The sequence below is a fragment of the Triticum aestivum genome, chromosome 7D (genome assembly GCF_018294505.1).
Source record: "Triticum aestivum cultivar Chinese Spring chromosome 7D, IWGSC CS RefSeq v2.1, whole genome shotgun sequence".
In the NCBI taxonomy this organism is placed as follows: Eukaryota; Viridiplantae; Streptophyta; class Magnoliopsida; order Poales; family Poaceae; genus Triticum; species Triticum aestivum.
Window position 1 is genome coordinate 448989424 of NC_057814.1, and position 71692 is coordinate 449061115.

The window sequence follows — 71692 nt, forward strand, 5'->3', positions numbered from 1 at the left end:
TGTCACTGGGAAAGGACACCGCAAGATTGAACCCAAAGCTAAGCACTTCTCCCATTGCAAGAAAGATCAATCTAGTAGGCCAAACCAAACTGATAATTCGAAGAGACTTGCAAAGATAACCAATCATACATAAAGAATTCAGAGAAGATTCAAATATTGTTCATAGATAAACTTGATCATAAACCCACAATTCATCGGTCTCAACAAACACACAGCAAAAGAAGATTACATCGAATAGATCTCCACAAGAGAGGGGAGAACATTGTATTGAGATCCAAAAAGAGAGAAGAAGCCATCTAGCTAATAACTATGGACCCGAAGGTCTGAGGTAAACTACTCACACATCATCGGAGAGGCTATGGAGTTGATGTAGAAGCCCTCCGTGATCGATGCCCCCTCTCTTAATTGTGGAATGCTACTTGGCATAATTTCAATGTAATTCTCTTAATTGTGGTATGAATATTCAGATCCGAAAGATTCAAGATAAAGGTTTAATATTGACATAAAAGTAATAATACTTCAAGCATACTAACTAAGCAATTATGTCCTCTCAAAATAACATGGCCAAAGAAAGTTCATCCCTACAAAATCATATAGTTTAGTCATGCTCCATTTCCGTCACACAAGAATGCTACCTCTACATCTACCTTCAGGATTAGTTCTAGACCTGAATAATTGTTATTTGGTGCCAGCGTTAAGCATGAACATTATATTTGGATCTTGTTTGATGCGAGACGATTATTCATTTAAATCAGAGAATAATGGTTGTTCTATTTATGTGAGTAATATCTTGTATGGTCATGCACCCTTCAAGAGTGGTCTATTTATATTGAATCTCGATAGTAGTGATACACATATTCATAATATTGAAGCCAAAAGATGCAGAGTTGATAATGATAGTGCAACTTATTTGTGGCACTGCTGTTTAGGTCATATTGGTGTAAAGCGCATGAAGAAACTCCATTCTGATGGACTTTTGGAATCACTTGATTATGAATCACTTGGTACTTGTGAACCATGCCTCATGGGCAAGATGACTAAAACTCCGTTCTCCGGAACAATGGAGCGAGCAACAGATTTGTTGGAAATCATACATACTGATGTATGTGGTCCGATAAATGTTGAGGCTCGTGGCGGGTATCGTTATTTTCTCACCTTCACAGATGATATAAGCAGATATGGGTATATCTACTTGATGAAACATAAGTCTGAAACATTTGAAAAGTTCAAAGAATTTCAGAGTGAAGTGGAAAATCATCGTAACAAGAAAATAAAGTTTCTATGATCTGATCGTGGAGGAGAATATTTGAGTTACGAGTTTGGTCTTCATTTGAAACAATGCGGAATAGTTTCGCAACTCACGCCACCCGGAACACCACAGCGTAACGGTGTGTCCGAACGTCGTAATCGTACTTTACTTGATATATGGTGCGATCTATGATGTCTCTTACTGATTTACCGCTATCTTTTTGGGGTTATGCTTTAGAGACGGCTGCATTCACGTTAAATAGGGCACCATCTAAATCCGTTGAGACAACGCCTTATGAACTATGGTTTGGCAAGAAACCAAAGTTATCGTTTCTTAAAGTTTGGGGCTGCGATGCTTATGTGAAAAAGCTTCAACCTGATAAGCTCGAACCCAAATCGGAGAAATGTGTCTTCATAGGATACCCAAAGGAGACTATTGGGTACACCTTCTATCACAGATCCGAAGGCAAGACATTCGTTGCTAAGAATGGATCCTTTCTAGAGAAGGAGTTTCTCTCGAAAGAAGTGAGTGGGAGGAAAGTAGAACTTGATGAGGTAACTGTACCTGCTCCCTTATTGGAAAATAGTTCATCACAGAAATCTGTTCCTGTGACTCCTACACCAATTAGTGAGGAAGCTAATGATGATGATCATGTAACTTCAGATCAAGTTACTACCGAACCTTGTAGGTCAACCAGAGTAAGATCCGCACCAGAGTGGTACGGTAATCCTGTTCTGGAGGTCATGTTACTTGACCATGGCGAACCTACGAACTATGAGGAAGCGATGATGAGCCCAGATTCCGCAAAATGGCTTGAGGCGATGAAATCTGAGATGGGATCCATGTATGAGAACAAAGTGTGGACTTTGGTTGACTTGCCCGATGATCGGCAAGCCACCGAGAATAAATGGATCTTCAAGAAGAAGACAGACGTTGACGGTAATGTTACTGTCTACAAAGCTCGACTTGTTGCGAAAGGTTTTTGACAAGTTCAAGGAGTTGACTACGATGAGACCTCACCCGTAGCGATGCTTAAGTCCGTCCGAATCATGTTAGCAATTGCCACATTTTATTATTATGAAATTTGGCAAATGGATGTAAAGACGGCATTCCTGAATGGATTTCTAGAAGAAGAGTTGTATATGATGCAACCTGAAGGTTTTATCGATCCAAAGGATGCTAACAAAGTGTGCAAGCTCCAGCAATCCATCTATGGACTGGTGCAAGCATCTCGGAGTTGGAATAAACGTTTTGATAGTGTGATCAAAGCATATGGTTTTATACAGACTTTTGGAGAAGCCTGTATTTACAAGAAAGTGAGTGGGAGCTCTGTAGCATTTCTAATATTATATGTGGATGACATATTGTTGATTGGAAATGATATAGAATTTCTGGATAGCATAAAAGGATACTTGAATAAGAGTTTTTCAATGAAAGACCTCGGTGAAGCTGCTTATATATTGGGCATCAAGATCTACAAAGATAGATCAAGACGCTTAATTGGACTTTCACAAAGCAAAGAAAGGGTTCATGCCTGTGTTACAAGGTGTGAAGTTGAGTCAGACTCAATGCCCGACCACTACAGAAGATAGAGAGAAAATGAAAGGTGTTCCCTATGCTTCAGCCATAGGCTCTATCATGTATGCCATGTTGTGTACCAGACCTGATGTGTGCCTTGCTATTAGTTTAGCAGGGAGGTACCAAAGTAATCCAGGAGTGGATCACTGGACAGCGGTCAAGAACATCCTGAAATACCTAAAAAGGACTAAGGATATGTTTCTCGTTTATGGAGGTGACAAAGAGCTCATCGTAAATGGTTACGTCGACGCAAGCTTTGACACTGATCCGGATGACTCTAAGTCACAAACTGGATGCGTGTTTATATTGAATGGTGGAGCTGTCAGTTGGTGCAGTTCTAAGCAAAGCGTCGTGGCGGGATCTACGTGTGAAGCGGAGTACATAGCTGCTTCGGAAGCAGCAAATGAAGGAGTCTGGATGAAGGAGTTCATATCTGATCTAGGTGTCATACCTAGTGCATCGGGTCCAATGAAAATCTTTTGTGACAATACTGGTGCAATTGCCTTGGCAAAGGAATCCAGATTTCACAAGAGAACCAAGCACATCAAGAGATGCTTCAATTCCATCCGCGATCAAGTCAAGGAGGGAGACATAGAGATTTGCAAAGTACATACGGATCTGAATGTCGCAGACCCGTTGACTAAGCCTCTCTCACGAGCAAAACATGATCAGCACCAAGACTCCATGGGTGTTAGAATCATTACTGTGTAATCTAGATTATTGACTCTAGCGCAAGTGGGAGACTGAAGGAAATATGCCCTAGAGGCAATAATAAAGTTGTTATTTATATTTCCTTATATCATGACAAATGTTTATTATTCATGCTAGAATTGTATTAACCGGAAACTTAGTACATGTGTGAATACATAGACAAATAGAGTGTCACTAGTATGCCTCTACTTGACTAGCTCGTTGAATCAAAGATGGTTAAGTTTCCTAACCATAGACATGAGTTGTCATTTGATTAACGGGATCACATCATTAGAGAATGATGTGATTGACTTGACCCATTCCGTTAGCTTAGCACTTGACCGTTTAGTATATTGCTATTGCTTTCTTCATGACTTATACATGTTCCTATGACTATGAGATTATGCAACTCCCGAATACCAGAGGAACACTTTGTGTGCTACCAAATGTCAGAACGTAACTGGGTGATTATAAAGGTGCTCTACAGGTGTCTCCAATGGTACTTGTTGAGTTGGCATAGATCGAGATTAGGATTTGTCACTCCGATTGTCGGAGAGGTATCTCTGGGCCCTCTCGGTAATGCACATCACTATAAGCCTTGGAAGCAATGCAACTAATGAGTTAGTTGCGGGATAATGCATTACGGAACGAGTAAAGAGACTTGCCGGTAACGAGATTAAACTAGGTATTGAGATACCGACGATCGAATCTCGGGCAAGTAACATACCGATGACAAGGGGAACAATGTATGTTGTTACGCGGTTTGACCGGTAAAGATCTTCGTAGAATATGCAGGAACCAATATGAGCATCCAGGTTCCGCTATTGGTTATTGACTGGACATGAGTCTCGGTCATGTCTACATAGTTCTCGAACCCGTAGGGTCCGCACGCTTAACGTTCGGTGACGATCGGTATTATGAGTTTATGTGTTTTGATGTACCGAAGGTAGTTCGGAGTCCCGGATATGATCACGGACATGACGAGGAGTCTTGAAATGGTCGAGACATAAAGATCGATATATTGGAAGCCTATATTTGGACATCGGAATGGTTCCGGGTGATATCGGGCATTTACCGGAGTACCGGGAGGTTACCGGAACCCCCCGGGGAGTATATGGGCCTTATTGGGCCTTAGTGGAATAGAGGAGAGGAAGGGAAAAGGTGGAGAGCGCGCCCCCTAGCCCAATCCGAATTGGGTGGGGGCCGACCCCCCCTCTTTCCTTCCCCCTCTCCTCCCCTTCCTTCTCTCCTACTCCTACTACATGGAAGAGGGGAATCCTACTCCTGGTGGGAGTAGGACTCCCCATGGCATGCCATAGTAGAGGGTCGGCCCTCCCCTCCTCCTCTCCTTTATATACGGGGTGGGGGGCACCCCATAGACACACAAGTTGATCATTGATCTCTTAGCCGTGTGCGATGCCCCCCTCCACCATAATCCACCTTGGTCATATCGTCGTAGTGCTTAGGCGAAGCCCTGCGCTGGTAGCCTCATCATCACCATCATCACACCGCCGTGCTGACGGAGCTCTCCCTCGAAGCTCTACTGGATCGTGAGTTCGTGGGACGTCACCGAGCTGAACGTGTGCAGATTGTGGAGGTGTCGTACGTTTGATACTAGGATCGGTCGATCGTGAAGACATACGACTACATCAACTGCGTTGTCATAACGCTTCCGCTTTTGGTCTACGAGGGTACGTGGACAACACTCTCCCCTCTCGTTGCTATGCATCACCATGATCTTGCGTGTGCATAGGAATTTTTTTGAAATTACTATGTTCCCCAACAAATCCACCATACACCGGTGCTATTCGCCACTCTGAGTACGCTGCCGTTCGTAAATCTAGCTTGCAACGGTGCCAATCGACTTCGTGCTGACTGCCCCTTTCCCAATCTTCTCTCCTCCAATATCATTGAGCAGCTCCGCCTTGGGTCCGAGGTCGATGTCGATTCCAGCGGGTCGCTGACGAGGCTCGGCGATTCTTGGAGACGAAGCGGCAGCACGCCGGCGCCGACTTCCTATGCAGTAGCGGCGGCAGCTCCCAGGAGCCAGATGCAGCTTCCAATGTCTCCGCGACCGCCACGGCAGGCTTCTCCGCGTCCAGCGCGCCCATAGATGGAAATATGCCCTAGAGGCAATAATAAAATTGTTATTATTATATTTCCTAAATCATGATAAAGGTTTATTATTCATGCTAGAATTGTATTGATCGGAAACTTAAATACATGTGTGGATACATAAACAAATACCGTGTCCCTAGTGAGCCTCTACTGGACTAGCTCGTTAATCAAAGATGGTTAAGGTTTCCTAACCATAGACATATGTTGTCATCTGATAACGGGATCACATCATTAGGAGAATGATGTGATGGACAAGACCCATCTGTTAGCTTAGCATAATGATTGTTCAGTTTATTGCTATTGCTTTCTTCATGTCAAATACATAATCCTTCGACTATGAGATTATGCAACTCCCGGATACCGGAGGAATACCCTGTGTGCTATCAAACGTCACAAACGTAACTGGGTGACCATAAAGATGCTCTACAGGTATCTCCGAAGGTGTTTGTTGAGTTGGCATAGATCAAGATTAGGATTTGTCACTCCGAGTATCGGAGAGGTACCTCTGGGCCCTCTCGGTAATACACATCATAAGCTTGCAAGCAAACGACTAAGGAGTTAGTCACGATGTGATGTATTACGGAACGAGTAAAGAGACTTGCCGGTAACGAGATTGAACTAGGTATGAAGATACCGACGATCGAATCTCGAGCAAGTAACATACCGATGGACAAAGGGAATTACGTATGTTGTCATAACGATTTGACCGATAAAGATCTTCGTAGAATATGTAGGAGCCAATATGGGCATCCAGGTTCCGCTATTGTTTATTGACCAGAGAGGTGTCTCGGTCATGTCTACATAGTTCTCGAACCCGTAGGGTCCGCACGCTTAACGTTCGTTGACGATATAGTGTTATATGAGTTATGTGATTTGGTGATGGAATATTGTTCGGTGTCCCGGATGAGATCAGGGACATGACGAGGAGTCTTGAAATGGTCGAGAGGTAAAGATTGATATATAGGACGATGGTATTCGGACACCGAAGTGTTTCGGGGGGTACCAGGTACTTATCGGTTCACCGGAAGGGGTTCCGGGCACCCCCAGCAAAAGTTATGGGCCTTATGGGCCAAGAGAGGGAACGCACCAGCCACAAACAAGGGGCTGGTGCGCCCCCATAGCAGGCCGGCCTAGGAGGAGAAGGAAAGAGGGGAAGGGAAAGGAAAGTGTGGAGTAGGACTCCCCCTTCCTTCCCTCTCCCCCTCTTTCCTTCCCCCTTGTCCAAACATGGCAGGGGGGTGTGATACGTCTCCAACGTATCTATAATTTTTGATTGTTCCATGCTATTATATTATCTGTTTTGGATTTTTAATGGGCTTTAATATGCTCTTTTATATTATTTTTGGGACTAACCTATTAACCGAAGGCCCAGTGCAAATTGCTATTTTTTTGCCTATTTCAGTGTTTCGCAGAAAAGGAATATCAAACAGAATCCAAATGGAATGAAACCTTCACGAGGATCTTTCTTGGAACAAATGCAACCCAGGAGACTTGGAGTGGAAGTCAGAGACGCAACGAGGAAGCCACGAGGCAGGAGGGCGCGCCCCAAGGGGTAGTCGCGCCCCCCACCCTCTTGGGCCCCTCGTAGCTCCACCGACCTACTTCTTTCGCCTATATATACTCTTATACCCTGAAAACATCCAGGGGAGCCACAAAACAACTTTTCCACTTCCGCAACCTTCTGTACCCGTGATATCCCATCTTGGGGCCTTTTCCGGCGCTCTGCCGGAGGGGGATTCGATCACGGAGGGCTTCTACATCAACACCATAGCCTCTCTGATGATGTGTGAGTAGTTTACCACAGACCTTCGGGTCCATAGTTATTAGCTAGATGGCTTCTTCTCTCTCTTTGGTTCTCAATACAAAGTTCTCCTCGATGTTCTTGGAGATCTATTCGATGTAATACTTTTTGTGGTGTGTTTGTCGAGATCCGATGAATTGTGGGTTTATGATCAAGATTATCTATGAACAATATTTGATTCTTCTCTGAATTCTTATATGCATGATTTAATATCTTTGCAAGTCTCTTCGAATTATCAGTTTGGTTTGGCCTACTAGATTGATCTTTCTTGCAATGGGAGAAGTTCTTAGCTTTGGGTTCAATCTTGCGGTGCTCGATCCCAGTGACAGAAAGGGAACCGACACGTATTGTATTGTTGCCATCGAGGATAAAAAGATGGGGTTTATATCATATTGCTTGAGTTTATCCTCTACATCATGTCATCTTGCCTAATGCGTTACTCTGTTCTTATGAACTTAATACTCTAGATGCATGCTGGATAGCGGTCGATGTGTGGAGTAATAGTAGTAGATGCAGAATCGTTTCGGTCTACTTGACACGGACGTGATGCCTATGTTCATGATCGTGCCTAGATATTCTCATAACTATGCACTTTTCTATCATTGCTCGGCAGTAATTTGTTCACCCACCGTAATATATGCTATCTTGAGAGAAGCCACTAGTGAAACCTATGGCCCCCGGGTCCAGTTTACATCATATTAGTTTCCCATAAACTAGCTATTTTTGTCGCCGTTTATTTTGTAATCTTTAATTTTCAATCTATACAACAAAAATACCAAAAATATTTATCTTATTATCTTTATCAGATCTCACTGTTGCAAGTGGCCGTGAAGGGATTGACAACCCCTTTATCGCATTGGTTGCAAGGTTCTTGATTGTTTGTGCAGGTACTAGGCGATTTGCGTGTAGTCTCCTACTGGATTGATACCTTGGTTCTCAAAAACTGAGGGAAATACTTACGCTACTTTGCTGCATCACCCTTTCCTCTTCAAGGGAAAACCAACGCATGCTCAAGAGGTAGCAAGAAGGATTTCTGGCGCCGTTTCCGGGGAGATCTACGCACAAGTCAAGACATACCAAGTACCCATCACAAACTCTTATCCCTTGCATTACATTATTTTCCATTTTCCTCTCGTTTTCCTCTCCCCCACTTCACCCTTGCCGTTTTATTCGCCTTTTTTCCGTTCGCTTCTTTTTGTTTACCTTTTGTGTGTTCACTCTTTGTGCAATTTGTTGCTATCATGTCTGAACTGGGGAGGTTATCATTGATAAGGATAATAGTAATAACGGGGGAAACTTTGATGCTTTTGATGATCCTCATGAAGAACCTACTATTTTACACACACAAAAATTTCGGATTGGTAGTGGTAATATTATTGGAAAAGGAGTTATTCAAGATTTCTTTACTTGTGCCGGTGCCCTGCCCACTATGGGTGGGTCTATTCTTCATAGAACTAGTAGTCTTGCGGATGCTATATCTTTGCTCGTAATTGAACTTGAAAGACAGTTTATTCATATGCATCCTTGCATACAAAGGATTTTTCTAGAATTTTCCAATATTGAGCATTCTTCTGTTAAGCGAGCAGATGCTATCTTTTTGGCACATTAGTTCAGATTTATAATGAAAGAGGCCAATGAAATTTTTGCGCATTATAGGGTGGACGCTGGCCATCCTCCCATCGAAGCTATCCTTTTTAATCAAGAAGACATAATGCGTTTACGACCTTTAGATCATGTTGCTTATAATGAAAACCTTAGAAAGAAGGTTCCTACCGATGTTCTAGTTGATAGAATCTCTGAACTTAATGATAATTTTGCTATTCAGAATAATGGGTTAGGATTTCCTCTTGAATGTAGGCTCATGACTTTTTGCCAAAAGAATGCTTATAATGATGAATTGGTTGTGCAATATGAGGGGCCAAAGGAGGAACCAATACCTCCCGAGCTTGATCTTGGGGACTTTTGTCCCATTAAATTTAGCCCTTTTGATTATTTTTGCCTGCCGCAAAGAAAGCTTGCTGCTGAATGTAGAGAGTATGAGATGAGTTTTCGCGATTTGCCTTATCATTATGGCAATACCTAGATATATTCTTGTTTTTATGCCTAGCTAGGGGCGTTAAACAATAGCGCTCGTTGGGACGCAACCCAATTTTATTTTTGTTCCTTGATTTTTGTTCCTGTTTAGTAATAAATAATTCATCTAGCCTCTGTTTAGATGTGGTTTTATGTTTTAATTAGTGTTTGTGCCAAGTAGAACCTTTGGAAAGACTTGGGTGAAGTCTTTGTGATCTTGCTGTAAAAAACAGAAACTTTAGTGCTCACGAGATTAGCTGCCATTTTTTACTGGAGAGTGATTTTAGGTTGATTCTTTTTGCAGATGATTAATAGATAAATTCCTCACGTCCACCAATTTATTTCAGAATTTTTGGAGTTACAGAAGTATACGTTTGATACAGATTACTACAGACTGTTCTGTTTTTGACAGATTCTGTTTTTTCGTGTGTTGTTTGCTTATTTTGATGAATCTATGGCTAGTATCGGGGGGTATGAACCGTAGAAAAGTTGGAATACAGTAGGTTTAACAGCAATATAAATAAAGAATGAGTTCATTACAGTACCTTAAAGTGGTGGTTTGTTTTCTTACACTAACGGAGCTCATGAGATTTTCTGTTTAATTTTGTGTTGTGAAGTTTTCAAGTTTTTGGGTAAAGATTTGATGGATTTCGGAATAAGGAGTGGAAAGAGCCTAAGATTGGGGATGCCAAAGGAACCCCAAGGTAAAATTCAAGGACAACCAAAAGCCTAAGCTTGGGGATGCCCCGGAAGGCATGCCCTCTTTCGTCTTCATCTATCGGTAACTCTACTTGATGCTATATTTTTATTCACCACATGATATGTGTTTTGCTTGGAGCGTCTTGTATGATTTGAGTCTTTGCTTTTTAGTTTACCACAATAATACTTGCTGTACACACCTTTTGGGAGATACACACATGAATCGGAATTTATTAGAATACTCTATGTGCTTCACTTATATCTTTTGAGCTAGATAATTTTTGCTCTAGTGCTTCACTTATTTTTTTTAGAGCACGGTGGTGGTTTTATTTTATAGAAATTATTGATCTCTCATGCTTCACTTATATTATTTTGAGAGTCCTTTAGAACAGCATGGTAATTTGCTTTGGCTATAAAATTAGTCCTAATATGATAGGCATCCAAGATGGGTATAATAAAAACTTCCATATAGAGTGCATTGAATACTATGGGAAGTTTGATACTTGATGATTGTTTTGAGATATGAAGATGTCGTGCTAGTTGAGTAATTGTGAATTTGAGAAATACTTGTGTTGAAGTTTGCAAGTCCTGTAGCATGCACGTATGGTAAACGTTGTGTGACAAATTTGAAGCATGAGGTGTTTCTTTGATTGTCCTCCTTATGAGTGGCGGTCGGGGACGAGCGATGGTCTTTTCCTACCAATCTATCCCCCTAGGAGCATGCGCGTAGTGCTTGGTTTTGATGACTTGTATATTTTTGCAATAAGTATGTGAGTTCATTATGACTAATGTTGAGTCCATGGATTATACGCACTCTCACATTTCCATCATTGCTAGCCTCTTCGGTACCGTGCATTGCCCTTTCTCACCTTCAGAGTTGGTGCAAACTTTGTTGGTGCATCCAAACCCCGTGATATGATATGCTCTATCACACATAAACCTCCTTATATCTTCCTCAAAACAGCCACCATACCTACCTATTATGGCATTTCCATAGCCATTCCGAGATATATTGTCATGCAACTTTCCATCGTTCCATTTATTATGACACGCTTCATCATTGTCATATTGCCTTTCATGATCATGTAGTTGACATCGTATTTGTGGCAAGTCCACCATGCATAATTTTTCATACATGTCACTCTTGATTCATATCCCGGTATCGAGTTGTAATCCTTGAGTTGTAAATAAATAGAAGTGTGATGATCATCATTAAACCCCGTGTGAGGAAAAAAAAAAGAGAAAGGCCAAATAGAAAAAAGGAAAGGCCAAAAAAAGAGAAAGGCCAAATAAAAAAAGAAAGGCCCAAAAAAAGAAAGAAAATGAGAGAAAAAGAGAGAAGGGACAATGCTACTATCCTTTTTTCCGCACTTGTGCTTCAAACTAGCACCATGATCTTCATGATAGAGAGTCTCTTATTTTGTCACTTTCATATACTAGTGGGAATTTTTCATTATAGAACTTGGCTTGTATATTCCAACAATGGGCTTCCTCAAATGCCCTAGGTCTTCGTGAGCAAGCAAGTTGGATGCACACCCACTTAGTTTGTTTTGTTGAGCTTTCATACATTTATAACTCTAGTGCATCCGTTGCATGGCAATCCCTACTCCTCACATTGACATCAATTGATGGGCATCTCCATAGCCCGTTGATTAGCCGCGTTGATGTGAGACTTTATCATTTTTTGTCTTCTCCACACAACCTCCATCATCATATTCTATTCCACCCATAGTGCTATGTCCATGGCTCGCGCTCATGTATTGCGTGAAAGTTGAAAAAGTTTGAGGATACTAAAGTATGAAACAATTGCTTGGCTTGTCATCGGGGTTGTGAATGATGAGAGCATTTTGTGTGACGAAAATGAAGCATGACCAAACTATATGATTTTGTAGGGACGAGCTTTCTTTGGCTATGTTATTTTGATAAGACATAATTGCTTAGTTAGTATGCTTGAAGTATTATTATTTTTATGTCAATATTAAACTTTTGTCTTGAATCTTTCGGATCTGAACATTCATGCCACAATAAAGAAAATTACATTGAAAATTATGTTAGGTAGCATTCCACATCAAAAATTCTGTTTTTATCATTTACCTACTCGAGGACAAGCAGGAATTAAGCTTGGGGATGCTTGGTACGTCTCCAACGTATCTATAATTTTTTATTGTTCCATGCTATTATATTATCTGTTTTGGATGTTTACTAGGCTTTAATATGCTCTTTTATATTATTTTTGGGACTAACCTATTAACCGAAGGCCCAGTGCAAATTGTTGTTGTTTTTGCCTATTTCAGTGTTTCGCAGAAAAGGAATATCAAACGGAATCCAAACGGAATGAAACCTTCGCGAGGATCTTTCTTGGAACAAATGCAACCCAGGAGACTTGGAGTGGAAGTCAAAGACGCAACGAGGAAGCCACGAGGCAGGTGGGCGCCCCCAGGGGGTAGGCGTGCCCCCCACCCTCGTGGGCCCCTCGTAGCTCCACCGACCTACTTCTTTCGCCTATATATACTCTTATACCCTGAAAACATCCAGGGGATCCACAAGACCACTTTTCCACCGCCGCAACCTTCTGTATCCGTGAGATCCCATCTTGGGGCCTTTTCAGGCGCTCTGCCGGAGGGGGATTCGATCACGGAGGGCTTCTACATCAACACCATAGCCTCTCTAATGATGTGTGAGTAGTTTACCACAGACCTTCGGGTCCATAGTTATTAGCTAGATGGCTTCTTCTCTCTCTTTGGTTCTCAATACAAAGTTCTCCTCGATGTTCTTGGAGATCTATTCGATGTAATACTTTTTGCGGTGTGTTTGTCGAGATCCGATGAATTGTGGGTTTATGATCAAGATTATCTATGAACAATATTTGATTCTTCTCTGAATTCTTATATGCATGATTTAATATCTTTGCAAGTCTCTTCGAATTATCAGTTTGGTTTGGCCTACTAGATTGATCTTTCTTACAATGGGAGAAGTGCTTAGCTTTGGGTTCAATCTTGCGGTGCTCGATCCCAGTGACAGAAAGGGAACCAACACGTATTGTATTGTTGCCATCGGGGATAAAAAGATGGGGTTTATATCATATTGCTTGAGTTTATCCCTCTACATCATGTCATCTTGCCTAATGCGTTACTCTGTTCTTATGAACTTAATACTCTAGATGCATGCTGGATAGCGGTCGATGTGTGGAGTAATAGTAGTAGATGCAGAATCATTTCGGTCTACTTGACACGGACGTGATGCCTATGTTCATGATCATGCCTAGATATTCTCATAACTATGCGCTTTTCTATCAATTGCTCGGCAGTAATTTGTTCACCCACCGTAATATATGCTATCTTGAGAGAAGCCACTAGTGAAATCTCTGGCCCCCGGGTCTACTTTACATCATATTAGTTTCCCATCAACTAGCTATTTCTGTCGCCGTTTATTTTGCAATCTTTACTTTTCAATCTATACAACAAAATACCAAAAATATTTATCTTATTATCTTTATCAGATCTCACTTTTGCAAGTGGCCGTGAAGGGATTGACAACCCCTTTATCGTGTTGGTTGCAAGGTTCTTGATTGTTTGTGTAGGTACTAGGCGATTTGCGTGTAGTCTCCTACTCGATTGATACCTTGGTTCTCAAAAACTGAGGGAAATACTTACGCTACTTTGCTGCATCACCCTTTCCTCTTCAAGGGAAAACCAACGCATGCTCAAGAGGTAGCAGGGTGCGGCTAGGGTAAGAGCCCTAGGGCCGGCCGGCCACCTATGTGGTGCGCCAGGCTGCCTCCCCTCCCCCTCCCACCTATATATATATATATATATATATATATATATATATATATATATATATATATGTGTGTGTGTGTGTGTGTGTGTGTGTGTGTGTGTGTGTGTGTGTGTGTGTGGGAGGGGCGCCTAGCACACCCTAGATCAATTGTTAGCCGTGTGCGGCGCCCCCTCCATCGTTTACACCCCCGGTCATATTCTCGTAGTGCTTAGGCGAAGCCCTGCGGAGATCACCACCACGCCGTCGTGCTGACGGAACTCATCTACTACCTCGCCGTCTTGCTGGATCAAGAAGGCGAAGGACATCACCGAGATGAACGCGGAGGTGTCGTACGTTCGGTACTAGATCGGTTGGATCACAAAGAAAGTTCAACTACCTCAACCGCATTGTGAAACGCTTCTGCTTACAGTCTACGAGGGTACGTAGACACACTCTCCCCTCTCATTGCTATGCATCTCCTTGATAGATCTTGCGTGTGCGTAGAATTTTTTTGTTTTCCATGCAACGTTTCCCAACAATGGCATCATGAGCCAGCTATGCGTAGATGATATGCACAAGTAGAACACAAAGAGTTGTGGGCGGTGATAGTCATACTGCTTACCACCAACCTCTTATTCTGATTCGGTAGTATTGTGGGATGAAGCGGCCCGGACCAACCTTACATGTCCACGCACATGAGATCGGTTCCACCGACAGACATGCAACTAGTTTTGCATAAAGGTGGCTGGCGGGTGTCTGTTTCTCCTACTTTAGTTGAATCGAATTTGACTACGGCCGATCCTTGAAGAAGGTTAAAACAACAAACTTGATGAATCACCGTTGTGGTTTTTGCCGTAGGTAAGAACAGTTCTTGCTAGAATCCCATAGCAGCCATGTAAAACTTGCAACAACAAAGTAGAGGACGTCTAACTTGTTTTTGCAGGGCATGTTGTGATGTGATATGGTCCATACATGATGTGATATATGTTATTGTATGAGATGATCATGTTTTGTAAATTATCGGCAACCGGCAGGAGCCTTATGGTTGTCTCTTTATTGTATCAAATGCAAACGCCAAGTAATTGCTTTACTTTATCGCTATGCGTTAGCAATAGTTGGCGAGACGACCACGATGCAACGATGGATATCAAGGTGTCGAGCCGGTGATGATGGAGATCATGACGATGCTTTGGAGATGGAGATCAAAAGCACAAGATGATGATGGCCATATCATGTCACATATTTTGATGGCATGTGATGTTTATCCTTTATGCATCTTATTTTGCTTAGAACGGCGGTAGTATTATAAGATGATCCCTTCACTAAATTTCAAGATAAAAGTGTTCTCCCCGAGTATGCACCGTTGCCAAAGTTCGTCGTTTCGAAGCACCACGTGATTATCGGGTGTGATAGACTCTACGTTCACATACAACGGGTGTAAGACAGTTTTGCACATGCAGAATACTTGGGTTAAACTTGATGAGCCTAGCATGTATAGACATGGTCTCGGAACACTGGAGACCGAAAGGTCGAACGTGGGTCATATAATAGATGTGATCAACATAGAGATGTTCACCATTGATGACTAGCGCATCTCACATGATGATCGAACATGGGTTAGTTGATTTGGATCATGTAACACTTAGACAACTTGAGGGATGTTGATTTAAGTGGGAGTTCCTTAGTAATTTGATTAACTGAACTTAATTTATGATGAACTTAGTCCTGATAGTATTTGCAAATCTATGTTGTAGATCAATAGCTCGCGATGTAGCTCCCCTATATTTTTGATATGTTCCTAGAGAAAACTAAGTTGAAAGATGATAGCACTGATGCAGACTGGGGCCATGATCTGAGGATTATCCTCATTGCTGCACAGAAGAATTATGTCCTTGATGCACCGCTAGGTGACAGACCTATTGCAGGAGCAGATGCAGACGTTATGAACGTTTGGCAAGCTCGATATGATGACTACTTGATAGTTTAGTGTGCCATGCTTTACGGCTTAGAACCGGGACTTCAAAAACATTTTGAACGCCATGGAGCATATGAGATGTTCCAAGAGCTAAAATTGGTATTTCAGACTCATGCCCGTGTCGAGAGGTACGAGACCTCTGACAAGTACTTTGCCTACAAGATGGAGGAGAATAGCTCAGCCAATGTGCATGTGCTCAGAATGTCTGGTTACTACAATCGCTTGAATCAAGTGGGAGTTAATCTTCCAGATAAGATAGTGATTGACAGAGTTCTCTAGTCACTATCACCAAGCTACTAGAACTTTGTGATGAACTATAATATGCAAGGGATGACGAAGACAATTCCTGAGCTCTTCGCGATGCAGAAAACGGCAAAGGTAGAAATCAAGAAAGAGCATCAAGTGTTGATGGTTAACAAGACCATTAGTTTCAAGAAAAGGGCAAGGGAAAGAAAGGGAACTTAGAGAAGAATGGCAAGCAAGTTGCCACTCCCGTGAAGAAGCCCAAAGCTTAACCTAAGCCTGAAACTAAGTGCTTCTACTTCAAAGGGAATGGTCACTAGAAGCGGAACTGCCCCAAATATTTTGCGGATAAGAAGGATGGCAAAGTGAACAAAGGTACATTTGATATACATGTTATTGATGTGTACCTTACTAGTATTCGTAGTAGCCTCTGGGTATTTGGTACTAATTCAGTTGCTAAGATTAGTAACTCAAAACAGGAGTTGCAGAATAAACAGAGACTAGTTAAGGGTGAGGTGACGATGTGTGTTGGAAGTGATTTCAAGGTTGAAACGATCACCATCGCACACTCCCTCTACCTTTGGGATTAGTATTAAACCTAAATAAATGTTATTTGGCGTTTGCGTTGAGAATGAATATGATTTGATCATGTTTATTGCAATATGATTATTCATTTAAGTCAGAGAATAATTGTTGTTCTGTTTACATGAATAAAACCTTCTATGGTCATACACCCAATGTGAATGGTTTATTGAATCTCGATTGTAGTGATACACATATTCATAATATTGATGCCAAAAGATGCAAAGTTGATAATGATAGTGCAACATACTTGTGACATTGCCATTTAGATCATATTGGTGTAAAGCGCATGAAGAAACTCCATGTGGATGGACTTTTCGAATCACTTGATTATGAATCATTTGATACTTGCGAACCATGCCTCATGGGCAAGATGACTAAAACTCCGTTCTCCGGAACAATGGAGCGAGCTAATGACTTATTGGAAATAATACATACCGATGTATGTGGTCCGATGAGTGTTGAAGCACGCGGCAGGTATCATTATTTTCTGACCTTCACAAATGATTTGAGCAGATATGGGTATATCTACTTAATGAAACACAAGTCTGAAGCATTTGAAAAGTTCAAAGAATTTCAGAGTGAAGTGGAGAATCATCGTAACAAGAAAATAAAGTTTCTACGATCTGATCGCGAAGGCGAATATTTAGTTACGAGCTTGGCATTCATTTAAAACAATGTGGAATAGTTTCACAACTCATGCCACCTGGAACACCACAGCGTAATGGTGTGTCCGAACGTCGTAACCGTACTTTATTAGATATGGTGTGTTTTGTGATCTCTCTTACCGATTTACCACTACTGTTTTGGGGTTATGCATTAGAGACAGCTGCATTCATGTTAAATAGGGAACCGTCTAAATCCGTTGAGACGACACCATATGAACTATGGTTTTGCAAGAAACCTAAGCTGTCGTTTCTTAAAGTTTGGGGATGCGATGCTTATGTCAAAAGGCTTCAGCTTGATAAGCTCAAACCTAAACCGGAGAAGTGCGTCTTCATAGGATACCCTAAAGAAACTATTGGGTACACCTTCTACCACAGATCCAAAGGCAAGATCTTTGTTGCTAAGAATGTGTCCTTTCTAGAGAAGGAGTTTTCTCTCGAAAGAAGTGAGTGGGAGGAAAGTAGAACTTGATGAGGTAATTGTACCTTCTCTCGAATTGGAGAGTAGCACATCAGAGAAATATGTTCCCGTGATGCCTACACCAACTAGAGAGGAAGCTAATGATGATGATCATGAAACTTCAGATCAAGTTACTACTGGACTTCGTAGGTCGAACAGAGCACGTTCCATACCAGAGTGGTACGTCAATCCTGTCCTGGAAGTCATGTTATTAGACCATGGCGAACCTACGAACTATGAAGAAGCTATGATGAGCCCAGATTCCGATAAATGGCTTGAGGCCATGAAATCTGAGATAGGATCCATGTATGAGAACAAAGTGTGTACTTTGGTGAATTTGCCCAGTGATCGGCAAGCCATTGAGAATAAATGGATTTTCAAGAGGAAGACAGACGCTTATGGTAATATCACTATCTACAAAGCTCGACTTGTCACAAAAGTGTTTTCGATAAGTTCAAGGGGTTGACTTCAATGAGACTTTCTCACCCGTAGCGATGCTTAAGTCCGTCTGAATCATGTTAGCAATTGCCGTATTTTATAATTATGAAATCTGGCAAATGGATGTCAAAAACTGCATTCCTTAATGGATATTAAAGAAGAGTTGTATATGATGCAACCAGAAGTTTTTGTCGATCCTAAAGGTGCTAACAAAGTGTGCAAGCTCCAGCGATCCATCTATGGACTGGTGCAAGCATCTCGGAATTGGAATATATGCTTTGATGAGGTGATCGAAGCATATGGTTTTATACAGGCTTATGGTGAAGCCTGTATTTACAAGAAAGTGAGTGGGAGCTCTGTAGCAGTTCTGATATTATATGTGGATGATATATTGCTGATTGGAAATGATATAGAATTTCTGGATAGTATAAAAGCATATTTGAATAATAATTTTTCAATGAAACATCTCGGTGAAGCTGCTTACATATTAGGCATCAAGATCTATAAAGATAGATCAAGACGCTTGATAAGATTTTTCAATGAGTAGATACCTTGACAAGATTTTGAAGGAGTTCAAAATGGATCAGTCAAAGAAGGAGTTCTTGCCTGTATTGTAAGGTGTGAAGTTGAGTAAGACTCAAGCCCGACCATGGCATAAGATAGAATGAAAGTCATTCCCTATGCCTCAGCCATAGGTTCTATAAAGTATGTCATGCTGTGTACCAGACCAATTGTGTACCTGGCCATGAGTTTGGCAAGGGGGTACAATAGTGATCCAGGAGTAGATCACTGGACAGCGGTCAGAATTATCCTTAGAGAACTAAGGAAATATTTCTCGGTTATGAAGGCGATAAAGAGTTCGTCGTAAAGGGTTACGTCGATGCAAGCTTTGACACCGAGTCAGATGACTATGAGTCTCAATCCGGATACATATTGAAGGGAGCAATTAGCTAAAGTAGCTCCATGCAAAGCATTGTAGACATAGAAATTTGCAAAATACATATGGATCTGAATATGACAGACCCGTTGACTAAACTTCTCTCACAAGCAAAACATGCACACCTTAGTACTCTTTGGGTGTTAATCACATGGCGATGTGAACTAGATTATTGACTCTAGTAAGCTCTTTGGGTGTTGGTCACATGGCGATGTGAACTATGGGTGTTAATCACATGGCGATGTGAACTAGATTATTGACTCTAGTGCAAATGGGAGACTGATGGAAATATGCCCTAGAGGCAATAATAAAATGGTTATTATTATATTTCCTAAATCATGATAAAGGTTTATTATTCATGCTAGAATTGTATTGACCGGAAACTTAAATACATGTGTGTATACATAAACAAATACTGTGTCCCTAGTGAGCCTCTACTAGACTAGCTCGTTGATCAAAAATGGTTAAGGTTTCCTAACCATAGACATGTGTTGTCATCTGATAACGGATCACATCATTAGGAGAATGATGTGATGGACAAGACCCATCCGTTAGCTTAACATAATGATCGTTCAATTTATTGCTATTGTTTTCTTCATGTCAAATACATATTCCTTCGACTAAAACATTATGCAACTCCCGGATACCAGAGGAATACCTTGTGTGCTATCAAACGTCACAACGTAACTGGGTGATCATAAAGATGCTCTACTGGTATCTCCGAAGGTGTTTGTTGAGTTGGCATAGATCGAGATTAGGATTTGTCACTCCGAGTATCGGAGAGGTATCTCTGGGCCCTCTCGGTAATACACATCATAAGCTTGCAAGCAAACGACAAAGGAGTTAGTCACGAGGTGATGTATTACGGAACGAGTAAAGAGACTTGCCGGTAACGAGATTGAACTAGGTATGAACATACCGACGATCGAATCTCGGGCAAGTAACATATTGGTGGACAAAGGGAAATTACGTATGCTGTCATAACGGTTCGACCGATAAAGATCTTCGTAGAATATGTAGGAGCCAATATGGGCATCCAGGTTCCACTATTGGTTATTGACCCGAGAGGTGTCACGGTCATGTCTACATAGTTCTCGAACTTGTAGGGTCCGCACGCTTAACGTTCGTTGACGATATAGTGTTATATGAGTTATGTGATTTGGTGACCGAATGTTGTTCGGAGTCCCGGATGAGATCACGGACATGACGAGGAGTATCGAAATGGTCGAGCGGTAAATATTGATATATAGGACGGTGGTATTCGGACACCGGAAGTGTTTCGGGGGTTACCAGGTACTTATCGGGTCACCGGAAGGGGTTCTGGGCACCCCCGACAAAAGTTATGGGCCTTATGGGCCAAGAGAGGGAACGCACCAGCCACAAGGGGCTGGTGCACCCCCCATAGCAGGCCGGCCTAGGAGGAGAAGGAAAGAGGGGAAGGGAAAGGAAAGTATGGAGTAGGACCCCCCCTTCCTTCCCTCTCCCCCCTCTTTCCTTCCCCCTTGTCCAAACATGGCAGGGGGTGCGCCCAGGGCAGGAGCCCTAGGGCCGGCCGGCCACCTATGTGGTGCGCCAGGCTGCCTCCCCTCCCCCTCCCACCTATATATATATATATATATATATATATATGTGGGAGGGGGCGCCTAGCACACCCCAGATCAATTGTTAGCCGTGTGCGGCGCCCCCCTCCACCGTTTACACCCCCAGTCATATTTTCGTAGTGCTTAAGCGAAGCCCTGCGGAGATCACCACCACGCCGCCGTGCTGACGGAACTCATCTACTACCTCGCCGTCTCGCTGGATCAAGAAGGCGAAGGATGTCACCGAGCTGAACGTGTGTTGAACGCGGAGGTGCCGTACGTTCTGTACTAGATCGGTTGGATCGCGAAGAAAGTTCGACTACATCAACCGCGTTATGAAACGCTTCTGCTTACAGACTACGAGGGTAAGTAGACACACTCTCTCCTCTCGTTGCTATGCATCTCTTGGATAGATCTTGCATGTGCGTAGATTTTTGTTTTGTTTTTCATGCAATGTTTCCCAACACCCATGGCCGGCGCCGCCGCGTCCTTGGCCCGCATCTCCTCTTCCCTGGCCGGCTTTCTTGCCGGTTGTTCATGCTTGCGTCGAGTTGGAACAGAGGAGGCCGGCGTACTAGTACTAGTACTTCTTGCACATGGGTTGGGGACTTCCTCGTCCAAAATTTAGTGCCAGCGCACGAATTGGTACCTGCGCTGGAAACCATGCGCACTATATTGCGGAATGGAGGGAGTATATAATTTCAACTTTTAACTACATAGGATTGTAATATTAAGTTAGAACTGTGATTTGATACGCAATTATTTTGAGATTATTTAAAGTTTGTAGACTTAAAAAGAAAAAAGCGAAAGATTTACGGCTACGACTGGATGACCGGCTTTCGCATCACTATTTATGGACTGGTCCCCACAAATCCATTAAATGATACGGTGTCCGGTTCGTGGGTCAGCTTAGAGATGCCTCGCAATAAAGTGCCAAGTGGCCTTCCCTTGGGAAAAACATCCCCTTCTCCTAGCCGTTGGTTCGACGACTGGAAGACCTAGCCCCAGCACGGCATGCCGCACGGCGATGGCCACACGACCTGACGACCCTCTCCTCTTCCCCGACCTGTCCACGCCAGACATGAGAAGGCTTCGCGCCGCGCTGATCTGTTTCCGCCCCAGATTCGTTCTGGTTCGCGAGGTGCGGACGACCTGTATTATTAGAGCGTCCTGTTCTCCTGTTTGCTAGATTTGCTAATTTTGCCCCAGATCTGTCCCCGCTTTTGCTGTTATTAGGTATAAACGAAATGTACCACCCGCGTTGGTAATATGCATTGTGTCCTAGAAACATGGGATCGGAATCTAATTCCAAAGTCTGGGTCAACTTGAATTGGAGTAGTCTATTCCATTCTAGTTCCAGCAGGTGGAGATTCTCTTATTTACCCTGGCATTCGTTTGGACCTGAAAAATTGGATTTGTAGTATATTCAAGTTCTTTAGAATTTGAACCCATCTCTGAAATCCAATTCAGTTCTTGGGAGCACATGTCCTTGTACTAGGATGCCGGAGGATCCTTAACGAAACTGTCTGTGAAAATTCACCTTCAGCCAGCATCGTACCTGCCCGCTCCAATCTGGCAGACTGTTTCTGATGGGAGGGTCTAGAACTCCAGATTGCCCAAGCACACGAGTGCTATCAATAGAATGCTGCCTATTTGGAATTGACGCATTATAATTTTTGACCTGGCTCCTAGTGCAGTAGCTACTGTTAATCAAGTTACCGTTCCGCCCAAGAGAGGGAGGTGAGGGTAGTAGGCCGAAGGTAAGAAACTTTTGTCAAATCTTTGATGGGTGGTGCAATTGGAATTGAAATACCATGAGCCAGAGTCGGAGGAAGTGAAGCCTAACTTTTAGGGCTTTGTGTCAGAAGATTTTGTAGGAACTCTGTGGATCTACATTTGATTTGGTCATCGCAGGAGTATTTCACGTAGAAATGCTCTGCTATAATGCAACTTGCACCTGGAGAATAACACACGATGAGCATGTTAGGGAATCAGAGTTATGTTTAGGATTGTCAGGTTGTCGTCAAATAAAGTACCCCTTTATTAATTTGGCTGGTATGTTCCCCTCATTCTTCTCTTGGAGTCTGCATGTACTACATCTTGAGTTGTATGCAAGTTCTTCAAGGGCTCAAGTTGGCCTTAAGGCCCTGGCAGTATGCCACAAGCCACCTATATAAGTATGAGGTTATTGTAAAACACTGGAGTATTTTTGCATTGAGTTCATTAAAAAGAACAGAAAAAACACCATGTTGGGGTGCACCAAGCTTGTGTGTTTGTATGCTAATCCGTGGGGTTGATCTCAAGGTCAATTGTGTGCAAGTGTGTATGTAGTTCTGTTCTTGCTGATTCCATGCAATACCTGAAGGCTGAAGCATACACTTTCTTGAGGTTTGGTAGATTGCAGAGTCAACAGTTAGTAAACACTGAACGAATGTAACTGATCCATCGTCTTTTCTTTTACGCAATCTTGCCTGTCGTAGCACTTGAAAGTCCCTCGATCCCATCTACTCCCCCCGTTCACAAATATAAGATGTTTTGGATATTTCAATATGGACTACATACCGACTGAAATGAGTGAACAAACACACTAAAACGTGTTTATATACATTTGATTCAGAAAAAAGTTAGAACTTCTTATATTTGTGAATGGAGGAGTACTATTTTGCTGCTTGGTGTTCTAGAGATTTTCTATTACCCCAAACTTCCAAATGTTGGCCAATCATAATATTTTTGTTCAATTAAGTTGGTTGTTGAGCCTAATGTGGAAACCAAGATAGTTCTGGAAATCAAATTGCTTATACCAAGCAACCAAGCTTCAGAGTTCAGAGAACCAACCAACTGGGATTATGGTAACACAGTGAAAGAGACTGATTATGTGCTTTTCATAACAAAACGTTGATGTTAATGCTTAAAGAGGATGGAGGTGAGGGAAAAACTAAACGGAGAAAACAAAAATGAAAGCCAATTAAAGAGGCTGAGACTGCCCTGATGCCTGCTTGTGTCCATGAAATATCAACAAAGCAGTTTTGGAACCGTTTTACTCTTGCCGTCTAAGTTCATTTTAGCTTTAAGTTTTGCTGAAACCAATGAGAGCCAAACCGAAGCTTCCCTTTAGAGCTTCTGTGAACTTGCCAATAGCCCACTAGTGTAAAATCGCTTACAATATACTAATTCAAGTTCTTGAGTAGTTGAGTTACAGCCTTCCAAACATACTTCGGATGATTATTTTGATGTTTTGGTCTCTCCCTGCTTTTGGTGCGGCATGGTTTGGCCACTATTTAATAAACTAGTAATAAGGCTATATGCATCTATGATGAAGGGGCCGGGGGTAATAAACGCCTCCATTATCTATAAAAAAACATGTTCTGGATCTCATGAGTTTGGCCTAAATCCATATGCTATCTCTTACCAAAACAATATATATCAACAGCTGATAGCAAGTCACTGGGTTTAACCTTTGCATAAAGTAAATTTCAAAGTATACTGTGTTGGAGCACACAAGGTACAATTATCTTTGGTAACAAATGGAGATCAATGGTTCATCTCATAATTTTCCTTTCTGTTATTTACATCATACGAGTCTTTTTTTTTCTTCTTCCAGTAAGTACAGTTTTATTCGTTATGTACATTGTCAGAGTTTGAGACTTCTAATTTTCTTGCAGCTACGGTAGCCTTGCAACTGGAGGTCATCGGAGAGGGCCCAGATCTGAAAGTCATTGTAATAGATTGGAGAAAAACATATCATTGAATGTAATTGTATACACATCCTTCCAATCAGCGCCTGTAGAAAATACGGAAATGTGATGCTGCAAAGGTCATGTTGTCTTGCCAGTTCCATGAATGAAATACCAAGGTAAGATCGCCAAATTTGTTTCCTGTAACTAATTCTTCGGACTTATATCTTTTCTTCACAAAGTTATGTTTATCGTTCGCAAAAGTATAGTTCACTTAAAAATATGATTTTCCAAATATTATCCATCTTTCATTTCTCAGTGATTACTTAGGTCCATTGTATCTATAGTGTAAAAAGAACACACAAAGCAATTAAGTTGATACATGCAAATTCTAGTGCGATTAATTGCTACTGTTAGGGACTCATTTTGGACAAGTGCAGGACTGATTACTTGAACGGAGGGTTGCTGAGTATCATTCGTAGTTAAAGTGCAACCTTCCTTAGTTACTAGGTTTTCATGATACCTCAAGGATTATTATGTCTGTGCACAGCCGTAGTTACTTAGAATGGAATACTGTAGTAAATGCAAGGCACTATTATTGACGGTTTATGACACTCTATTTTCATACATGAAGAAATGGAATTTGATGTCGTTTGCGGGTTCAACTATTCATTTCTAGTAATTTGGAAACTAAATTTTGTAAGGAATTGGGACAGTTAAATTTACTTCGTAATAAATAGCACAATAGTAATGTCAAGGAAAAGTAATATACCTTGTTGCAAGTCCATGATGCATTTGCCCATATCACTTATTGGGTTAGACTGAAATTTTAAGCACTCATCTCCTTTGGAAGACTGACTTCCAGGAAGTACAAGCTGCCAATTGAAGTTTTATCGCACGTCAAGAGACATTTCCAAACATATGTGCATTGATGTGAAGGAAAATGCAGCTGATATAAATGGTAATGGTACACCAATTTATGTATCGGTGCATTGTTAGATAATGTTAATCAAATTATGGTTTTTGTATCAATTCCTCGTCAAATTATGATCTTATATCACTACATGTTTATGAGTTTTCTTCTGTATATTACTAATACAGTGCCTTAAATTTGTATGAAGCAGTTGTTTCTCTTGGGGGTGTAAATATATGTAATGAGTCATGAACAAAAGGTATTCCGAAGTCTTTTTAGATAGTTATATATTGTACTAAAATTCATTAAGTTATTAAAAAAATATGAAGATATAAATTTTCATACAAGACCTTTGTGATTTTTCAGTTTTGACATACTGGCACACGTAAAAGATAATTGCCTTATGTAATTTGAATTGCATTGCATATCATATGAGTGAGTGTAACACACCTCATGGACATAAAAGCCATGCCAACGAATACAGCTTTCACAGCATCCTTGCGTCCAGCGTATTCAATTGCTAACGGCAGCATCTCATACAGCGTCAGAAATGCCATTACTCCTCCCACTGTGCAAAATGGAAAATTTGAATAAATATTATGTTACTTACCAAAACTTATTAACATTTTTAAACTGTTAGTTTCTCATTACCTAATCCAAGTAGACCTTCCAATATTTCTGGATTTAAGTTGCTCGGAAATAGGTATGCTGCAAGTAGCACAATTTTATAGTCATTGTTTGAGATACAAAAGAGGAAAATATAAATTAAGTGCACAAACTCAACGAAACTCAACCTAGGATGTTACTCATTAAGGGGAAAAAATCTGCTTGTAAAGATAAGTGCTAGAGAAAGATTAGTCGCAATTGGTTGTTTGCTTTTAATGCAGCTCTGCATCTCATTGATTAGAGCATTTTTTATGCTCTAGTATGTGCCGCGATCCATTTTCAGTGACTGAGCTTCTCAAACAGGTAGTAACATGGGTTAGTACATCATGACCTCATGGGGAAAACTCAATTGCTTTGAACAAGTCACTTGTTATAGAATAAGCGGAGTCAACATACCCACGATAATTACACCTACTGGCTCTGCAAAACCAGCAAGTGTTGCTAGTTTGAACGCCTGCCATTTGCTGCATCATAGACACAAAATAACATTATTATTAAACTGAAAAGCTTATTTTCTTTCCAAATCAGTGTGACTATAATATTTATTATGAACATTTAATGTATTTTAGCAATTATATGCTTATTTTTTATTTATACAACAAATCATATGCTTCTTTAGGTAATAACTAGTTCGACTAGCCTTCTGAATTAAACCAACTAAGCCATGACTATTTTCTGATCATTAAGATGAGATTTGTACAAAATACTCCTACATGTAATTCAGCACTGTCATATTAAAATATGTACTTCTTTGTTTAGCTGCAAGTCTCCTCAACCCAGAATTCACATATACCAAGAAGACACTATATCTAATAAGTTGATGAGGAATGACCATGCATACCCCTATTAAATGAGATACTGCAAGCACTTAACTCTTCAAGAGCACATTAAAGTAGGGGTAGAATGGAGTATTGCATTAACCTATTGACCCCTTATGGATAGTTATTTCGAAGTTGAGACTTCTCATGCCAGGGACAGTTAATAGTGAAGGGGAGAGAGTGTAAAATATATGATGCATATTGCATAATAATTTTAGCTAGTACCTGCAAGTGGCAAAATATGCAGGGAGAGCTACAGCAATACCCTGCACATGAACAGAAAATTCCTACAAGTATTAGCAGATTCTTTGATCTTGTAAACTTAGTTATGTCATGAGAAATATACCAACTTTTCATAAGAATCAGTTGTGTAAAACTTCACCAACTATTGTATTGTACTATTATGTATCTTAAAAATGGCATATCTGCTATGCATTTGCACCTTGAAAAGGTGGGGAGTATCTAGTCCCAATTTTGTATGTTGGTGACTGATTGAGATTACGAATGGAAATTCCACTTTCAGTTTCCGCCAGAAGGGGTATAGTTTAGTCATTGTAGATACTTAGATGACATTTTCTGTTCCATAGCCATTCCCTATTCCATCTAAAAGCCATTATAGATTCAGTTACCTCCGGGATGTAGTGTAGAGCTATAGCAATAACCAAGTTAAGGCCAACACGAAATCCCTGAAAGGTAGATAAGATTAGTGGGATATACAACAAATATTACTACTCTTCATTACTCAGTGTCTTGTTCATACTTATTCGATATGTTAACAGTGTTATGGGCTAAAATAAACATGTGTCCAGAATAACAGCAAAATTGCTATTCTACTATAACATGCACAAACGGAGATGTAATATCTGTAGACACATGACCCGTAGATTTTGTTGTATGGAGTGTTCAATACTTCTATATGATTTACTCCCTCCATTCCAAAATATAGTGCGCCCGCGCTTCCCGAGGTCCAATTTTGACCATAAATTTAACCAACGAGACCGACTGCGTCGGGAGAAAAAATTATATAATTGAAAACTTTTGAATACGAATTCACTGGTATAACTTTTGCTCCCGCCGCAGTCGGTCTTGTTGGTTAAATTTATGGTCAAAGTTGAAGCACGGGAATAGAGGAAGCGCTATATTTTGGAACGGAGGGAGTATCAGGTATATAAATTAATAGAAATAATACCAGTCAATAATATATATATTCAATTACCTGTCAAAATATAGTTGAAATTTATCATAAAAATTAATTCAATGGCAAAGGATATATATACAAAAGCAATTTACTGTTTTTGTCAAATTTGGTAGGCCTGCCTATAATATACTGTATTTTCTCAAATATATACCTTTGCGGTTCCGAGAAACGCTGCAGTACCCACCGGGAAGTTTTGCAAACTCACACCAGCAACTGTTGACATGAGAACTTCGTTCATCAATGCGATCATTGAAAATAATAAACTTGTAGGAAAGGGGCATATAGTTACATGTATATGCATATATTGCCCTACATAATTTTGATAACTTTGTATTTTCATGTGCGTGATTTATTTTTCTGACATGCGCACTTTATGGAAAACTACTGCTGCTATCACTTGCCAACATAGAATTAGTTTTAGGTGTTCAACAGGTGCTGTTGAAATATAACTATTTTCGGTCATAACTACTTTTACTGCCCGTATCACTTGTTAAATCATGTCTATGATCTTAAACTGTATTTAGGTGTTCAATTTGAATAATTAATCTAATATTTCTGTACACTGTCTTGTATGAACAAGCCCCATACATTTATTTGGTGTCAATATGCTCGAGCTCGGTACTAAAATAGTATAATCTAAAATATTAGGTATAATTATATAACAAAATCATCTGAAGAACACCTATCACCAAAAATTGGATTTCTGTATAAATTATTAAAGGGCATGTTTTCTCTTTACGGGCTCATGTTGTTGAAAACACTGTGATGCATTTTCGGTACTATATGTTACAAGTTTTGCAAGTACATAAGACTTACCAACTGCGGTGACAATTACACTAAAGATGACTCTTCTTCGGTGTCTCATCATAAGTTCCTTCCGTGCTGTACTGTTAACAGTCTTCTTTCCCAAATGAAAAAACATAATGGATAATCCTATGTTACTTTTTTAATAAATGCCGATTGAAAAAGGCTGTTAGCAAAGTTGAGGGAATTTATACTTCTTTGTCATTTTCATCAGGTGGGCTGCATTCTGGCTCAGGGAAAATATCGGCTATTGCTGAAAATAGAAGTGCTCCAGCAAAAAACTGCAAAGCAAGGATGAAAAGGGTAAGAAATGGTACAAATGCTTTGCAAAACATCTTGCTTAAAACGCTCACCCAAAGGTTGCCTTTCAGAAAACCAATTGCATTAACAGCATCATAAGCCAGGTCAAAGAAGGACATGCTCAACATGAGCCCAGTAGCAAATCCCTAAAAAGAGTTGTCAAAACAATTGTTAAACATTGATTTGTGTACAAATAAACCTATGTTGTTCTTTAAATGTGACCTTATGGTCAGAGTTAAGTAAATTGTTGTAGCATTTCACCTGTAGTATCCCGAGTGTTCTGTTGTTTGGGGCATGATTTAGTATTGCCAGTAGTGCACCTGATGAGTAGCAATAAAGTATCATTGGCAAAAGTAGTAGGCAAATGCTAGCTATCAAGAGGTACAACATCTTGCATTTGATCTCTGCCTAGTCTATATCATTCCAACGCTTTCCAAATAAATTATGGGAAAGCTCCCATTGAGAAATAAAATTGCTTTTGGCTGTCACTTGAGTGATAGCAATAATAGTATCTATAAAGCATCAGCTTATGGGCCCCCTATTCACGTTAGATCCTGGTTATATCATATTGGGCTGCTTACGAACTTAACACTTAAAGGCTTACTAACTAAACACTCGTCAGTTTTAAAAGCTGGAGCGTTTTTCCAGAAAACTTAAACATACACCTAAAGGCTAGTTGGTGTCGAGGATGGGTAGGGTGAGTCGGACACAGTGCAAAGATGGAGGGGGATACGAATTTGGGCGATGAGTGAGTGGATTCCGCTGTGGAAGCAGGTGTGCTGAACTAACAGGTAAGGACGTGTAATCCTCATGCTCATGTGTGCTTCATCGAAAATAATGTGTACACAAATTCTTCCCATTCTTGGTGTAACAGTAGCAGTCTATTTTCTCTCAGCTGTTAGATGCCAAGTATAAACTGAAAAGATTGATTACTCAATATTATGTTTCACTTTGAACAAACTACCATACTAACGGCCCACATAACATTCTCACAGGATATATATGAATGCCCCATGGACCTTGTACAATTTCGTGCTTAAGATGTACTGTGAGAAAAGAATCTTGATTGGAGCAAGTAAATGGAAAACCCACACTACCAGTTACAGCTTTTGAAGGGAAACAATAGCAAAGGCAATGCATGCATCAAATGAAACACTTGATGCCAATGATGAATACATGATAATAGTATGAACAGACAGCAGGAGTGAAGGGCTGAAGGAAGATGCGTGTATGCGTACCGAGGGAGGTGCTTAAGCCGCCTACGAGAGACAGAGTGAGAGCAACAGCGACCTTGGGATCCATATGAACAGACTGGCTTTCTGATGGAGATGTATGTGACCTTTATATACAGGCCAGGATGGTGACTATGACGTTAGGCAGTCAAGGAGCCCCTGTGTGCGCGGCAACCGATGATGTGATTGAATGGAAAGAAGAGGGAGGGGTGATCAAGTGGAGCTGCTGGCGCCTGGTTATATATTAGCTTGAACATCTACCCAGAGAAGTTGAGGGGGGCAAGTTTGGAATGACTTGGCACATGCTTGCTTGGCAGCTGCCCTTAATTCTTGGACTTCCTGGTGGTTGGGGTATGCCTGCGGGCAAGGTCATGCTGTGAGGTAACTCTATGCTAGATCTCTTGTGTGTAGATGGGAAGAAAGCTATTTGGGACTAGGAATCTTACAAGCTGACTGGCAGAGCCTTGCTAAAACCCGAGGGATGCATCTTATTTTGTTTTTGTATGGAATTACATCATGTAAGCACTAAATTTTGATTTTTCATCGTATAAATTGCGGCACCGTATTAATTACTCCCTCCATTCACAAATATAAGATCTTCTAACTTCTACCATTTTTCTGAATCAGATGCATACTGACACGTTTTAGTGTGTTGGTTCACTCATTTCAGCCTGTATGTAGTCCATATTAAGATATTCAAAACATTTTATATTTGTGGACGGAGAGAGTATATTACTGTGTGAAATGAAGGAGGTTGAATCGTCTAAAGTCTGTAGCACATATAGTTATTAGCTCGCTGCTGGTAATCTGAGGTTGCATGCGTATCTAGTGCATGCCATGAAACAAGCCTCTTTGTTGCAATGCGCAATTGCATCATCAACATGATACCATAGTTAACTGATTCTTGCAGATAGAAAGCAACGAAGGTGGAGCAAGCAGGAGGCGGACGTAACAAAAAGGAGTGGTGCTTGGGTTAGATCAACTTTGGAGTCGCGTGTCAATGCTTGCTTGTTCCGTAGCTAGTAGGAATATGTGTCACAAAGTGAAGGAGAAGAAGCATGCATGCTCTGTAGTAAAAGTGTAAAGAAAAGGCGGCAACACCGGATCTGCTGGTGCTGCTGCTACATGCTACGTTGCAGTACACGAGCCTACATCTTGACGCAGGTCGCTCTCATCGTCGTCGGCGTCGGCGCATATGGAGGGGAGGCGGGTGAGCATGCGGCGGTCGGCGCCGGAGATGGGCGGGCCGGCGAGGAGCAGGCAGAGGCAGGGCTGCCCCAGCTCGCGCACCGCCCGGCAGCACTCCTCGGTGGGCGGCGCCGGGCTGAAGGGCGCCACCGCCGCCTTGCACGGGATCATCAGCCGCAGCAGCGCGCCGAGGTAGTTGTAGCTGCTACTGCCGCATGCCGTCGTCGGCTCTCCTCCTCCTCCCGCTGCCGGTGGTGATTCTCCGGCGACGTCGAGCACCAGTAACAATGACACGACTAGTAGTAACAAGAAGAAGAGAACTGGTTTGTTTTCACGCCCCCGGTGAATCATTCCGAACAACAAACGCAAGCTTGCTGGTGCAGCATGGTAAAATGCATAAATAAGACGTGACAGGATTGGCTATTTGGTTAATTAGGTAGGTCATGCGGTACGTCTTCTCTAGCAACCAATGAATGAATGCTTGAGTGAAAATGCCCCCCTCGTATAACTATAAGGATTACTAGTTTACCGAAAAAGGGTTTCCCCCGCTTTGTATTCCAAAGCAACGAACACCATACACATAGCATTGCTGGGGCGAGCAGCTCATCAAGCCCAAAAGAAAAAGAAGAAACAAATGCCAACAACGGCAGCTCGATAAAGCGTGGATGAATCGCCACCACTGCGCCCTCTGGAGACAAACCACCACAACCCGAGGCTTCGATCTGCCGCGTACCAAGCATCACTTTTAAGAAGGAATGCGATGCCGACGACGCTGCTGCCCGGATGAGTCCTAGGGTTTCCCCCGATACGCGGAGGGAAGTGAAGGATGGCTACCGCCGACACCCTACAAGAAGGAATGGTGGCACCCGTCGGTGTCACCGCATCGAAGCCGGGCGAACCAGCAAGGATTTCTCCCGCACTCCAACCCCAACGCCCAACCGGAGCTGACCAGCCAAACCACCGCCCAACACCATGCGCCATCGCGGTTGCGCCGCCACCCACGTTGTCTCACTACGAGCACCAACACGAGGCCAAGAAGACCGGAGAGAAGAGCCAAGCAACGGGAGCAGCAACACCAAGGCCGAGCGGGAGGGAACCATCTCCTCCACTGTCGTGTGAGAGGCCCGCGCCTCCGGCACAGCCGCGGTTGCCGTTCGGACACGGCAGCGGGGCAAACCAGGCCACCCCTGGCCTGGCCAGGCCCGAAAAGGGCCAGCTAAGCCCCGTCGGCCACGCTGCAGCAGGCCGGAGCCGACACCGCTAGCACCCCGCCGCTCAACGCTGCTTCCCCGCCTCCCGGAAGTCTCGCCGCGGACCCGCCCAGGCCCAGATGGGGCCCGTAGGGCCCAGATCTGGGCCGAGCGCCGCCGCCAGGACCCGCCGCTGCGCCACCCCGCCACCAACGACGACGCCGCCGTCCAGCCGCCCACCCACGCCGCGCCGGGGAACCCCGCCGCCACCCGGTCCATCGCCGCCTAGGAGCACCCCCCGGTGCAGCTCAGCCTCGCGCCGGAGAGCCACCGGGAAGGGAAGGTGAGGGGGCCGCCGCCACCAGCGACCCCGGGGCTAGGGCGGCCGGCTAGCGACGGCGGCAGGAGGAAGGGGAGAGGTGGGGGCTGGAGGAGGGAGCAGGCGATGCGCGGCCGGTCGCCCGCCAGGGCGACGCGGTCGCGAGGGGGGAGGAGGTAGCTATGATAGGTTGTGCCGATTACTAGTTTATACTTGTGTCAAAAGAAAAAGGATTCTCACTCGCAAAAATTTTAAATTTTTTTTACTAGTTTCATCTAATGTGACATGGAGTTTGTGAGCTCGAGGTCACATGAGCTCGACTGAACAATAAATTCCAAAAGAACAGTATAAAAGTTTAAAAACTGGATTTTCTTTTGCAAGAAACATTGATGTTTTTTCTACACGCGTGCAAATTTTCGCAATGAAGTCACATTCGTTGAGGTGTGAAAAATGCTCCAAAAAGTGTGTTTTGAAAGCATTTTGGAACACTGTTTTTTTTCACACCTGCATGATGTGATTTCATCATGAAAGTTTGGACACGTGTAGAAAAATATCAATGTTTCTTGTCAAAAAAATCCACAATTTTTAAAATTTTGTCACTATTCTTTTAGAATTTACTGTTCACCCGAGCTCACAAATAGCACTTTTGCGTCTCATGCAAATATTATACTCATACAACCATTTGAAACCACACTAAAACAATAAATGAGGTCCGGTTCAATGAATGATTTCATATTCCCATTTTATTGCGTCAGTACCTACTGTGAGATTGACTGGCAAAGATGAATCGAATTACTGTACTCTCTAAAAACAATATAAATAAGCACTTTTCAAACTTTAACTATTTTGATATTTTTCAGAGAGTTGAACTTGGCTAAGGCTTGAGTCGGCTCAAACCGAGCCGTCCCTCTAGTCACTTAACACATGGGGTGTGTTTTCTTTTTTCTTAAAATCGCATGGAACTGTGTTGTTTTTTACCTTGGTGCTAAATGCTGTGTATTTATGCCATTTTCCTCTAAATCAAATTAGAATATTTCATCACAATGTCAAATGTATCTTATTTCATTGTTTTTATAAAGAATGCATGCGCACACGCATAAGGGCAACTCCAAGTGGAATGCCAAATAGACGGCACCAAATGTCTGCGGACATGTTTAAACGTGTCCGTGGACAACGGGCGAGGCACCGACCATCCAACCGGAGTCACCATAAGTCCAGACCATTTGAAACGAAACGCGCACAAACATGGAAGAAATTGAAGCAAAACTGACAAAATTTAAACAAGCTTTGATATATTACAACCAACGTAAAAAATTTAAACAAGTTTAATCTAAATTTAAACCAATCCTAACTAAAACTAGGCAAGGTACCGAAACGGTGAACTTGTAGGGACGCCTTTGAGGCCATTGGCACCCCCGTCGTCATTTGCGCCTTCGTCTGAGACGTCATCGTCTGACCTGGAGCACGTTGTGCACGATATGAATTGTGTGAGTGAAGTCTATCATCCTTCTCATAAGAGATCAACTTGTAGTTGTGTTGATATCCCACACAATGCAGTGTGTTTTGGGATTTCAGTCCGGGTACTCGTCGAGGGTGAGATCCTCATGCACAACCACTAGCGCATAATGACGATTCTCCTCCTCCTCGGCGATGAGGACGGCCTCCTTCCCCACTTGCTCTTCGTCAAATGTCCGCACTTTCTCCTCCGAGAGCGGCACCCATGCCGCTCGCAGGGGAACCGACATCCCAGAGTGGCATCCGATTAACGGAGCTGTCCTCGGATCTGGAGTCGGGCACCGACAACCACTTCTCGGTGTTGCACCTGGCCGTCGTGGTGGTCGGAGGTGTGATGGTGTGCAGCGGCCGGTGGATATGTGAGAGAGGATGAGGATTGTGCGGGTAGGGTTTGCAGAGGAGAAGCCGGTCCAATTTTAAAGCTGGAGTAGGCTTCTCGGTCGGTGTGCCACCATGAATGCGGGTAGGCTGAAGACCGGTTTGCCGGAGTGAATGTGAAGCCGATGTGGTCGGAGAAGGTTGTGGGCCTGGGGCGTTGGAGTTCGACGTGACGGGCGTATATTGCACCCCCCTCCCCGCCCCAATTGTTGTCAGTTTACGGGCGGTCTAAACAAATTTGGTGACCGCAGTTGGACGTCAAAATTGTGCTGACCGTCCGCTTTGAAATCTACTGTCGATTTGGAGAGATCCGCGTTGGAGTTACCCTAATTGGCTAATTGCAAAAATGCCCCTACAAGTTTTTTTTCCGTGCAGCTTGCAATTTTGACCGAGAAAAAAACTCATTAACCCCCGCGCCGCTCCGATCTTCTTTTCCGGCGACGGCGGCGGTGGAGGCGGCGGTGGCAGTTTGGCTTCGCTCTTCCTTGGTCTGAGGATCTCCACCCGCAGGTATTCTTCTTTCCAAATACTCCTCCTCTACTGCAGTGGCGTGGAGTGAAGATCTATCCTAACATGGGTTAATTCCTTGGAATTGTCGCTGACGAAACCTAGCTTGGATTGCGTAAAGAAACCCTAGCTTTGATTGTTCTGGGTTGATTCTCCTTTACTGCGGCAAATTTGATCCAAATTCCTCTTCTCCTTTTCGGTTTGTGCAGGATTTGGTTGCCGTGCGGTGGTCGGCCGGCTAGGGCAGGCGGCGGGGCCGGTCTCCTCGCTCATGCAGAATCGAGTACAATCCCATCCTGCCGGAGCCTCGTCCTCTGCCTCCAGCGGCGGAGACGGCTCTGGTTCAGGCTTCTGCCTCAGTGATATAAGTCAGTTTTCTTCTGTCAACCCCTTCACATCATTGATGAACTCGTATCAACGAATCTGGTACAACCGTACAATGCCATATTGCAGTGGAAATTGACGCTGGCAGCGGAGGAGACCACAAAGCACCGGGCTCCCCGAGGTCCAAGCATTCCGCTACCGAGCAGAGACGTCGCTGCAAAATCAATGAGAGGCAAGCCCCCAAATGCCCACCCTAGCCGATCCATTATGAACTATATTATTCTTTCTGTGATATTACCCCCTATCTGTCGACAACCGTTAGCATTACTAACTGCAATGCAGATTTCAGATACTTCGTGATCTTGTACCACAAAGCGACCAGAAGAGAGATAAGGCCACATTCCTTTTGGAGGTCCTTGTTTTCTTCCCTTTCTCATGACTCCCTTTCCCCTATTTTGATAAGGATACCTGTGTATGTACTCCAGTGCACATATGAAGCAGTTGTTATCCTCTGCAGGTGATTGAATATGTCAAATTCTTACAAGAAAAGGTACAAAAGCATGAAGCATGTGCTGGTGGAGACTGGAGCCAAGAAAATACAAAATTGGCGCCTTGGGTAATCCACATTTCACTGGTCTCCCCTATTCATTACAGAAGCGTGCCTGCTATTTGCTATGCCATGCCAGTTCAAATTTGTGTGGTAAAGAATAATAAGAAAAACAAAATACTAAATTGGTACCTTGGGTAATCCACATTTCACTGGCCTCCCCTATTCATTTCATAAGCATGCATTTGCTATGCCATGACAGTCAAATTTGTATGTGAAAGAATTGTACATGAAAGTATCATATATGGCAGCCTAAATAAAGATTAACATGACAGCCATTACAATTTGCACCACTAAAGCATCAACAGAAATTATAGATTATTACAAATTTACTTTCCAGTACACATTCAGGAGAAATGTGTCCGGTTCGTCTATTAGATCCGCAACTAGCAACTTATTTCATTGCTGTTCACTGGAAATCTGTAACTCCAAAATCCTATGCAGCCGAGTAGAAAATTCTACCATAGAATTTCCGTGATGGAAAGTGTGCAAAGGTGAAGTTCACTATAATTTAGCACTGCAAATCTTTTGAATTTTGTCAGCAAGTAGTGACTAACGTTCACTGTGGGTATATGCACAATGATTCAGTCATAAGTAATTAACCGAATTATTCTGTTCAGAAAAAAATATTAAACCAATAATTGTAACTCATACATCATACTGTGATTTATGGGTGTCATATTTTACTGCCTGTGCTAAAAAATATACACTGCTGAACAGCAGCGCAGTATCTCATATTTAACTTCTGATATGTTAGTTGAAATCAAATATTGACGTGTTAAGAAAAAATCAGGCTAAATCTGATGTTATCATTTCCACGCAGTCAATAATTGGAAATTTTATATTAGCTGTTAAAGTTAGGGATGTTTCACTGCACTCTTTCTAGGTATGTTTCTGAACAGATGGATTAATAGCGTTCAACAATGCCTGGGGTTGAAACCTTAAAATTATTGAAATAACATGTTATATTATAACAGAGTAGCAATCGAGTACCAGTTGACCTCATGCCAGGTGTAGCACCCACAACAAAAATTTGCTCTGCTGGGAACTTTCTGGACAACAGCATCCCCACCATGCCAGAAATGCTGCAAAATGCTGAAACGGTAGTAGAACCAGCCAAGTTAAATGCAGGTATACGTAGATAATATGGTCTGTGTGAGTTGTTAGCCTTTTAGATTGTACTATTCAACAACGAGTGCTAATTGCTCTCATTTTTTCTCAGATATTGTAGAATCACAGTACCAGTCCCAATGGCAAGAGCTTTCATGTCCAGCGGATTGCCTTGTGGACAGTGAAATGAGCAATGAAAAAGAAGAATTGACTATAGATGAGGGTACCATAACTGTTTCCAGCGTGTACTCCCAAAAGTATGTTTCTAGCCTCCGCAAAATTCTCTGAAATTTTCCTTACTGATAATGCTGCTAGTAGTTTTAGAGTTACTGGAACGAAGAAAGGGATTGCTATTATTTATGGTACATATAATGTTAACTGCAAAAGATTTCTCAACTTGTTCTTGCCTGATATTTTATTCATTTCTTCGAACTCCAGTGTGTGTATGATGGAAAAAAGTAAATGCATAAATATTTACCCGAGTCGCCTCTGATGCCCCAATATAAGGTGTCATATCCGTATCTGATACCTATATCGAATACATATTATGCCATGGATACACTTGGATACATATCCACCCAGTATTGGGTTGGGCAAATACACATGTGTTATTCGCGCTGCAGTTCATAATAAGTGATTCCATATGTTTACATCTTTTTGTTAACCTTGAGGATGGAATTATCTTCGTCATCCATTTAGATGCATTTTCTTTTCTGATCAATTGCTCTGCATTTGGTATTCCTACATGTTCTTTTGACATTCATCTTGAACAGCTTTGACTCACACAACCATTATTTGTAATTCTTCTTAAACAGCCTATTTACAGCTTTGACTAATGCAATGGAAAATTTGGGCATCGATTTGTCACAAGCCAGCGTCACCGTGAATGTCAATCTGGGCAGGAGAGCAATTTCCAGGTCTACTAATATATCCAGTGCAAAGGTAACTGAAATAGTTTGAAATGCGTCTATCATGGAATATATTTATTTAGCATATAGAAAAAAAAAATCAAGAAAGGAGTCATGATTACCAGCCTAACTTTGTTCTCAATCACAATATGGTCTATGGTTAATACAGTGGCACATGTGATACACTTAGAGGCTGGACCTTAGAAACACAAACTGTTATCCATATATGTAATACAAAGTATTATTCTAAAACCTAGTATGTTTTTGTAAAACGGAAGTATAATAGAGATGGCAAATAGTAGGTTCTTGCTATTGCAAAAATCAATTTACTTGTAATTTTTTTTATTGAAGGACTTGTGTTATGCAAGCGCCGTCCATTTTTATTTTACTACCGGCTGTTTGCTAATGCCCTTTTGTATGTCAAATTTTGTGGTAGGTGTGACATCATCAAGCAAAATGCATACTAATAATAAAATTGGTGATGCGCTTTCCATAGACAGAACTGTAACCAACAGTTTATCGTGTGTTTTTTTTGTTCAATGTTGCCCATTATTCATTCATGTACTCGCCTGATCTTATTTCTTTAAATGGGAGCAGAAAGACATGCCAGCCACAAACTAAATCATGCAAGGTACTGGGCAGGCCAAAAGCTGTTAGGAATCTGAGGAAGCGTTGAAGAGGCGGTCTAGTAGGAGCCATTTCCCTGGAGAATTCTCGTCTCTGACTTGGTTTTTTGTATAAACCCTTTCTGCTATATCTTCCTGTGGCCCTCCCTTGATCCTCGTTGATTGTAAACTAAATTGAAATATGTGAAAGCATACTATATTATGTGCACATTTGTTGTATATGATGTTAGCTGACTGTCGGTCTGTCTGGAAACTACTACAGGCTATCCGGTAAAAGGAAAACCTGCAACACTTTATTTTGTTTGCAAGTCAAAAAACTACAGCTTCCCTCCAGCGACGAGAGCTCTTTCCCATGTCTCCCTACACTACACCCACGGTCACCACCAACAGAAAACGGTTTCTGGATAATTTTAATTCTGGCTGGTGAGGAGTTCTGTGAACTTTGTTCAAACGATAAATTCTGCGACATTGGAATTTGATATAGCAGATGGCTACAGCCCTAGAAACAAGCAGAAAACCTTGGAATTTGATAACATTGCCCGTATCAGCACCAGACCAAGGCCCTTGGGTAATGACGATCGCAAAAAGCGTACGAGATTCCTAAGAACCACAGGCTATTACAACCACGACAACGATCAAACTCTCAAGATTCAGCAACCTACCAAACCGGCACAAGATCGTGACCAACGGGTGATGGCAACTAAACCTACATCCATATTTACAAGCAAACTACCTCTGTGACATCTCACTGTATCATCTCCATCCTCTTCTCTTCCTGGCGCTGACTGTTGTTCTGTTTAAACCTAACTACTATAGAAAAATGAGTTGCAAGGAAAAGGGCCTTCAGCTGTTGTCAGTGTAGTCTTGCAGCCTCTGCCCTATAATATAGCGCTCATCCCTGATAGAATCGTGGAGTTTCACCAGGGCACCCCAGAATACCTTGGCAAGGTAGCAGAGCCCACAAAAGGCGAGGCTGCCCAGCCATGCAAAATGGTACACCGCCGAGTTCACCGCAGCAGAGTAACCAAACCTTGGGAAAAGGCCCTTCACAAGCACATAAGGAACACCTAGAACAATCACTAGCTTCATGGTGATAGGCATCAATATATCTTGCAAGACCCACTTTGCCCTCAACCCTGCAAAGCCATCGTCCTTTGCCCGAGTAAGCTTCCAGTCCCATCTTCCATCAATGAAATGAGCCAGGAAAGGCGCGTCCCTTGTCCAATGAGCCTTCAACAATGGTAACAAAAATATCTAATTAGAATAACTTGGCAAATTACCAGCAAACTACATTAAGTAACCATGTGCCCATTGCAAGATCAGTCAGAATAGAAACTCAGCCATCATTGGGCGGATATTGGCAGTTGATACTTGATAGCATGCTTGAGGCGGCACGGGAGACGGGTTAAATATTGCAGGCTTTCTCAATGGGAAGAGTCAATTGCAAAATTATTGGGACTAATAACGACAAAACAGCTTTGCAAGTGAGATCGACTAAAATAAAAATATGCACTGTTCATTTTGATAATTCGCTTTAGCAAGGAAACTATGCATTTTGCAACTGGTACAATTTGGGTGTCATGTAGTCCCTCCGTTCCTGGTTTTAGTTCGAACTAAAACCACGACAAGTATTTTGGAACGGAGGGAGTAGAAAATTTTCCCAAATAAGTGTGATCGCCTGATTAGTGCCAAGTTTGGTACATACACGATAAATACAAGTTAAGAGGTCAGAAAAGTGACAAGACAAGTTGCATCTCACCAAATTAGTCCAGAATTTCAGCAATAGCAGCCCCAGGAACCAAATGCTGAAAAGGTCTAGAACTGGAATGTCATCAGCGGGCACAATGAAGGGTGACATCACTAGAAAATCAACCAGGAACTTGAAGGGTGATATCAGGAGAAAATCAACCAGCAGTCCTATCAGAATGGGAATGATAACAATCTGGCAACAAACAACAAGTCACTGAACTGTATCTCAAAATAAAATAAATAAAAATGAAACCACCTCAATTAAAATGCTCACCCATATGAACAAAAGAGGAGAGCTCTTCAGAGCAGTTATACCCCACTTGCAGATAACAGAAGCTAGAAGGCATGTTCTCCCAGAAGTCATGTAGACAAATGATTCTCTAGAGGCGGCAATAATAGTTGATATGGTGCAAAATCCAACAGCAAATGCAAATAGATCTAAAAGAAAGATTGCCCAAGTAAGCCCAAATAAGATGAATAACATAAACAAATATTTACTTCATTTACAGAGGAATTTCAGTGATCATAAGCAATTATTACCATTGAACTTAAATCCGCCTGCTACTGGCAGCTGAGGGATGGCCAACAATAATGCACGCCCAACTGAGATTGGAAAGATAAGCACAACAGTGTTGAATATCACAACAGTCAACCATGCTAGCACTACAAGCAGTGTCATTCGAACTGCAACAGATCTCCTGTTACAATGTGTAAGAAGGGTAAATATCTTCTAAAAATATTGCGCAGCCAACATCTTGAGTTTGCAAAACATTAATTAGTTTAATGGTAAAAAATGAGCAGGCAAGTATAGCAAATAAAAACGAGATTAGGAAAAAAAGCCAAGAAAATATAATTTATTTTGACTGAAGACTAAAATTGCCATAATGAAGATGCAGCAACGGCACATATTTGTTTCTTGAAGTTTCGTTTTTACACCATCCAGAGTGCCCGTATGAAAGTAATATCAGACAGTACAACCCTATATGGATTTCACTTCAATATTTGATCCAGCTGTACAAGTTTGAGGATCCAAATATTCGATTTTCCAGTTCTGTGACATACTTGAACCACCTATGCAATGTTTAACCCCCAAAAATGGAAATTGCTGTGACAAGACACATTTGGGAAGATATATACCGAGATAGACCAAACACCAACACTACTGCCTATCCACCAGAATGCATGTATCTTAAATGAATAGTCAACAATGAAATCATAAAGAAATAAAATTAGATCATAAGTATTAGAGAATGGGTGTGGCAGCATCAGGCTACAAATAGTGGAGAATGTACAGTCCCTTGAATGGACAAAAATATGGGAGTTTACCTATTAGCCATAGCTTCACAAGTGCTGCCATACTGGTCATTTGGTGCGACACTATTACTAACCTCATGTCCACAGGCTCCATCAGGCTGGACAATCAACAAATCTAATAGATCAAGAGCTTGTCCAGTAGTGGCAAACCAATTTCGCAGTATCTTCTCCACCAGTTTGCGAGGTTGAAGGTATTTGAGTGTATTGCAAATGAGAAAGCTCAGAAGAACAATGCCAGAAAGTAACTCTGCATAGGTCCGTGGCGCTTGCCAAAATGATGTGCCCTTAATAGGAGGATCGAAGTAGCTACAGTTCATAATATTAAAATAAATGTGTTGAATCGCCAAAGACTGGCAGATGCATAAGATGATGAAGAAGAAAAAGAATACTTACGTGATATCTAATGGGAACAACTTAGGTGCCAATCCACCAGCGATTTGAACGGGAACAAGAAAGACCATACCAACATTGATAATGCCAGCAAAAAGACGAGGAAGCTTCTTGAAAGAAATAATATAGAATGGTTCGCGCATGCATAGTTTCACATTATGCTCTTCAGCAAGATGGAAAAATGGAATACTAACTCCTGGCCTCAGTATCTATTCACAAGCAAACAAAAAATCACTGTTACACCCCTGAAACATATACCACATGCACTATGAAATGATGAGACCACAAATACAGTACGATAAATACCGGGCGAAGAAGACTGGACAACTTGGAGCGTAGTATCAAAAAGATGCATCCAATAAGCCAATGTAGAGTAATAGAAGAAAAGGATGAAGTCCACAGAAGTTTGAACCTTTGATGTATTGTTGCACCAAACATTTTCGAAGTACAGATATCAAGAGACCAGCCAAAGAGCAAGGGGAGTACTATAACCATGTTTATGACATTAAGAGAAAAGTTGGCAAAAGTGATCAAATTTGCGACCCCTCTGAAGAACATTTGGCAGAGAGAGAATGTCTTGCGGACCATTACATGTATACGATGCAGCCATCTAAAGGGGCTCAACAACCAGCATATCCCATCAGCCAAGATCTTGAAGAAAATGGCAATCAGAAGGCGCTCTCCCCTTGAGTATTGATGGAAAGTATGCATCCCAGCAAAAGTTACACCCAGTGAAAAGATAAATCCATATCCAATTAAAAGGATATAAGCTGTTGAAGCGTATGAGTTGACATCATCCACATTTCCAAAATTGAAACACGAAACGCACCATAGGATTATCCTTCCCAACGTGAAGGGAACAAAACCAAACATGAAAGCAATGCCTATGTCAACTATTACCACCTGAATAGAAAATTATTTAGTTAGAATTTTCCACAAGTAAGTATATAAAAAAGATAAGCAGAAGACATCTGTAGCCTCCATCCTACAAAAGCAATAAAGCATCCACATGTGGTGTTGAAGCATTCTCCAAAAATGTTATAGATAAAACCATGGTGGAGCTAGCCCAACAAGGTAACAAAAGCTACTGCAACAGCACAATGATTAAAGCACCAAGGAGGACAAGGTTAGCCACTCATGGTGGTGCACTCAAAATAATGGCCTAAGAAATCCTAAACCTACATATTAGGAATAGTCATCCAACATTGCAATTTCTACGCCTCCAGGGTCCAGACTGATGGACAGCAAACCATATAGATGATGTCTCGCCCAATTGCAGGGTAGGAAAAAGGTAAAGAACTGAACGCCATCCAGTTTACAAAAGAACTCGTACTATTTTGGTCCATGTGATGACCAAATCATTTAAGTTTTGCTATTACTAGCAATAGCCAGGACCGTAAGCGGCATCTTCACCTTGAACTGGAGTTATACTCTACCATGACCAATGTTAAGCAAAACCATGACAAGATGTGCTTAATCTCTAAAATATTTTTTTTGCGAGTAATCTCTAGAGTATAACTTCACTAATCAGTACTCTACTACTGCAAGTAGAATGTAGAATCCTCCCATCACAGTAAACAAGAAACAGCAGTTGGTGTTTGATGAAAAAAAACCTTAATGCCAGGCTCTTGTGAATTACAATTTGCTTCTCTACTTAGTCATAAGATGTGAAAAGCTTGTGGACGTTCCCTCAAAAAAGGAAAACGATAAATGTACAGTCAGAGGACGCTGGGGAGATCAAAGCAAGAAGCGTACCATCAAGGAAGCTTCGACAGTATGCAGCGCAAGGACTTGCAGGCTATCCAATCCCCCAAATCTGTTCTGAAGGTGAGTTTCCAGGCGAGCAACCCAGAGAGCAAGTGGAGCAACAGCATCAGCACCAATTCTGGCAAGCCCGTTAAGCTGTCTAAAATGGCCAAGGTCCCTGACGAAGGCTCTTCTGATAGAAACACAGGCGAATATGGTATCCACGGAAGGCATGAACCTGAACCTGTAGAACCCATCTGCGAAGGAGGTGGCAGAGAGACGGAGGGAGAGCAGGTGTCGCACTTGAGCAAAGCTCCTGGAGAGAGCGAGGCGCCATGTCCAGAGAGTGGTGACGGGCATGATGAATTCCCAGACGAGGACCGCGACGACGAGGGAGAGCAGCACGATGACCCAGCCCATGACCTTGTTGGCCAGGCCGAGCATGAACTCGGAAAGGGGCAGCCTCGCAGGAGCGTTTGGAGCGTAGAGAGGGCTGATGGTGATCTCGCGGCTGCACACCTGATCGAACGAGCACAGAAACATGAGCACCGCATCGAATTGGAACTCGGAGATCAGCTAAGCGCAGACCACACAGCAGCAACAGCGTGAAATCGAAATTACTAGCAAACGAGGGCATGGACCATTCATGGCGGATATGATCGATGCCGAGTGAGGGTAGGCGGAGGGGAGGACTAGAGGGGTACCTCGCACCGAGATTGGCGGCTGGTGGCGAGCCATCGGAGGAGGCAGTCGTCGTGGACGAACCTGATGCTGCCGCTGCAGGCGCAGGGGCGGCGCAGAGGGCGATCCGCCTCGGCGGGGAAGCGGCAGATGCGGCACTGGTCCCCATCTTCGTCATCCGAGCCGTCCGCCGCGGAGGAGAGCGCAGTCTCTGGCGGAGGGACGGCAGCCATCCTCGGCGAAGCTTCCCTTGGTCTCTGGTCTCTCCCTCCCCCCTCTCGGAAGAAGACACCTTCCGTGCGCTTCCTCTTTCTCTCGCTTCCTCGGCCGACACCCACCCTAGTTTGTCTTTATTGACTTGCTGTTGCTAACTCTCTCGTACTTTTTCTGAATCACACTTAAGCTCCTTTGATTGATTAAAAGAATCATAGGATTTTCAGAGGATTAGATTTTTTTGAAAATTTGTCTACCTTCGTCGTTCGATTTGTAGGATTGAATCCTGTATAATTTTTCTTCAGAAAATTATTTGTACTACATTTCATAAGAAATCTACCCTCCACTTTAACCTCATGGAAAATTTTCTTTGCCTTCTCTGTGATGCAATCATGCAAACTCAAATTTCGTAGGATTTGAATCAGCATGCCATTCTGATCATATGTTCTTATTCCTTTGCTTTTACGGTCCTACAAATCGAAGAGGCCCTTCTTAGTTTCCTAGCTTCCTTTGATTTCCAAGACTTCAAAAATGCAATGGAAAAGTTTCATCCAGAGAGACATTTTGTGTGCCCTTTCTAATAATCAGGTTTGAAAAGTATAGCCATGCAACTTGAGTTAAGAATTAACCTTGTTGAGGAATTTGTATCACAAGTTCGACAAGAGAGGTCGAGCTACCAACAAGGATGATAAGTACTCGCCTTAAGCTCAACAACATACATCATTAGTTGCATATGACACATTGTCAAGGTTCGGATAACTTTGCACACACTTCAAAGTTGGCACGTTCTACTAGAAGCCCTTGCTAGCTATCGACTCGGGTTATGAACATGCGGGGTTGCGCCCATAAGGGGTGAGAACTACTCAGGTTATATTCGCATGGATCACTCGGACCACTTGGACTCAGATTGAATCCTAATGGAATATGGGCAGAGTCGTAATGTACCTCAAATGTTGAGCCCATCTCAGGACGTTCATAAGTGGAGAGGCAGAACTCTTGAAATGGCTAGACTGTTCTATGACCTAGTTTTCAGCGCTTCCATACTCATCTCGTGTGACCAGATCTAGCAATCCGCTGCGTGAGGTTCCTTTCTCTGCGTACGGATACCTTGGATACGTTGCATCTGCGATGCTTGGACGAACAGTTCATGGGATTCACCACAAGGTGTTCGTGGGATATGGTGTTTGTGGGATCGGGAAGTGAATGTAGTACGACTACACTGCTGCGACGTGTTGCACCAACTGTCTTTTCGCTGCCGTCGCCACACGTCTAGTGGTAAATCCGAACCCGTTATCTCTAACCACAACATGTTCCTGGTTTACATGGTAGATTTTTTTTCTTTAGGCTAGCATAGCATACCGCATGCCCCAACATGTTGCGTCCATCGTGGATGAGAGCAAGTCGATCTCTCGACAAATCCTTTTAAGCATGTGAAGAGCGGTGAGGTTGAGTCTCTTATCAATTGTGTCTTGATAAGTCAAATTTCAAGGAACTTTCTATAGACCAACACTTCCCAAAGATAAGATTCCACAGAAAACTTCCAATGAGCATAATGTGTTCCATCCAAGACGGGTGGGGCGGGATTGTGAATATGCGGCGTGCTACTTTGAGAATATATAACTCACTGGGCCCCAAAGTGTAAGGAGTTGCACAGTGTAGGAACTAAGGTTATCAATCCGTAAAAACACCAACAATATGTACAATGATCAGTCTCATATTCAACTGAGAAACTTAACTTGTGCCCCCAATCGTCTTAGTGTGGTTGTCAATATCACATGTCGACCTTGGCTATTAGGCATGTTGCAAGATGAGTTTTTTCTTTATAGAAATCAACCATGTTAAGGTTGTCCTCAACATGCTCAACAAAGACCACTTTGAGATTGCTTCTCTTAAAGACGCCATATGAAATTCACCGAAATAAGAATCATAACCGACATGTGCCAATTGAATAGTTGAAAGCAAATTGCAGTGAAGTGATTGAACAAGTGCTACTCCCGTAGGAGTTGTTGGATTTCCCTGAAGAGGAAGGGTGATGTAGCTCAACAGCAGAAAATATTTTCCTTAGTTAAGAACCAAGGTTTAATCGAACCAGTAGGAGTCAACAAGCTAATAAGATAAGCAACACCTGCACACAAACAAAATAAAAGCTTGCACCCAACTTGGCAAGGGGGTTGTCAATTCCCTCATCTTGCTAGTTACAAGATTAAAAGCAAATGGTGGATGGATAATGATATAGTGGAATGAAAAAAATAATGAAAGTGAATAAAAGAGCAATTGTGTAAAGGCAAGTATCAATAGAGAATGGACCCGGGGCCATAGGTTCACTAGTGGCATCTCTCTCGAAAGCAAGCAATGGCATGGTAAACAAATTATTGTTGGGCAGTTGATAGAAAAGCAACATTCATAACTATGATCAATCATGGCATAATCCTGTATAAGCATTACACCCGTGATAAGTAGACTGTTATCCAATTGAATCTACTACTATTACTCCACCCCGAAACCGATATCCAGCATGCATCTCAAGGTATTAAGTTTAGTGAGAAATAAAGCAACGAAATAAGTAAGATAACATAATGTAGACAGGAAGAAATCTAGCAATAAGATCAAACCCCGTTGTTTTATCCTTAGCAACAACAATACAAATACACGTCTTGTCCCTTTCTGTCACTGGAATATAGAACACTATAAGCTGAACCTACTACTATGCACCACTCCCTCTAAAGAAAGACCCATCTATCTTGGCCAGAGACACTCGGAAAGCATACTAAAAGTGTAACTAATCCCCGGGTGGTTTTGGTAATTCATAACGACATATACATCATTGAACTAATGCCTACTCAAAGAATATTTCAGGAAAGTTCATTTTAGGTATGTCAATGCGATGTGAATGTGGACCCCTCAAAATGCAAAGGATATGTGTTGGCAAAGCTTCAAGACTCCACATTTTTGGTTAAGTGATCCAAGATCACATTGAGTCCATAGGAAAGCCAATACTATTAAAATGGGATGAGGTTTTGATCATGGTCTAACTGATCAAGTGCTTAGATATTGTAACAACCCGAGACCGACGGTCCAGATGCCTTCCATGTTTTAGTGATAGCCATGTTAATTATTTGCTTGTTGCATTTCATCATCGCATCATTCGCATTGCATCGACACTCCGTTGCCTTCATTTTTCAAAACTTGCATCTGTTCGTAGTTGCCGCTTCTCCCTGTTGTCTTCGTTGACCATTCCGAGACCAACCACACCCGCACACGCACGTGACATCTCTGAAATATTATTTTCTAAGTGGGAATAAAATGTTGTCGGAATGTGTTGAAAGTTGGCGTGCAGTTTTGTTACATTGTAGGTAGACCTCCTGCCAAATTTCGTCGCATTCAGAGGTCGTTTGATACCCCAACCGTTAAACTTGTGTCGCTTCGTTATCGGTTTATTCACAGACGTTTTCGGTTTTGTAAAACTTGTCGTCGGGCCGCCCAACTTCCCTTTCTTCTCAGCCCTTAGCCCAACCAACACAACCACCTAGCCCACCTAAGACTAGCTAACCCTTCCCTTCGTCCAGAGCCACATGATTGCGATCGGATGGCTCCCAAACCCCCTCCTCTAGTCCCTTCTTCATGTTTAATCCAGCCTCTCCTTTCAATTTTGGAAAAAACCTAGTCTAACACTAGCCCTAGCCCTCCATGCAGCTCCACTCGCCGCCGCCCTTTGATTCCGCATCGCCCACTCCCTCCTTGCCAAGTGGCGCCACCGCCAGCCTCCACTACGCGGCTCGCCATGCCCATCTGGGGCCCGCGCGGGCCTGAGTCAGGCCCGCCGCCAGTACGCCTGCCTCCCGAGCGCCCGCACTACTAGCCTCCTGCGCGGACGACCCCAAGCCCCAACACATCCACTTCCTGCTACTTGTGAGCTGCGTTGCGATTTCCTTGAAGAGGAAAAGGTGATGCAATACAGTAAAGATACATACGTCCCTCAGTTAAGAACCAAGGTTATCAATCCAGTAGAAGAACCACATGACAACTTTTTAGCAGTACCTACACACAAAATAACAAATACTTGCACCCAACACAAACAAGGGGTGTCAATCCCTTGGCGGTTAATTGCTCGTAGTGATAGATAGATAAATAAAAACACAAAATAAAACAAAGTAAATAAAAGTGCAGCGATATATTTTTGGATTTTAATATATGATTTAGATAGACCCGGGGGCCATAGTTTTCACTAGAGCCTTCTCTCTTGACGATAGCACAGTGGGTGTTGGGCAATTGATAGAAAAGCGAATAATCATGATGATATCTAAGGCAATGATCATGTATATAGGCATCATGTCCAAGACAAGTAGACTGACTCCTGCCTGCATCTACTACTATTACTCCAGACATCGACCGCTATCCAACATGCATCTAGAGTATTAAGTTCATAAAGAACGGAGTAACGCCTTAAGCAAGATGACATGATGTAGACAAAGTAAACTCAATTAACATGAATAAACCCCATCTTTTTATCCTTAATGGCAACGATACAAATGTGTGTCATGTCCCTTTCTACCACTGGGATTGAGCACGGCAAGATCGAACCCATCACAAAGCACCTCTCCCATTGCAAGATAAATCAATATAGTTAGCCAAACCAAATCAATAGGTCGGAGAGAAATACAAAGCTATAATAGTCATGCATAAAAGTGTCAGAGAAGACTCAAATAATATTCATAGATAATCTGATCATAAACTCACAATTCATCAGATCCCAACAAACACACCGCGAAAGTGCAACTAATCCCTGGGTGGTTTTGGTAATTCTTAACAACATATAGCTCATTGAACTAATACTTTTTTTCAAGATAATCATTTCAGAAAGTTCAATGATTGGCATGGCATGGACTAGAGATGTGGACCCCTCAAAATGCTAAGGACACACATTGGCTCAAGCTCAAGACTCTACATTTTCATTTTAGTGATCTGAAAGAACATGCGGTGCCCCCATGTTTGGTTTTGGTAATTGATGTCAATCTCTATGGACTAATGGTTGCCTTAAGTTATATTTGAAGGATTTGTCCATAGGCATTTCTTGAAGTCCATGTGTTGGTTTCAAGGAGTTTATGTGGTGACCAAGGTGTTATTAAGGAATTATCCAAAGATTGGTCATGTGAGAGTAGAACTTATTGCAAGCATGTCTTGAAGAAGAAGATTGTGTGATCATTCATGTTTACCTTCAAGACATCATCCAAATGAAGAGAGTTGGAAAGAGTCAAGGTTGATCAAGACTAAGTCAAGAGTGAATCAAGTTGATCAACACACAAAGCGCACAAGATGTACCGAGAGGGATCAAGCGATCCCATGGTGTGGTAAGCATTGTCGATTACGCTTTGTGTACTAACCCATGATCTTCGTGAGAGTTCTTTGTGGGGTTAGGTTGCGTTGCGCAAGTTCAAGTGAAGCATCATGACGAGATCAAATGCTTGAAGCTTGCCGTCCATTGTGGTGACAATGGACTGGTGAAGATGTGCGGAAGAGTGGCTCACCCATAGTGGAGTATGGGGGAGCAATCAACTAGTCTTCATCGAGCCAACACAACCAAGAAAGGTGGTCCAACTTGAGGGAGTCAAGATCGTCATCATCTAGCTCAAGTGGACCATGTGCAAGGCATAGGTTTGCTCTTGATAGGTTTTCTATTTTACCGGTCTCATGATGGTAGTTGGGAGACCGGGTTATAGGATCGATTGCCGTACTATCAAGGGGGGCTCTCGATGAGTAGCTTGATCGTATCGTTCATAGAGAGCTCAAACCATTGCATCCTTGCATCATCTTTGTTGGTTCTTGTTTGGTTCTTCTCTTTGTGAGTTTTGGAGCTTATGGTCATCTTGATGACAAGCTCGAGTTCATCGAAAACGGAGTTCACTCGCATCTTCTATGATGTTTTCGATGTTGGAAGTTATGCCGGTTCTTCTCGGTTGGAGGTTTCACTCCTCTATTTTTTTGGCATACCTCCCCTGCCTCTTCTTACTATAACCAGTCGCTGTTTTGATGCTACTCGTCTTTCTCAATCCAACAAGCTTGAGTTTGCTCAATTCGGAGCTCATATGCAGAAGTTATGGCAGTTTTGGTTTCCTAGCGGTAGTACCGCGGCTAGAGCGGCAGTACCGCTTATCACCCCAAGCGGTAGTACCGCTGTCCAAAGCGGTAGTACCGCCTATGGCCATAAGCGGTAGTACGGCTACGGTTCCGCGCTGGTACCGCCTCGATTTTGGGTCTTGCATTTTTCGTGTCGAGTTTTGCAGTAGTTGCACGGCAGTAAGGCACGGCAGTTCCACCTATAAGCGGTAGTACCGCCCTGATGGGCGGTAGTACCGCCTATAAGCGGTAGTACCGCTCCGGTCGGGCGGTAGTACCGCTGCTGCATTTTTGGTCCCGTGTTCTGCTCCTCCAGCGGTAATACCGCTGGGGTGCGCGGTAGTACCGCTTATAAGCGGTACTACCGCCCCAAGGTTCATGTTTGGTTGCTCCTTTTCCCTGCTTCTTCCGCCAGAGCGGTAGTACCGCTCGTGGAGCGGTAGTACCGCTCGTGTGCGGGCTGAGCACATAACGGTTGGATTTTCCCCCTTTTATAAAAGGGGGTCTTCTTCCCCATTGAACCTTATCCTTTGAGCTCGTGTTCTTCCCCCATTGTTGACCTTCTTCGAGCTTGCTAACTCTCAATCCCTCCATGGATTCTTGCTAGTTTTTGAGGGAAAAGAGAGAGGAGATCTAGATCCACATTTCCACCAATCACTTTCTCCTCTTTGTGAGGGGAACCCCTTGGATCTAGATCTTGGAGTTCTTGGTGTTCTCCTTCTTGTTCTTCCTCTCTTTTTCCTCCCTAGCATTAGTTGCTTCGGTGGGATTTGAGAGAGAAGGACTTGGGCGCTCCGTGTGCCCTTGCCATTGCATTTGGTGCATCGGTTTGAGTTCTCCACGGTGATACGTGGAAGTTACAAGTTGAGAAGCTTATTACTCTTGGGTGCTTGGTGCCCTTGAGCTTGTTCCTCTTGGGTGCTTGGGCACCCTAGACGGTTGGTGGTGTTCGGAGCTCAATCATTGTGGTGTAAAGCTCCGGGCAAGCGTCGGGGTCTCCAATTAGGTTGTGGAGATCGCCCCGAGCAATTTGACGGGTACCGGTGACCGCCCCCAAGGGTTGCCAAAGTGTACGGGTTCGGTGACCGCCCCCAAGGGTTGCCATTTGTACGGGTTCGGTGACCGCCCTCAAGGGTCCCTTAGTGGAATCACGGCATCTTGCATTGTGCGAGGGCGTGAGGAGATTACGGTGGCCCTAGTGGCTTCTTGGGGAGCATTGTGCCTCCACACCGCTCCAAACGGAGATTAGCATCCGCAAGGGTGTGAACTTCGGGATACATCGTCGTCTCCACGTGCCTCGGTTATCTCTTAACCGAACCCTTTACTTACGCACTTTACTTTGTGATAGCCATATTGTTTCTTGTCATATATCTTGCTATCACTTAGTTGTTTATCTTGCTTAGCATAAGTTGTTGGTGCACATAGGTGAGCCTAGTTGTTGTAGGTTTTGTGCTTGTCAAATTAACCGCTAGGTTTATTCCGCATTTGTTCAAGCCTAAACCGTAATTATTTTAAAGCGCCTATTCACCCCCCCCCTCTAGGCGACATCCACGATCTTTCATGATCCAAGATCACATTGAGTCCATAGGAAAAGCCAATACTATTAAAAGGGGGTGAGGTGTTGCTTAATGGCTTGCTTGCTCAAAATGCTTAGTGATATGCTCCAAAAGCCCTCAACCACTTTCTCATATCCACATATGTCCCAAACCAAAAGTCAAACTCGGCTCCACCGATTTGATCTATCCGGCGCCACCGAGTTCATTTGACATAGCCATAGCCAGAAACCCTAATCAGTTCGGTCTCACCGATAGGGATCTCGGTCTCACCGAGATGGGATTGCAAACTCTATGTTTCCCTTCGCAACATTTCGGTCTAACCGAGATGAGTGATCGATCCCACCGAGTTCGCAATGCAAACTCTCTGTTTCCTTTTCGTAACGTTTCGGTCTCACCGAAATGAGATCGGTCCCATCGAGTTAGCCTGACCAACTCCATGTTTGCCTATTACAGAAATCAGTCTCACCGAGTTCACGTGACCGGTCTCACCGAGATTACGTTATGCCCTAACCCTAATGAAATCGGTCCCACCGAAAAGCCTAACATTAACATTTTGAACTAAATCGGTCTGACCGAGTTTCAGTATTCGGTCCCACCGAGTTTGGTAAATTGTGTGTAACGGTTAGATTTTATGTGGAGGCTATATATACCCCTCCACCCTTCCTCCATTCGTGGAGAGAGCCATTAGAACGTGGCTACACTTCCAACATTCATTTTCTGAGAGAGAACCACCTACTCATGTGTTGAGACCAAGATATTCCAATCCAACCACAAGAATCTTGATCCCTAGCCTTCCCCAAGTTGCTTTCCACTCAAATCATCTTTCCACCATATCCAAATCTGTGTGAGAGAGAGTTGAGTGTTGGGGAGACTATCATTTGAAGCACAAGAGCAAGGAGTTCATCATCAACACACCATCTATTACCTTTTGGAGAGTGGTGTCTCCTAGATTGGTTAGGTATCACTTGGGAGCCTCCGTCAAGATTGTGGAGTTGAACCAAGGAGTTTGTACGAGCAAGGAGATCGCCTACTTCGTGAAGATCTACCCAAGTGAGGCAAGTCCTTTGTGGGCGATGGCCATGGTGGGATAGACAAGGTTGCTTCTTCGTGGACCCTTCGTGGGTGGAGCCCTCCATGGACTTGCGCAACCGTTACCCTTCGTGGGTTGAAGTCTCCATCAACGTGGATGTACGATAGCACCACCTATCGGAACCACGCCAAAAATCTTCATGTCTACATTGCGTTTGCTCCCTCCAAACTCCTCCCTTTTACCTTCATGTGCAATGATTTACATTCCGCTGCTATACTCTTAGAATTGCATGCGTAGGTTGATTACTTGACTTGTGATAGGTTGCTAAAATCTGCCAAGACTTAAAATTGGGAAAAGGCAAGATTTTTATTTGGTCAAGTAGTCTAATCACCCCCCTCTAGACATACTTCCAATCCTACAAGTGGTGTCAGAGCTTTGGTATCCATTTGCCTTGATTTCCATAGCCTTGGTGATCATAGCCTTGGTTTCACAACCTAGGAGAGTATGGCGTCTAGTGAGGGAAATTACCACCGTAGAGGTCCTTACTTTGATGGTACTAATTTTGCTAGTTGGAAGCATAAGATGGAAATGCATATTCTTGGACATAACCTCGCCGTTTGGGCTATTGTGTGTATTGGCATGCAAGGTGAATTATTCGATGGGAGAGAACCAAATCATGAAGCTACCGCGGAAGAATTGAAGATGCTGCAATACAATGCTCAAGCTTGCGATATCCTCTTTAACAGATTATGCTCCGAAGAATTCAACAAAATCAGCCATCTTGAGAATGCAAAGGAAATTTGGGATACTTTTATTGATATGCACGAAGGTACCGACTCCGTCAAGGAATCAAAATTGGATGTGCTTCAAAGTCAGCTTGACAAGTTCAAAATGAAGGATGGTGAAGGTGTCGCTGAAATGTACTATAGGCTTGCTCTCATCACAAATGAGATTGCCGGCTTAGGAAGCGAAGAGATGACCGACAGATTCATCATCTAGAAGATCCTAAGAGCCTTGGATGGAAAATATGACACCGTGTGCACATTGATCCAAATGATGCCCAATTACAAAGATCTCAAGCCAACAGAAGTCATTGGTAGAATTGTTGCTCATGAGATGTCACTCAAGGATAAAGAAGAGCTTCACAACAAGTCTAATGGTGCTTACTAAGCCTCATGTGATGCTCCTACATCATCAAGTGAGAAACAAGTCTTCAATGAGGAATTGAGCCTAATGGTGAAGAACTTCAACAAGTTCTAGAAGAGTAGAAGCAAGGAAAGAAGTTCCAAGTCAAGGTCCTACAATGACAAAAGATCTTCTAGTCGTGAGCGTAATCGCTACAATTGTGGAAGACCCGGACACTACTCCAATGAGTGTACGGCTCCCTACAAAAGAAGAGACGACTCACCTAAAAAGGAGAAGTAGAAGAGAAGAATCACCTCCAAGAGAGAGAGAAGGAGTAGAGATGATTGTTATGAACGAAGAACCTCTCACAGAAGCAAGGATTCAGAAAGGAAGGACAAGTCATCAAGGAGCTACACAAAATGAAGACATCAAGCTCATGTTGGTGAATGGGTATCCGGCTCCGACTCCGACCATCACTTCGAGAGAAGTTATCACTCCGACGCAGAATATACTCAAGATGAAGGGGTTGCCAGTCTAGCACTTGTGTCAACCAACTCCTATGACATATTTGACTCACCAAATGAGGGAATTGGAAGATGCTTCATGGCTAAAGGCCCAAAGGTATCACACCCCGAGTATGTTGATTTCAATAGTGATGAAGATGATTTGCTAGGTGATGATGATTTACTTGTTGACAACTCTAGTGATGAAAACTATGATGAACTTGCTATTAATCATGTTAATCAAGATAAAACGAATGACAATGATAAGAAGGAGATTGAGCATCTAACTAAAGAACTAAACACTCTTAAGTTAGCTCATGAAACTACCTTAGAAGATCATCGAGAACTTTTAAAGACTCATGAGAAGCTATGCTTTGAAAAGCTCAACCTAGAGCAAGAGCATGGGTTTTTAAAGGCCATCAATGATGATCTTCGTAAGAAAAGTTCTTCTTACATTGCCAAGCGTTTACTCTTGTCTACTTACATGCCACAAGTAAGATCTAGTAACAAGGGTAAGAAAGATTCTTCATCTAGTAGTAACAATAATCATGCTAAATCCAATATTGTTACTTCTAATAGTTCTCTTGATTCCACTAATGATTCTCTTAGCCAAGTTACACTTGAGCAAGAAAATAGCTTATTGAAGGGAATTATATAGAAAGGTGTTTACAAGAGCCTTGCCGGAAGTAAGCAATTTGAGGAAATTGTACGCAAGCAAGGAAGGCACTGGAAGAATCAAGGTATTGGTTTTGAACGAAAGTTCAATGCTGGAGTTGAGTGGGAAGAAGATCAATACCCCAAGACGAAGTTTGTTCCTCAACAAGAGAAGTATGATCCTACTTCCTTCAAAGGAACACAACCTCAAGATGATCTTCCACCACAAGACCACAAGCAAAAAGGGAAGGACAAGCTTCAAGAGGAGATTGATGCATTTGAAGAAGCTCCCAACGCCTTGGTCAAGTGGGTTCCCAAGACTACATCAAGTTCTACTTCATCAAGTATGACTAACTCCAAGGATTCCCATCAAGTTGATGTGGATCCCGAAGAAGAAGAACTAGAGAGTTCTTGAGGGTGATCTGCGAACATACTTCACTCATATCATTTTGGCGAGAACAAGTGCAAACAACTTCCAAATCTTGCAATAGTTCAAGGAGTCACAAACCCTCTTGTTGGTAAGACAAGGGACAAGGTAACCTAATGCTTTCATGGACATCATCTTGTGTGTACTCCACTCTATGTCTATGGATATCCTTGTTTCTTCCTTGTGGGACTAACCCATGTAGGTATTGAAAGTGCAACTCACTCCAATGGATTGCTTCAAATGATCTACATCAACATTGAGCATCCACATCTTCAACATCTACATGAAGTCATCATCGACAAAACCCAAGGTTAGTTCATCCCTCTTAGGGGGGATATCACATCTAGGGGGAGCTTTACTCTAATAATTGAGCTAAAGCAACTCTAATGGTGTGAACACAACAATGCTTTATGTAAAAGTGGTAACCCCACTTGTGCTTAAACGATGAGTATGACCTACGATCAAATGTTCTCATTTGACTCCTCAGTCAATATACTCATATATATATGACCTAGTCATCGCCAATTGCTTGGTAGATGCTAGAGCGTTCGTGCATGCTTTGCCACATATTTCATTTGCCATTTTATTGTGTGAGCATGTTGATTGCATATTTTTCCCATTCAAGGACATCCATTTGTTGCTTTGATTGTTTGGCTCTTTTTCTTTTGCCAAATGGATGGACAAGAATGCCTAAGAACCTCCTCTAGCTATCTATGCTTTTCTCATCTCAAACTCTACTCATGCTACATCACAAAGTTTGATCAAGTCAGATTCGAACCCTCTGGGTGAGGAGAACTCGGAGTCACCGATCGACATAGACTTAAACTTCCAAAACCTCTCTGTGTACTTTGGTCTGACCGATTCATCCCTTTCGGTCAAACCAAGTCCATTGAGTTGATCTAGGTTTTCAATCTCGGTGCAACCGATTATAACCATTCGGTCACACCGAGTTGCAGTAACCGCTTGCAATTCTGCATCTCGGTGCCACCGCGTTGTTCCACTCGGTCACACCGACAGGGTCAGAATCGGATATATATACCCACGGGCCAAATTTTGGGAATTCCTCCGAAACCTTTTCGCCCGCGCGTGTCCTGCTCTGCTGACTCGGGTCTCCAGATCATCTCCTCATCACCAGCAACCTCCCGCCGTTGGCCTCCGCCGCCATCAACGGGAATCTTCACCGCCGTTGCCGCCATAGCGAGCTCATCGCCAAGTTAGGGTATGAGTTTGATCCTTTGTGCAATCTTTACCTCCGATTCTTAGCACAAAGTCAATGTCATGATTCTTACCACGCATGAGATTATCCTATCCAGCAAAACCCCCTTTAGATTAGTTTTGATTCGAAAATTTAGGGTTAGGTTTCCGCCGAACTCATCTCGGATCGACCGGGTTGTAGAAATCGGTCTCACCGATTTGGCTTAGGCTGACCGAGTTCAACTCTCAATGAAACCCTAGCAATCTCGGACTCACCGAACTGTGTCTAGGTCTGACCGATCTCACTAGTTCAGACTCCAATATTGCTTTGGTGGCACCGAGTTTAACAAATTGGTAGCTCTGAAATGCTTTCTGTAGAAAACTAAAACTAAGTTTTTGACTCATTTGTTTTGCAAAATCTCTGCACTTTGTGATGCTCATCCAATCTATCTCATCTATATCTATTCATAGGGTCAGCTTTCAGTTTGCAGTGTCAGATATGTCTGATCAGAGTGATGGCTAGAACAAGTCTGAGGAGCAAGTTAACCTGAGTGAGGGCACCAGCCCCTCTGATAGCTATGATGAAGGTAGCAGAAGTACTCCTAGCAACCTGCTTAAGGCTGTACTAGGCAGAGGAAGAAGAGAAACTCAGACTCAGAGGATGAGGATTATATTGCTGCTGAGGAGGAGGTCAGCTCCAAGAAGAAGGTGGTTAAGAAGGAATTTGGCACAACTGCTTCAACTAAGCCTGGTATGCACAAGAAGGCTCCTGCCAAGAGAGTGCCCACTTCAAAGGCCAGAGCCTCAACTATTTGAAGCCTCCAAATCAACTGTTGAAGAGGCTGCTGGTGAAGGCAAGAAGAGGAAGGAAAGGGCCAAGAAAACTATGGCCTGAGTTATTGGGAATCCCTCAATGATGATTCAATCTGATAAGGAAGAAGAGGAAGAAGAGGATACTGCTCCAGCATCAAAGACTCAGAAGCTGATGGGGGGTGCCATCAAGTCTGGGGCTGCTCCTTCAAAGCCTAAGGCTGCCCCCAAAGCTACTGCTCCAGCCACCAAGTCTGCACCCAAGAGATCCACTAGGAACATATATGCTGCTGAGAAGAACAAGGCCCCAGTGCCTGAAATTGAAGAAGAAGAGGAAGATGGAGGCCAAGTGCTCAGGAAGTTAAAGCCCAAGATCCCTGATCACGATGATACACATCCAGTGGCTGAAAACATGAAGATAAGGAAGGATGCATGTCTTAGACTGTGGAGACAGTCAGATCCATATGCCTCAAGAAGGAGAACTACTGTAGATTACAGGTTCCACACTAAGGAACAGTAGGACTTCTATGAGACCGTGCTCCTGGACAAGAAGCCCATTGTATGTGACATGAAGTGGGTTGACTAGAAGTACATCGACAATAATGAAGACCACTTCCCCGGAGTTCATGAGAGCTTCAGGATGAATGGAGTTGATGCCTTTGTGGATCAGAAGTTAACCAAGTGTAATGATGAGCTCATTATGCAGTTTTATTCAACAGCTCACTTCTACCCAGATGGTAGGATTGTTTGGATGTCTGAGGGTACAAGGTACCAGTCAACAATTGTTGAGTGGGCGAAGCTAATCAATGCCCCCGCAGAGCATGAGGATGACACTGATGAGTATGCCAAGCCAAGGAAGGGACACAACTCCATGGCACATATGTACAAGGAGATTCCAGATGCAGCTTTGGAACATCACAAGTTTGGCTCTGTTTATTTTCTCCTGTCAGGTCTGCCTACTATCAATACTATCCCACTACAAAAAATACACTTCCGTGATGATATGTGTTTGTCACAGTAGGTCACGTTTTCTGTCATGCATGTACATCCATGACGATTTTATGATAGAATCAAGATAGTCATACCTGTGCTGTCGTAGAAGTGTTCCATGACATTACCAAAATTATCATCACGGAAGTGTCCACTTCCATGATGATAAATCGCGCGTCATAGAAGTGCTTTCGTCAAGGGTGATCGACACGTGGCATCCACCGTAACGGGTCACCGTTAAGCTATCGGGTCCGGTTTTGGATCCGATAACCCGTTAACAGCCCGGACCAATGGGGATGTTCCACGTGTAAAATTCTCGTTGGCCGGAGGAAACACTCGTCGGCTCACCGTTGGGACAGATGTCATCAACTCATTGGACAGGAGGCGCCTATGATACGTCGACACATGGCACGACCCAATAGAGGCCCATTCCGGTGAAAAGGTCGGCCCGTTTGACTTGGTCAAAAGATAGCGGGCTGGCCCACGGAAAGCATGTTAACGGCCTGTTCGCACATAGCCCATTTACAGCCCGCTAACCCAGGACCTGTTACGGCCTATCAGAATTAGGCCCGGTAGCGTCATCTGGGCCGTCCAATATGATTCCAGCCCGTTGTAACTTCCGGCCCATGTCTGGCCCATGACGTCTTTTGGCCCATATGAGGCACTTTGTAACTCTTGGCCCATTACCGGCCTGTGGTGAAACTGGCCCGTAATGCAGTATATCGCTTTATACCCATTAACGGCCCATTATTCCATTGGGCCCTTTCAAGCCCATGTTATCTTTCGGCCTTCTCAGGGCCCATTTGTTCTTGGGCTCATTTCCAACATTCGGTTACTTAAGGCCTGTTACTGGCCTTTTCTGATTGTGGGCCAAATTCAGCCCGTGGTTACAGTCGGCTCGTTTGTGGCCTGTTAATCCGTTCGGCCATTTTCATAGCGTCATCAAATACGGCCGATTAACGACAGCCCGTTATGGTCGGCCCATGAACGGACGTTTCCAACTCTAGCCCATTCAAGGCCCATAATGTGGTCGGTTGTTGGCCCATGTTTGGTGATACGTCCATTTTGCATCATGCTTTTATATAGATATTTATTGCATTATGGGCTGTTATTACACATTATGTCACAATACTTATGCCTATTCTCTCTTATTTTACAAGGTTTACATAGGGAGGGAGAATGCCGGCAGCTGGAATTCTGGGCTGGAAAAGGAGCAAATATTAGAGACCTATTCTGCACAACTCCAAAAGTCCTGAAACTCCACGAAAGTTATTTTTGGAAATAATAAAAAATACTGAGCGGAAGAAATACCAGAGGGGGCCCACACCCTGGCCACGAGGGTGGGGGGCGCGCCCTACCCCCCTGGGCGCGCCCCCTGCCCCGTGGGCCCCCTGTTGGCCCTCCGGTGCCCATCTTTTGCTATATGAAGTCTTTCGTCCGAAGAAAAATCATAAGCAAGCTTTCGGGACGAGACTTCGCCGCCACGAGGCGGAACCTTGGCGGAACCAATCTAGGGCTCTGGCCGAGCTGTTCTGCCGGGGACACTTCCCTCCGGGAGGGGGAAATCATCGCCATCGTCATCACCAACGCTCCTCTCATCGGGAGAGGGCCAATCTCCATCAACATCTTCACCAGCACCATCTCCTCTCAAACCCTAGTTCATCTCTTGTATCCAATTCTTGTCTCTAAGTCTGGGATTGGTACCTGTAGGTTGCTAGTAGTGTTGATTACTCCTTGTAGTTGATGCTAGTTGGTTTATTTGGTGGAAGATCATATGTTCAGATCCTATATGCATATTAATACCCTCTGATTATGAACATGAATATGCTTTGTGAGTAGTTACGTTTGTTCCTGAGGACATGGGAGAAGTCTTGCTATTAGTAGTCATGTGAATTTGGTATTCGTTCGATATTTTGATGAGATGTATGTTGTCTCTCCTCTAGTGGTGTTATGTGAACGTCGACTACATGACACTTCACCATTATTTGGGCCTAGAGGAAGGCATTGGGAAGTAATAAGTAGATGATGGGTTGCTAGAGTGACAGAAGCTTAAACCCTAGTTTATGCGTTGCTTCGTAAGGGGCTGATTTGGATCCATATGTTTCATGCTATGGTTAGGTTTACCTTAATACTTCTTTTGTAGTTGCGGATGCTTGCAATAGGAGTTAATCATAAGTGGGATGCTTGTTCAAGTAAGAACAGCACCCAAGCACCGGTCCACCCACATATCAAATTATCAAAGTACCGAACGCGAATCATATGAACGTGATGAAAACTAGCTTGACGATAATTTCCATGTGTCCTCGGGAGTGCTTTTCTCTATATAAGAGCTTGTCCAGGCTTGTCCTTTGCTACAAAAAGGATTGGGCCACCTTGCTGCACTTTATTTACTTTTATTACTTGTTGCTCGTTACAAATTATCTTATCACAAAACTATCTGTTACCTATAATTTCAGTGCTTGCAGAGAATACCTTGCTGAAAACCGCTTATCATTTCCTTCTGCTCCTCGTTGGGTTCGACACTCTTACTTATCGAAAGGACTATGATGGATCCCCTATACTTGTGGGTCATCAAGACTCTTTTCTGGCACCGTTGCCGGGGAGTGAAGCGCCTTTGGTAGGTGGAATTTGGTAAGGAAAAATTTATATAGTGTGCTGAAATTTATTGTCACTTGTTACTATGGAAAGTAATCCTCTGAGGGGCTTGTTCGGGGTATCTTCACCCCGACCAGTAGAGCAAAGAGTTGCTCCTCAACCTATTGAACCTACTGATCCTACTAAAAATGAAAATGTCTAATTTGAAATTCCTTCGGGTATGATAGAAAAACTGCTAGCTAATCCTTTTGCAGGGGATGGAACATTACATCCTGATGAGCACCTAATATATGTGGATGACGTTTGTGGATTATTTAAGCTTGCAGATGTGCCCGATGATGTTATTAAGAAGAAGGTCTTCCCTTTATCTTTGAATGGAGATGCATTGACATGGTATAGGCTACGTGATGATATGGGATCATGGAACTACAAACGATTGAAATTGGAATTTCATCAGAAGTTTTATCCTATGCATCTTGTTCATCGTGATCGCAATTATATATATAATTTCTGGCCTCGCGAGGGAGAAAGCATCGCTCAAGCTTGGGGGAGGCTTAAATCAATGTTGTATTCATGCCCCAATCATGAGCTCTCAAGAGAAATGATTATTCAAATTTTTTATGCTCGGCTTTCTGATAATAATCGCACCATGCTCGATACTTCTTGTGCTGGCTCTTTTATGATGAAGACTATTGAATTCAAATGGGATTTATTGGAAAGAATTAAACGCAACTCTGAAGATTGGGATCTCGACGAAGGTAAGGAGTCAGGTATGACACCTAAGTTTGATTGTGTTAAATCTTTTATGGATACCGATGTTTTCCGTAAATTTAGCACTAAATATGGACTTGACTCTAAGATAGTAGCTTCTTTCTGTGAATCTTTTGCTGCTCAAGATGATCTCCCTAAGGAGAAGTGGTTTAAATATCATCCTCCCATAGAAGTAAAAGTAGCTGCACCTATTAAAGTTGAATAAAATACTATCACTTATAATGATCCTATTGTTCCTACTGCTTATGTTGAGAAACCACCTTTTCCTGTTAGGATAAAAGATCATGCTAAAGCTTCAATTGTGTTTCGTAAAAGCAATATTAGAACTTATACACCCCCTGAGCAAGTTAAAGTTGAACCTAATATTGCTATTGTTAAAGATCTCCTGGCTGATAATATTGATGGGCATGTTATTTATTTCTGTGATGAGACTGCTAGAATTGCTAAACCTTGTGCTATAGATAAACATAGACCTATGGTAGGCATGCCTGTTATTTCTGTTAAAATAGGAGATCATTGTTATCATGGCTTATGTGACATGGGTGCTAGTGCTAGTGCAATACCTATTGACTTATACAAAGAAATTGTGCATGATATTGCACCTGCTGAGTTAGAATATTGATGTCACCATTAAACTTGCCAATAGAGATACTATTTCACCAATTGGGATTGTTAGAGATGTTGAAGTCTTGTGCGGGAAAACTAAATATCCTGCTGATTTTCTTGTTCTTGGTTCTCCACAAGATAGCTTTTGTCCCATTATATTTGGTAGACCCTTCTTAAACACTGTTAATGCGAGGATAGACTGCGAAAAGGATGTTGTTACTATTGGTTTGGGTGATATGTCTCATGATTTTAATTTCTCTAAATTTCGTAGACAACATCGTGAAGAGGAATTTCTTAGTAAATATGAAATTATTGGTCTTGCTTCTATTGCCGTGCCTCCTACTGATCCTTTAGAATAATATTTGCTAGTGTTGGGGAACGTAGTAATTTCAAAAAAATTCCTACGCACACGCAAGATCATGGTGATGCATAGCAACGAGAGGGGAGAGTGTTGTCCACGTACCCTCGTAGACCGACAGCGGAAGCGTTATCACAACGCGGTTGATGTAGTCGTACGTCTTCACGATCCGACCGATCAAGTACCAAACGTACGACACCTCCGAGTTCTACACACGTTCAGCTCGATGACGTCCCTCGAACTCCGATCCAGCCGAGTGTTGAGGGAGAGTTTCGTCAGCACGACGGCGTGGTGACGATGATGATGTTCCACCGACGCAGGGCTTCGCCTAAGCTCCGCAACGGTATTATCGATGTGTAATATGGTGGAGGGGGGCACCGCACACGGCTAAGAGATCAATAGATCAATTGTTGTGTCTCTGGGGTGCCCCTGCCCCCGTATATAAAGGAGCAAGGGGGAGGCAGCCGGCCAAGGGGAGAGGCGCGCCATAGGGGGGAGTCCTACTCCCACCGGGAGTAGGACTCCTCCTTTCCTTGTGGGAGTAGGAGAAGGGAAGGGGGAAGGAGAAAGAAGGAAGGGTGCGTCCCCCTTCCCTAGTCCAATTCGGACCAGATCATGGGGAGGGGTGCGGCCACCTTTTGAGGCCTTTCTCTCCTTTCCCGTATGGCCCATTAAGGCCCAATACGAATTCCTGTAACTCTCCGGTACTCCGAAAAATACCCGAATCACTCGGAACCTTTCCGGAGTCCGAATATAGTCGTCCAATATATCGATTTTTACGTCTCGGCCATTTCGATACTCCTCATCATGTCCCCGATCTCATCCGGGACTCCGAACTCATTCGGTACATCAAAACTCAATAAAACTGTCATCGTAACGTTAAGCGTGCGGACCCTACGGGTTCGAGAACTATGTAGACATGACCGAGACACGTCTCCGGTCAATAACCAATAGCGGGACCTGGATGCCCATATTGGCTCCCACATATTCTACGAAGATCTTTATCGGTCAAACCGCATAACAACATACGTTGTTCCCTTTGTCATCGGTATATTACTTGCCCGAGATTTGATCGTCGGTATCTCGATACCTAGTTCAATCTCGTTACCGGCAAGTCTCTTTACTCGTTCCGTAACACATCATCCCGCAACTAACTCATTAGTCACAATACTTGCAAGGCTTATAGTGATGTGCATTACCGAGTGGGCCCAGAGATACCTCTCCGACAATCGGAGTGACAAATCCTAATCTCGAAATACGCCAACCCAACAAGTACCTTCGGAGACACCTGTAGAGCACCTTTATAATCACCCAGTTACGTTGTGACGTTTGGTAGCACACAAAGTGTTCCTCCGGTAAACGGGAGTTGCATAATCTCATAGTCATAGGAACATGTATAAGTCATGAAGAAAGCAATAGCAACATACTAAACGATCGAATGCTAAGCTAACGGAATGGGTCGAGTCAATCACATCATTCTCCTATGTGATCCCGTTAATCAAATGACAACTCATGTCTATGGCTAGAAAACATAACCATCTTTGATTAACGAGCTAGTCAATTTGAGGCATACTAGTGACATTCTGTTTGTCTATGTATTCACACATGTATCATGTTTCCGGTTAATACAATTCTAGCATGAATAATAAACATTTATCATGATATAAGGAAATAAATAATAACTTTATTATTGCCTCTAGGGCATATATCCTTCAGTCTCCCACTTGCACTAGAGTCAATAATCTAGTTCACATCGCCATGTGATTTAACATCAGTAGCACATCACCATGTGATTAACACCCATAGTTCACATCGTCATGTGACCAACACCCAAAGGGTTTACTAGAGTCAGTAATCTAGTTCACATCGCTATGTGATTAACACCCAAAGAGTACTAAGGTGTGATCATGTTTTGCTTGTGAGATAATTTTAGTCAACGGGTCTGTCACATTCAGATTCGTAAGTATTTTGCAAATTTCTATGTCTACAATGCTCTGCATGGAGCTACTCTAGCTAATTGCTCCCACTTTCAATATGTATCTAGACCGAGACTTAGAGTCATCTAGATTAGTGTCAAAACTTGCATCGACGTAACCCTTTACGACGAACCTTTTGTCACTTCCATAATCGAGAAACATATCCTTATTCCACTAAGGATAATTTTGACCGCTCTCCAGTGATCTACTCCTAGATCACTATTGTACTCCCTTGCCAAAATCAGTGTAGGGTATACAATAGATGTGGTGCACAACATGGCATACTTTATAGAACCTATGGCCGAGGCATAGGGAATGACTTTCATTCTCTTTCTATCTTGTGCCGTGGTCGGGCTTTGAGTCTTACTCAATTTCACACCTTGTAATACAGGTAAGAACTCTTTCTTTGACTGTTCCATTTTGAACTACTTCAAAATCTTGTCAAGGTATGTACTCATTGAAAAAACTTATCAAGCGTTTTGATCTATCTCTATAGATCTTGATGCTCAATATGTAAGCAGCTTCACCGAGGTCTTTCTTTGAAAAACTCCTTTCAAACACTCCTTTATGCTTTGCAGAATAATTCTACATTATTTCCGATCAACAATATGTCATTCACATATACTTATCAGAAATGCTGTAGTGCTCCCACTCACTTTCTTGTAAATACAGGCTTCACCGCAAGTCTGCATAAAACTATATGCTTTGATCAACTTATCAAAGCGTATATTCCAACTCCGAGATGCTTGCACCAGTCCATAGATGGATCGCTGGAGTTTGCATATTTTGTTAGCACCTTTAGGATTGACAAAACCTTCTGGTTGCATCATATACAACTCTTCTTTAATAAATCCATTAAGGAATGCAGTTTTGTTTATCCATTTGCTAGATTTCATAAAATGCGGCAATTGCTAACATGATTCGGACAGACTTAAGCATAGATACGAGTGAGAAACTCTCATCGTAGTCAACATCTTGAACTTGTCGAAAATCTTTTGCGACAATTCTAGCTTTGTAGATAGTAACACTACTATCAGCGTCCGTCTTCCTCTTGAAAATCCATTTAATCTCAATGGCTCGCCGATCATTGGGCAAGTCAATCAAAGTCCATACTTTGTTCTCATACATGGATCTCATCTCAGATTTCATGGCCTCAAGCCATTTTGCAGAATCTGGGCTCACCATCGCTTCTTCATAGTTCGTAGGTTCGTCATGGTCTAGTAACATAACCTCCAGAACAGGATTACCATACCACTCTGGTGCGGATCTTACTCTGGTTGACCTACGAGGTTCAGTAATAACTTGATTTGAAGTTCCATGATCATCATCATTAACTTCCTCACTAATTGGTATAGGCGTCACAGAAACTGGTTTCTGCGATGAACCACTTTCCAATAAGGGAGCAGGTACAATTACCTCATCAAGTTCTACTTTCCTCCCACTCACTTCTTTCGAGAGAAACTCCTGCTCTAGAAAGGATCCATACTTAGCAACGAATGTCTTGCCTTCGGATCTGTGATAGAAGGTGTACCCAGCTGTCTCCTTTGGGTATCCTATGAAGACACATTTCTCCGATTTGGGTTCAAGCTTATCATGTTGAAACTTTTTCACATAAGCATCGCAGTCCCAAACTTTAAGAAACGACAACTTTGGTTTCTTGCCAAACCACAGTTCATATAATGTCGTCTCAACGGATTTAGATGGTACCCTATTTAACGTGAATGCAGCTGTCTCTAATGCATAACCCCAAAACGATAGTGGTAGATCGGTAAGAGACATCATATATCGCACCATATGTAATAAAGTACGGTTACGATGTTCGGACATACCATTACACCGTGGTGTTCCAGGTGGCGTGAGTAGTGAAACTATTTCACATTGTTTTAATTGAAGGCCAAACTCGTAACTCAAATATTCTTCTCCATGATCTGATCGTAGAAACTTTATTTTCTTGTTACGATGATTTTCAACTTCACTCTGAAATTCTTTGAACTTTTCAAATGTTTCAGACTTATGTTTCATTAAGTAGATATACCCATATCTGCTTATATCATCTGTGAAGGTGAGAAAATAACGATATCCGCCACGAGCCTCAACATTCATCGGACCACATACATCTGTATGTATGATTTCCAACAAATCTGTTGCTCTCTCCATAGTTCCAGAGAACGGCGTTTTAGTCATCTTGCCCATGAGGCACGGTTCGCAAGCATCAAGTTATTCATAATCAAGTGATTCCAAAATCCCATCAGTATGGAGTTTCTTCATGCGCTTTACACCAATATGACCTAAACGGCAGTGCCACAAATAAGTTGCACTATCATTATTAACTTTGTATCTTTTGGCTTCATTATTATGAATATGTGTATCACTACGATCGAGATCCAACGAACCATTTTCATTGGGTGTGCAACCATATAAGGTTTTATTCAAGTAAACAGAACAACAATTATTCTCTAACTTAAATGAATAACCGTACTGCAATAAACATGATCAAATCATATTCATGCTCAACGCAAACACCAAATAACATTTATTTAGGTTCAACACTAATCCCGAAAGTATAGGGAGTGTGCGATGATGATCATATCAATCTTGGAACCACTTCCAATACACATCGTCACTTCATCCTTAACTAGTTTTTGTTCATTCTGCAATTCCCATTTCGAGTTACTACTCTTAGCAACTGAACCAGTATCAAATACCGAGGGGTTGCTACGAACACTAGTAAAATACACATCAATAATGTATATCAAATATAGCTTGTTCACTTTGCCATCCTTCTTATCCGCCAAATACTTGGGGTGGTTCTGCTTCTAGTGACAAGTCCCTTTGCAGTAGAAGCACTTAGTCTCAGGCTTAGGTCCAGACTTGGGCTTCTTCACTTGAGCAGCAACTTGCTTGCCGTTCTTCTTGAAGTTCCCCTTCTTCCCTTTGCCCTTTTCTTGAGACTAGTGGTCTTGTCAATCATCAACACTTGATGCTCTTTCTTGATTTCTACCTTCGTTGATTTCAACATCACGAAGAGCTCGGGAATCGTTTTCGTCATCCCTTGCATACTATAGTTCATCACGAAGTTCTAGTAACTTGGTGATGGTGACTAGAGAACTCTGTCAATCACTATCTTATCTGGAAGATTAACTCCCACTTGATTCAAGCGATTGTAGTACCCAGACAATCTGAGCACATGCTCACTGCTTGAGCTATTCTCCTCCATCTTTTAGCTATAGAACTTGTTGGAGACTTCATATCTCTCAACTCGGGTATTTGCTTGAAATATTAACTTCAACTCCTGGAACATCTCATATGGTCCATGACGTTCAAAAACGTCTTTGAAGTCCCGATTCTAAGCCGTTAAGCATGGTGCACTAAACTAACAAGTAGTCATCATATTGAGCTAGCCAAACGTTCATAACGTCTGCATCTGCTCCTGCAATAGGTCTGTCACCTAGCGGTGCATCAAGGACATAGTTCTTCTATGCAGCAATGAGGATAAACCTCAGATCACGGATCCAATCCGCATTATTGCTACTAACATCTTTCAACTTAATTTTTCTCTAGGAACATATCAAAAATAAGGACAGGGAAGCAACAACGCGATCTATTGATCTACAACATAATTTGCAAAATACTATCAGGACTAAGTTCATGATAAATTTAAGTTCAATTAATCATATTACTTAAGAACTCCCACTTAGATAGACATCCCTCTAATCCTCTAAGTGATCATGTGATCCATATCAACTAAACCATGTCCGATCATCACGTGAGATGGAGTAGTTTCAACGGTGAACATCACTATGTTGATCATATCTACTATATGATTCACGCTCGACCTTTCGGTCTCCGTGTTCCGAGGCCATATCTGTTATATGCTAGGCTCGTCAAGCTTAACCTGAGTATTCCGCGTGTGCAACTGTTTTGCACCCATTGTATTTGAACGTAGAGCCTATCACACCCGATCATCACGTGGTGTCTCAGCACAAAGAACTTTCGCAATGGTGCATACTCAGGGAGAACACTTATACTTTGATAATTTAGTGAGGGATCATCTTATAATGCTACCGTCAATCAAAGCAAGATAAGATGCATAAAGGATTAACATCACATGCAATCAATATAAGTGATATGATATGGCCATCATCATCTTGTGCTTGTGATCTCCATCTCCGAAGCACCGTGCTTGTGATCTCCATCTTCGAAGCACCGTCATGATCACCATCGTCATCGGCGCGACACCTTGATCTCCATCGTAGCATCGTTGTCGTCTCGTCAATCTTATGCTTCTACGACTATCGCTACCGCTTAGTGATAAAGTAAAGCATTACATGGCGATTGCATTGCATACAATAAAACGACAACCATATGGCTCCTGCCAGTTGCCGATAACTCGGTTACAAAACATGATCATCTCATACAACAAATTATATCACATCATGTCTTGACCATATCACATCACAACATGCCCTGCAAAAACAAGTTAGACGTCCTCTACTTTGTTGTTGCAAGTTTTACGTGGCTGCTATGGGCTTAGCAAGAACCGTTCTTACCTACGCATCAAAACCACAACAATAGTTTGTCAAGTTGGTGCTGTTTTAACCTTCGCAAGGACCAGGCGTAGCCACACTCGGTTCAACTAAAGTGAGAGAGACAGACACCCGCCAGTCACCTTTAAGCAACGAGTGCTCGCAACGGTGAAACCAGTCTCGCGTAAGCGTACGCGTAATGTCGGTCCGGGCCGCTTCATCTCACAATACCGCTGAACCAAAGTATGACATGCTGGTAAGCAGTATGACTTATATCGCCCACAACTCACTTGTGTTCTACTCGTGCATAGCATCAACGCATAAAACCAGGCTCGGATGCCACTGTTGGGGAACGTAGTAATTTCAAAAAAATTCCTACGCACACGCAAGATCATGGTGATGCATAGCAACGAGAGGGGAGAGTGTTGTCCACGTACCCTCGTAGACCGACAGCGGAAGCGTTATCACAACGCGGTTGATGTAGTCGTACGGCTTCACGATCCGACCGATCAAGTACCGAACGTACGGCACCTCCGAGTTCTACACACGTTCAGCTCGATGACGTCCCTCGAACTGCGATCCAGCCGAGTGTTGAGGGAGAGTTTTGTCAGCACGACGGCGTGGTGACGATGATGATGTTCCACCGACGCAGGGCTTCGCCTAAGCTCCGCAACAGTATTATCGAGGTGTAATATGGTGGAGGGGGGCACCGCACACGGCTAAGAGATCAATAGATCAATTGTTGTGTCTCTGGGGTGCCCCCTGCCCCCGTATATAAAGGAGCAAGGGGGAGGCAGCCGGCCAAGGGGAGAGGCGCGCCATAGGGGGGAGTCCTACTCTCACCGGGAGTAGGACGACTCCTTTCCTTGTGGGAGTAGGAGAAGGGAAGGGGGAAGGAGAAAGAAGGAAGGGTGCGCCCCCCTTCCCTAGTCCAATTCGGACCAGATCATGGGGAGGGGTGCGGCCACCTTTTGAGGCCTTTCTCTCCTTTCCCGTATGGCCAATTAAGGCCCAATACGAATTGCCGTAACTCTCCGGTACTCCGAAAAATACCCGAATCACTCGGAACCTTTCCGAAGTTCGAATATAGTCGTCCAATATATCGATTTTTACGTCTCGGCCATTTCGAGACTCCTCGTCATGTCCCCGATCTCATCCGGGACTCTGAAATCCTTCGGTACATCAAAACTCAATAAAACTGTCATCGTAACGTTAAGCGTGCGGACCCTACGGGTTCGAG

At 42.8% G+C, this 71692-nt stretch overlaps 4 protein-coding genes and 1 long non-coding RNA gene across 8 annotated transcripts; 2 read left to right on the plus strand and 3 right to left on the minus strand.

Moving 5' to 3' along the window:
• Positions 1-21789: 21789 nt before the first annotated feature.
• Positions 21790-30336, plus strand: LOC123167226 (uncharacterized). Its single transcript, XR_006483864.1, has 6 exons — positions 21790-21988; positions 24510-24700; positions 25375-25482; positions 25646-25693; positions 29135-29223; positions 30216-30336. It is a non-coding gene; the product is annotated as an uncharacterized lncRNA (long non-coding RNA).
• LOC123167224 (zinc transporter ZTP29) lies at positions 24361-30726 on the minus strand. 4 transcript variants are annotated; one of them, XM_044585055.1, is made up of 13 exons: positions 30459-30726; positions 29482-29540; positions 29274-29366; positions 29115-29201; positions 28933-29017; positions 28268-28329; positions 27548-27604; positions 27144-27184; positions 26497-26564; positions 26086-26142; positions 25885-26002; positions 25294-25396; positions 24361-24628 (listed from the first exon to the last, which is right to left on the minus strand). In XM_044585055.1, the coding sequence occupies exons 1-12, from the start codon at positions 30520-30522 to the stop codon at positions 25351-25353; spliced, it is 837 nt and encodes a 278-aa protein (XP_044440990.1). In that variant the 5' UTR covers positions 30523-30726; the 3' UTR covers positions 24361-24628; positions 25294-25350. The 4 variants fall into 4 exon arrangements, with proteins under 4 accessions (XP_044440990.1, XP_044440993.1, XP_044440991.1 ...); XM_044585058.1 differs by having other exon boundaries at positions 24361-24553; positions 28933-29014; positions 30459-30642; XM_044585056.1 differs by having other exon boundaries at positions 28933-29014; positions 30459-30642.
• Positions 30727-31495: 769 nt separating this feature from the next.
• On the minus strand, positions 31496-32121 carry LOC123167225 (uncharacterized). The gene has a single exon (XM_044585059.1). The coding sequence runs from the start codon at positions 31989-31991 to the stop codon at positions 31581-31583; it is 411 nt and encodes a 136-aa protein (XP_044440994.1). The 5' UTR covers positions 31992-32121; the 3' UTR covers positions 31496-31580.
• Positions 32122-35354: 3233 nt separating this feature from the next.
• On the plus strand, positions 35355-39368 carry LOC123169467 (transcription factor BIM2). Its single transcript, XM_044587348.1, has 9 exons — positions 35355-35552; positions 35759-35917; positions 36003-36105; positions 36216-36285; positions 36391-36489; positions 37458-37611; positions 37703-37847; positions 38406-38532; positions 39096-39368. The coding sequence occupies exons 2-9, from the start codon at positions 35821-35823 to the stop codon at positions 39117-39119; spliced, it is 819 nt and encodes a 272-aa protein (XP_044443283.1). The 5' UTR covers positions 35355-35552; positions 35759-35820; the 3' UTR covers positions 39120-39368.
• A 264-nt stretch (positions 39369-39632) lies between these two features.
• On the minus strand, positions 39633-45336 carry LOC123169466 (probable E3 ubiquitin ligase SUD1). The gene is made up of 9 exons (XM_044587347.1): positions 45028-45336; positions 44333-44842; positions 42884-43480; positions 42581-42786; positions 42200-42493; positions 41414-41571; positions 41148-41311; positions 40884-41066; positions 39633-40354 (listed from the first exon to the last, which is right to left on the minus strand). The coding sequence occupies exons 1-9, from the start codon at positions 45235-45237 to the stop codon at positions 39968-39970; spliced, it is 2709 nt and encodes a 902-aa protein (XP_044443282.1). The 5' UTR covers positions 45238-45336; the 3' UTR covers positions 39633-39967.
• Between the last annotated feature and the right edge of the window lie 26356 nt (positions 45337-71692).

Coding starts and splice junctions, on each gene's coding strand:
- LOC123167224 (XM_044585055.1), bottom strand. CDS start 30,522: ATGGATCCCAAGGTCGCTGTTGCTCTCACTCTGTCTCTCGTAGGCGGC. Junction 27,605..28,267: donor CGTTTCTCGGAACCGCAAAG/GTATATATTTGA, acceptor TCTACCTTTCAG/GGATTTCGTGTTGGCCTTAA. Junction 25,397..25,884: donor ATGGCTTTTATGTCCATGAG/GTGTGTTACACT, acceptor TTCAATTGGCAG/CTTGTACTTCCTGGAAGTCA.
- LOC123167225 (XM_044585059.1), bottom strand. CDS start 31,991: ATGATTCACCGGGGGCGTGAAAACAAACCAGTTCTCTTCTTCTTGTTA.
- LOC123169467 (XM_044587348.1), top strand. CDS start 35,821: ATGCAGAATCGAGTACAATCCCATCCTGCCGGAGCCTCGTCCTCTGCC. Junction 35,918..36,002: donor CTTCTGCCTCAGTGATATAA/GTCAGTTTTCTT, acceptor GCCATATTGCAG/TGGAAATTGACGCTGGCAGC. Junction 36,286..36,390: donor AGGCCACATTCCTTTTGGAG/GTCCTTGTTTTC, acceptor TATCCTCTGCAG/GTGATTGAATATGTCAAATT.
- LOC123169466 (XM_044587347.1), bottom strand. CDS start 45,237: ATGGCTGCCGTCCCTCCGCCAGAGACTGCGCTCTCCTCCGCGGCGGAC. Junction 44,843..45,027: donor GCCGCCAATCTCGGTGCGAG/GTACCCCTCTAG, acceptor TCGTTCGATCAG/GTGTGCAGCCGCGAGATCAC. Junction 41,572..42,199: donor TGTGAAGCTATGGCTAATAG/GTAAACTCCCAT, acceptor ACATTGTAACAG/GAGATCTGTTGCAGTTCGAA.